General features: G+C 43.4%; 1 protein-coding gene across 3 annotated transcripts; it reads right to left on the bottom strand.

Moving 5' to 3' along the window:
• Nucleotides 1-7,883: 7,883 nt before the first annotated feature.
• LOC132832352 (cadherin-20-like) lies at nucleotides 7,884-59,088 on the bottom strand. 3 transcript variants are annotated; one of them, XM_060850292.1, is made up of 12 exons: nucleotides 58,979-59,088; nucleotides 56,849-57,143; nucleotides 47,710-47,829; nucleotides 44,853-45,020; nucleotides 38,544-38,731; nucleotides 37,261-37,514; nucleotides 30,275-30,411; nucleotides 26,368-26,370; nucleotides 26,005-26,126; nucleotides 23,229-23,346; nucleotides 14,464-14,715; nucleotides 7,884-9,042 (listed from the first exon to the last, which is right to left on the bottom strand). In XM_060850292.1, the coding sequence occupies exons 1-12, from the start codon at nucleotides 59,066-59,068 to the stop codon at nucleotides 8,546-8,548; spliced, it is 2,244 nt and encodes a 747-aa protein (XP_060706275.1). In that variant the 5' UTR covers nucleotides 59,069-59,088; the 3' UTR covers nucleotides 7,884-8,545. The 3 variants fall into 3 exon arrangements, with proteins under 3 accessions (XP_060706275.1, XP_060706274.1, XP_060706276.1); XM_060850291.1 differs by lacking the exon at nucleotides 26,368-26,370; XM_060850293.1 differs by lacking the exons at nucleotides 26,368-26,370; nucleotides 47,710-47,829.
• Nucleotides 59,089-72,089: the final 13,001 nt, after the last annotated feature.

Raw genomic sequence — 72,089 nt, forward strand, 5'->3', positions numbered from 1 at the left:
TTCATTTCAGTAACTCCTTGGTGCTCAGTCCAATGGAGAAGGAGAACAAGGTGCATGCTTTATGGGATCTAAAATGAACACAACAAAGACCAACCAATAGGACAGTGGACTGTGTCTGTTTAGCAAGGGTGCTCAGATTTAGTTGAAACTTAGATATGTTTCTGGAGGACCTTCCCAAGCCAAGCTCCAAGGATTTACAGGAATGATGCAGGAGGAATCCTCAAGGCTCCATTCATAGTTTTCAATTCCTGTTCATTCACTGGATTTATTGCCTCTCCCTAATTGCCCAGAGGGCAGTTAAGAGTCAACCACTTTGCTATGGGTCTGGAGTCACATGGAGGCCAGACCAGGTAAAGATGGCATCATTGAACTAGATGGGTTTTTACAACAATGGTTACGTGATTGTCGTTAGACTGGCTTCTTAATTATTCCTTTGAAGTATCCCTTTAAATCTCCTGCACTTTCTCTGACGTGTTCACATCCTTCCCACAATATGGCACGCAGCACCCAGCACCCAGGTGCTTCGTGGTTAGCACTGCTGCCTCACTGTAGCAGGGTCCCCGGTTTGACTCCAGCCTCAGGCGACTGTCTATGTGGGTTTTCTCTGGGTCCTCCGGTTTCCTCCCATAGTCCAAAGATGTGCAGGTCAGGTGAATTGGTCATGCTAAATTGCCCATAGTGTTACTAATATTAGTTAGAGGGAAATGGGTCTGGGTGGCTTACTCTTCGGAGGGTCAGTGTGGATTGGTTGGGCCGAAGGGCATGTTTCCACAATGTAGGGAATCTAATCTAAAAAAATGTACATAATACTCCAGCTGAGATCTAAGAAGATACTTATCCAATTTTGGCATGACCTCCTTGCTCTTGTAATCCATGCCTCCATAACGAAAGCCCAGTATACTAGATGCTTTCATTAACTGCGCTCTCCAACTGACCTACCACCTTCAGTGATCTATACACGTATACAACTGGATCATCTACTTCTGCCCCCCGTTGAGAATTGAACCCTTTATTTTACATTTTCTATGTTCTTCATACCAAAACACATCACCTCACACTCCTCCACATTTAATTTTATCTGCCAGCAATCTGCCCAATCCATCAACTTGTCCATGTTCTTTTTGAGTTGTGAACAACAGTAACTGATTAGGATTCAAAAGCTGATTCAGTAGTAGCTTTCAAATGAAAATTGGTTACATTTTGATGGAGGAAAAATTGCATAGACATGAGGGAAGAGTGGAGAAGTGATCCGAATGGAACTGGCACTGTTTCCGATCACTGATGCACTCCTTCTCTACAGTGTTGCTCTGTGATAACTCTCCTGATATGCATTTTCCGTTCCCTACTGTTCAGTCAATCATTTACACATTCCCAGCTTTTGTCATGAATTCCTGCTGCTTTCCACCCAAATGTTCACTTCTTCTGAGGTCTGTTGGGGCTCAGTTCCAGATCATGGTTGACATTAACTCACTGGCTCAACACTTGCACTGAATTTGGAATAGGTGCTGAGATCCACGTCACTCAGCACTAGGGATCTGTGTTCGATTCCAGCCTCGGGTGACTGGCTGTGTGGAGTTTGCATGTTCTCCTCGTGTCTGTGTGGGTTGCCTCCGGGTGCTCCGGTTTACTCCCACAGAACACTGAGCAGGTTAGGTGGATTGGCCATGCCAAATTGCCTATATGCCCAGGGATGAGCATGCTAGGTGAGTTAGCCGTGGGAAATGCAGGGTTACAGGGATAGGGTATGGGAGTGGATCTGGGTGGGTCACTCTTCAGAGGGTCAGTGTGGACTTGATTGGTTGAATGGCCTGTTTCCACTCTGTAGGGATTCTGTGAACAACTTTTGACAAGCACCACTTGGTGTGCGACATCCTCCCCTTAGAGTAAGAAGGTTCTGGGTTCAAGCCCCATGCTCAGAGACTTGGGTATGAAAATCACACTGACCCTCCAATGCAGAGCTGGGAGGTGCTGTATTTTAGCTGAGGTGTTAAATTGAAGCCTCATCTAACTCAGTTAACTTGAATAGCTCTGCCCAATGATGTATGAATGACTATTTCTGGGAGCAGCTAACTGATTCCAGTAATTATTGTCAGTTGTAGTTCTCAGTCAGTCAGTCAGTTCTATAGAGAGCACAGGTTTTAAATGATTTGCAAACATAGCAAGTGAGAGAAAACATTTTCACACATTGAGTTGTTAGTGTATGTAATACTCTGCCTAGAAATGTGGTGTAGACAGATTCAACTGTGGCCATCAAGAAGACATTGCATGTTATTTCTATCCAAATAGTCACCCAAAGGTACAGGAGAAAAGCAACCAAATGGCACTAAGTGTTGATGTTCATTTAGACACCTGGTGCAGACACAATGGGCCAAATGTCCTCTTTCTGTGATGTAACACTTTTGTGGTTCTATATGATAAAAGTTTCCCTCATATTGTAATTGGTTCTTTAACCTATCACTTTAAATGTTTCCTCTGGTTATTGACCCTTTGGAAATTTCAAACAGGCTCTCTAAACCCTTCACAATTTTGATCTCCCATATCAGGTCTCCTCCGTCTTCTCTGCTCAAACAAGAACAACCCTAGCTCCTCCCGTTGTGTCGGGATGGTGGAGAGAGATTTGAGTGTCCCACTTTCATGAATAGAGGTGAAGTAGTTGAGAGTGAAATTGAAAAGGTGCAAGTTAATACACTTTATATCAGCCACGAGTTGATGGTGGGGCAAACTCGATAGCTGAATGACCTAATTCTGCTCTTGTATCCTTGGAGTTCTGTCTGGTCCTGAGATGTGAGCATTGAATTTAGGGCTGACCCCTCAAAATAGTCCTGCAATTTTTGGAATAAGATATTATATCAAAGATCTGTTGTGGCCACTGAGCTGATTATTAACATTAACATTTTCCTCTTGGAAGGAGATTTTGGATGTTCTCCCATTATCTTGGCAAACATTTTTTTCCTCAAATCAGTACCATTTTAACAAGTTGTCTGTTTCTTGCTGTCTATGCTACTACATTTTACACACAATGACAGTGACTGCAATTTCAGAGTATAGATTCTCCCACTTTAATGGGCCTGGATGGGCTTCAGATTGACTTCACACGTTGGCGCAACATAGAACACAGAACATTACAGCACAGTACAGGCCCTTCAGCCCTTGATGTTGCACCAATGTGTGAAATCAATCTGAAGCCCATCCAACCTACATTATTCCATTCTCGTCCATCCAATGACCATTAAAATGCCCTTAAAGTAGCAGTTCAGCTGTTTGCTATGAGCAAGCTGACCAGATGCTGTCCCCCATTTGTAAAAAGTATACCCTCAACACCAGTTGAGAGTGGAACCTATTTGATCTTTAGAAAGAATGGCTGAAAGAACATCTCACCATTCTATTTCCTAGGTCTGCAAGACTTCAGAGAAATAATGCTGTGTGATTAGGGACAGAGAGACATACCAGAACAGAGCAATAGACTCTGGAAGACCCTACACCTTATCCTTTTCCCTTCAAGAATAATCACTTGTTTAGAATGAATTATTTCAGAAAGCTGAAAAATATTTCTTTTTCTTGTGTGTGTGGTATGTGGGGGATGTTTAAATGTCTGTTTATACATCTATATTAACAATTGTGTATGTTAATCAAATATTGCTGCATCATTGAATATGATTTAGCTTTACACTTTGTGGGTGGCACGGTCGCACAGTGGTTAGCACTGCTGCCTCACAGCGCCAAAGACCTGGGTTCAATTCCCGACTTAGGCGACTGACTGTGTGGAGTTTGCACATTCTCCCCGTGTCTGCGTGGGTTTCCTCCGGGTGCTCCGGTTTCCTCCCACAGTCCAAAGATGTGCGGGTTAGGTGAATTGGCCATGCTAAATTGCCCGTAATGTTAGGTAAAAGGGGCAAATGTAGGGGAATGGGTGGGTTGTGCTTTGGCAGGTCGATGTGGACTTGTTGGGCCGAAGGGCCTGTTTCCACACTGTGAGTAATCTAATTTAAAACAATTATTTGGTCATCCTGAATTTGAGTATTGCTGAACAAGTGACACATCCTGTGGGGACAATTGCAAGAATGCCTATTCAAGAGGGAGATCAACATTTACACTATATAAGAAGATTTGGAATTGTGTCTTGATCATATTTCAATAATTGCATGAATTGAGGAACCAATTTGATAAATCATTTTGTTTAGTTTCTAATTTGGGTAAGGTATTTAATTGGTCACCTTGATAATGGGAACAAACTATTCTTTATGTTATGACCCATGCAGCATGAGAGAGATAGTGAACTCCTCTTGCCTTGGTGTTAACAGCATAGTGCGTCATTAGGATATGACTGATGTGTCTAATTGCGGAGGCAGGTTCAATTGAACTTGTAAGTGGGAGTTTGAAACAAAAAGGAAGAATGTGTGGGGTTGTAGAGAGATGGTGGAGGATCGATACTTGGTGAATTGCTCATTCAGAGATGCAGTGATAACACAAAGGGTGGAATGGTCTCCTGAGGCTGTAATAATTCTGCAAAGCGTCAATGATTGTGAAATGATCTGGGACATTGTGAAATTGTAAGAAATAGTACAAGTCAAAATGTTTAATTACCTTAGAGCAGCAATCACCAAGGAGTCTTCTCTGAAACCCACACAGGCACGGGGAGAATGTGCAAACTCCACACAGTCAGTCACCTGAGGCGGGAATTGAACCCAGGTCTCTGGCGCTGTGAGGCAGTAGTGCTAACCACTGTGCCACCCATTATAGTCTAACAGGTTTAATTGGAACACTAGCCTTTGGAGAGCCACTCCTTCATCAGGTGGTTCATCAGGTTCATCAGGACAACCACCTGATGAAAGGTGGGGCGCTCCGAAAGCTAGTGCTTCCAATTAAACCTGTTGGACTATAACCTGGTGTTTGTGTGATTTGTAACCTCATTCACTGAAACCTTTAAGACCATTAAAAAAGCTTACCTGAATCCAGAAGCCTGGGACAAGTTCTCTGCTGTTTGCCGGGCTTGATTAGCCAGGATTGTATTGGATGGCAGAGCCCACTCAAAGAGCCGAAAGGCCAATCCTGTTCCTATTTTCGATCTTTTTCAACGAATGGCTGTGTTGATGGATCACCACTGCAGCCAGGGGCTGCTGGACTAGTTTGAGGACCTGCAATGTTTGGGTCACCATTATCCTTACAGTTAGTGGTGTTCTCCCCAGTATTGCTGGTGATGGGAAGACCTGGGTGATTGTATTTGTTTCAATTTATTAATTCTGAATCATGTAGATGGGGGGAGCAGTAGCTGTTAGAATGACAATTCCAGAGTAATCCAATGGGAGAGCAAAGAGCTGATTTGTTTCCTGATTGGTTGTATGAAGGTGGGATGCCATGAGGATGGGTGACCAATGGCTGGGGTGATAAAGGTTAGAGGTGATTGGGTGGATGTACCCCTGGAGATATTATCCACAGTAGGGAACCCTCGGGGTGGAGAGCTGTTCTTTTTATTTACTCATAAGATGTGGGCATCACTGGCATTCATTGCACATCCTTACTTGCCAAGAATGTTGTTAAAGTCAACCCCATTGCTGTGGCTTGGAGTCACATGTAGGAAAGAATGGCAGATTTCCTTCCCTAAAGGGCATTAGTGATGGGTTTTTTCCAACAATTGTCGAAGGTTTCATGCTCACTGTCAGGCTCCTAATTCCAGTGAAGCTGAAGGAGTGATTTATTTAAACAGGATGCACACTTCAGGAGTCAGACAGCAGACATTACCTTATACTGAGAGAGCTAGCAACAGAGACTGCTCAGGTTTTACTTTTATTAAAACAATTGCTAATGCACTGACAACCAGCACATCGATATTCAATTTTTAAGAAATTAACAAATGTACAAAAAATTTCCATAAACAAGAAAATACACTATTTGTTGCCAAAAGGTGCGCAAGTTCTTCATTTCCTGGTCTGCAGCAAAAATTCCCTTTCACGTGCAATGGGTAATTGTACAGATCAAACTTGATGAGCGGTAAAGCTGCCTGTATTGCCAGGGACACAGGAACCTCAAAGGCAACACTCCCTGGAGAACTCTCCTCTCTTGGATCCTGTGTGCACCAGACACCAGGACAAACCAATACATATTGTGCTTCCTGAACCACTGAGGCCAGGCAGATGTTGCACGTCAGCCCAAAGCACCACGCAGGATGAATTCTGTAATTCAAATCAGCATTGCTTGTCTATTTCCACTTCTCTGATTCCATTATAATTCTAGCTACGTGTAGACTCAGGGAAAATGAGCTTTTGCATTTGTCACTCTGATTTAACACTATTTTCTTGCACCCAGTCTCGGTTTAAATGTAATGTGTTTTCTTGTTATATTTTTAAACTGTTTTTCCCTGCTGCTAACATTAGATTCGGCTGACAATATAGGACAGTTTGAGCCTTTGTTTCGTAGGTATCCAGTATGTTGTTAAACAAATGTCTGCTGCATTTCTTGAGAGTCATCTCAGTTTCTCCACTTCCACAGCCCCTCTGTTGTGGCAGAGCCCGACTAACTGCTGCATGATTAGTGCATCAGGCAACGTGGTTGAGAATGGTTTGTATACCAAAGCCAATCAGATTTTCAGAAAAGTGGAATAAAATCCAGCTTTATTTCACTTGATCAATGAGCTTCCATCTCCATAAAGTCAGAAGTGGGGATGTTCGCTGGTGATTGCATGATGTTCAGCAACATTCCTGAGTCCTCACATAATGAAACAGACCACGTCCTGAACAATATATTGGTTTGATGAGTGGCAAACATTTATGCCACACCAGTACCAGTCAATGACAACCTGCAATAGCAAAAAAAAATCTAACCATCACCCCTTGATACCCAATGGCATTGCCATCGCCGAATCCCTCACCATCAGCATTCTGGGGGTGACCATCGACCAGAAACTGAATTGGACTGATCAAACAAACACAATACTTGCAAGAAAAACAGAAGATGCTGGAAAAGCTCAACAGGTCTGACAGCATCTGTGGAGAGAAATCAGAATTAACGTTCCAGGTTAAGGGTCACTCAATTCAAAGCGTTAACTGATTTAGCAACTCAGTTCAAGGGCGATAAAGGGATGGATAACAGATGTTAGCTTTATCAGTAATGCTCACATTCATGAAAGAATGATCAAAAAAATATTATTCTTGAGTATAAAGAAAACTCCTGTCTCAAATGCTGTCAGAGTTGCTGAGCCTTTCCAGCATTTACGGTTTGTGTTTCTGATTTACAGCATCCGCGCTTCTTTCAGTTCTTATTTGGTTACAACAGTTGGGTGTTCAGAGGTGGGGAACTCACCTTCTGACTCCCCAGAGCCTCGCCACCATCTACAAAGTACAAGTCAGGAGTGTGATGGAATACCCCTCACTTGCCTGGATGGGTGCAGCTCCAACAATACTTAGCAAACTCGACATCATCCAGGACAGAGCAGCCCGCTTGACTGGCACTTCATCCATCACCTTGCGAATTCGCTCCATTCGCCTTCGGGATGCACAGCAGTGTATACCATCTACAAGATGAACTGCAGCAGCTCACCAATACACCTCCCATAGCACTTTCCAAATCTGTGACCTCTACCACTGAGGGCAGGAGCAACAGATACATGGGAACACCACACCCACACCACCCCACCCCCCTCCCCACCGTGACTTCCTCTTCAAGCCACTCACCATCCTGACTTGGAAATATATCGCTGTCCCTTCATTGTCACTGGGCCAAAATCCTGGAATTGCCTACCCAATGGCATTGGGACTATATCTGCCCCTTCCACACAGACTGCAGCTGCTCACCAACACTTCTGAATGGCAATTAAGGACAGGGCAACAAAACAAAGCCTGCCTTAAGTTGTCGCTGACGCTCAATGAATTGAGCAAAACCAAACCTGAGGCCTTGATGAGGGTGGGGTGCAGAGAGGGGGGGCAGTGGTTACAGCCTATTGGAGGGGTATTGGTTAGCTGCTCATCCCCACCATCAGTCTGTGTGATTCCTTTATATACAGAGAGGAAAGAGGCAGCTCAAAAGTCTTACAACAGGGCAGCTGTGTGACATCGCAGACTGGAAATGAGCCTGCTAACTGTGTGACTGAAGCAGTTGCCTGATTAATAAGCTCTGCGCCTCTGCACGTATTTACAGTGAGTTCTAAAAAGGAAAAAGCAAATTCCAAATGTAGGTCAATCCCATTCCGATTGAAGACTGTATCCGCCTGAGAGCTGGAGGCTGTGTGATGTCATTGCTCAGTGTTTGATTAGTGTTCAGTGTTACACAGGCAGGCTCGGACCCTTTTCATTCTCAGAGACTGAGCCACATTAATGTCTTATTTTCTGCTCTTCTCTTTGACAGGCGAATAAAGACTTGAGTAAATCAGATTATTTTTCCATTGTTTCTCCCACGAGACCATCTAGTCACAGCTATTGTCTTTCATGGTGTGATTAAAGCTGGTAAAAGGTCTAAAAGGTGCTTTGACCTGATTAAAGGCCCTTTAGACCAATATGGAGAGAGTTTCATGTTGACGCGATTAGTCGCAGTCGAAGAAGCTCCCAGTTGCTGGCTACAAGTAGTCTTCAACGCCCTGCGAGCCCCCATACAGATCGGCCAGCTTCTTGAACCGGGGGCCCCAGTCGGTGAGATAATCATAATTGAGGTCTGAGTCTGTCGAGCCCGACTCGAAGGAGCTCAGCGATTCTGCCACCGAACCATTCCCCTCAAATGCGTAAGTCTGCAAGGAATCGAAAGGAGGGGCACTCGGGTCCGTGTTGGCATCGTGCAACTTTGCCAGGATGTAGCTGTTCACGTTGCTGCTCCCCGCTCTGGACTGCGATATGTATCTGGAGACACTCTGGACTTCGGGAAGCATATCCCTCCTAGACTTCGAGATCTGAACTTCTCTTGGATTCCACAAGGCAGCAATGTCAAAGGCCTCAGTGTCCTCTTCCCCACCACCTTCGTCATCGTATCGAACAATATTTTCATGGACATTCTCTTCATCGTCGACAATCAGGGAATTCTTCTTGTGCCTTCTCAATGTTAGAATAAATAACACCAACACTGAAAGGCAAGTGCAACAAATAGTGTAGGTTAGCAAAGGTTAGGCCACGGTTCTTGCATTAGCCACAATGTGGTCTGTATTGAGACTTCCTTTGGATTCAAAAAGTGGGCAGATCATACTAATCCCAGGAGATTGTGTAAATGAGAGGCACTATATTATGTTATTTGGATGGAAATATAGGAGGCATGGACAGTAAGTTTACAGATGACACCAAATTAGTTACACTAGTTACCCGATGAAGGAGCAGTGCTCTGGAAACTAGTATTTCCAAATAAACCCGTTGGACTATAACCTGGTGTTGTGTGATTTTTACTTTGACCAAGACTGGTGCTATAATGGACTGTGAAGAAGGTTATCTGAGATCTTGGTTAATTGGGTCAATGGGCTGAGGAGTGGCAGGTGGCGTTTAATTTGGATAAATGCCAGGTATTTTATTTTGGTAGAACAAACAAGGTCAGGACTTGTGGAAGGGCCCGTGGTAGTGTTGTAGAACAGAGACACCTAGGGGTTCAGGTGCATAATTCTTTGAAATTTCTGTCGCAGGTGGACAGGGTGGTTGGGGCAGTGTTTAGTACACTTGCCTTCATTGCTCAGACCTCTGAGTGTAGGAGTTAGGACGTCGTGTTGAGGCTGAAGAGGACGTTGGTGAAGCCTCTTCTGGAATACTGTGTCCAGTTCTGGTTGTCCTATTATAAGGATATTATTAGACTTCAGAAAAAAATTACCAAGATGGTGACTGGAATGGAGGGTTTGGGATATAAAAAATAGACTGGAAAGTTTTTTTTACTGGAGCGTAGGAGATTGAGAGATGACCTTATTGAGGTTTATAAAATCATGAGGAGCATAATTAGGGTGAATGACAAGGGTCTTTTCACTACGGTGGGGAGTACAAACTAGGGCCTATTTTTTGAGGTGGGAGGCAGGAGATAAGACGTAACTTGTTTTACACAGAGAGTGGTTTGTGTATGAAATGAACTGCCAGAAAAAGTGGTGGATACAGGTGCAGTTACAACATTTAAAAGACATTTGGATAAGTTCATGGATAGGAAAGATTTGGAAGGATATGGGCCAAATGCAGGCACGTGCGACTAGTTTAGTTTTGGGAATAGACTAAACTAGTCGGTGTGGACTGGTTGGATCGAAGAGTATGTTTGCTGTATGACTCCATGACTGTAAATAAAAGGCACCTGGATAGGTATGGATATGAATAGGAAGGTTTTAGAGGGGATATGGGCCAAATTCTGACAAATGGGATTAGATCAATTTAGACTTTCTGGGCGACATGGACAAATTGGACCGAGGGTCTGTTTCCGTGTTGTATAACTCCATGACTAAAAGTGCCTGGTGTATATCACCCCTGAATCCCTTACCATTGAATTCAATGCAAAGAGAAAGGAGGTGGATATAAACTAACAACAAATTCAATCTTGGCCACTTTGCCCCAAGTCAAAATGACCCTTACCACCCCCCAATCAATGGTACTGCCAGACTCCCTCCCTGGATTTTTGAGATCAATCGTAATGGACCTGAAGAGGAAAAAAGGAAACAGTGGTATTGGGAATATTGCTATGCTCCTTTTTTAATGGAGTGATCCAATGTGAACTGAATGTTGCTTTATAACCTTGTCTCAGCACAGCAGTAGCATGACCCCCCCCCCACCACCGCCCCTTGTCAGATCATAACAGTTTGGTTGGAGACACATTGCTCACAATCACTTACCGTTCTGTAATGACTAAATATCGTCCAATAGTATGAGGCATGTGACTGTAGGGTAGACATATTTTCCTATCACAGAAATTAATACAAAACAGACAAAAATGCCCACTATGAAGTTTTTAAATGTTGCAGTAATTGTGGGTATGATCACCGAGCTGGAAGGTTGGTTTGCAGATGTTACGTCCCCTGTCTCAGGGACCTCCTCAGTGCTGTGGAGACTCCTGTGAAATGCTGCTGTACTTTGTCGGGTGGAATTTATTTGGTTTCATTCCTGCTGCTTCTGGTTGTCTGTTGCAGTGTGGATCGAAATCAATGTGTTTATTGATGGAGTCCGTGGATGAGTGCCATGCTTCTAGGAATTCTCTAGCTGTCCTCTGTTTGGCTTGTTCTTTTAGTGTTGTGTTATCCCTACCAAATTTGTGGCCGTTGTCATCTGTGTGCATAGATACCAGGGCTAGCTGGTCTTGTTGTTTAGTGGCTAGTGGTGTTCATGAATGCAGATTACTGACTGTCTGCCTGTTTGTCCTATATAGTGTTTAATGCAGTCCCTATATGGAAACTTGTACACCGCATCTGTCCTGCACATGATGGATATCCTTAGTATCAGATGCTGCCAGACCTGCCGAGTTTCTCCAGCACTTTGTGTTTCCTCAATGCCTATTACCCATTCCCATTCTCTGTGCATCAATATTAATTCTTGGCTGACAAAGGACTTAAAGTTGTAGAGTTGAGGTCATAAATTGATCAGCCACAAATGGTGAAACAGTCTATTGAGGACGAATGTCCTACACCTGTTCCTATTTTGTATGTTCATTGTCTATAAAATGGAGAGTTCCATGATCTGGTGCTCTCAGGCCTTGTATTGATCCTAAGTTCACTGACATGTTTAATGAGTTTATCAGTTCCTGAATTGTTGCCCTTCAGCCCTAAATGAAGGGTTACAGAATTACAAGGATCCACTCAATGAATGTTCACCTCAATCAGGGAGGCAGTCCCACTGAAACAGGGACCAATCAGGGAGGCTGCCCCACTGAAACAGGGGCCAATCAGGGAGGCTGTCCCATTGAAACAGGGACCAATCAGGGAGGCAGTCCCACTAAAACAATCACCAATCAGGGAGGCTGTCTCATTGAAACAGGGACCAATCAGGGAGGCAGTCCCATTGAAACAGGGACCAATCAGGGAGGCAGTCCCACTGAAACAGGGACCAATCAGGAAGGCTGTCCCATTGAACCAGGAACCAGGAAACCACAGGCCTAATTTCCATTATGTCTCCAATAAAATAATTTCTGATTGTCGTAAAACCATGGGGACCACATTTGGAGTATTGTGCACAGTTTTGGCCCCCATATCTCAGGAAGGATGTACTGGCCCTGGAGCATGTTCAGAGGAGGTTCACAAGAATGGTCCCAGGAATGAAAAGCTTAACACAAGAGGAATGTTTGAGGACTTTGGGCTTATAGTTGATGGAGTTTAGAAGCATGAGGGGGATTTCATTGAAACTTACAGAAGACGGAATGGTCTGGACAGAGTGGATGTGAGGAAGATGTTTTCATTGAATTGAGAGACTAGGACCTGAGGCCATAGCCTTAAAGTAAAGGGAAGATGTTTTAGAGTGGAGATAAGGAGAAACCTCTTCAGCTTGAGAGTGGTGAATCCATGTAATTCACTGCCACAGAAGGGTGTGGAAGGGTCATTGAATATATTTAAGACTGAGATAGGTTCTTGAGTAGGAGAAAGTGAGGACTGCAGATGCTGGAGATCAGAGCTGAAAATGTGTTGCTGGAAAAGCGCAGCAGGTCAGGCAGCATCCAAGCAGCAAGAGAATCGACGTTTCGGGCATAAGCCCGATTCCTGAAGAAGGGCTCATGCCCGAAACATCGATTCTCCTGCTCCTTGGATGCTGCCTGACCTGCTGCGCTTTTCCAGCAACACATTTTCAGCTAGGTTCTTGAGTATCAAAGGGAACAAAGTTACAGGGAGAAAGTGGAAGAATGGTGTTGAGAAACTTATTAGCCACGATTCAATGGTGGATCAGACCAGATGGGCTGAATGGCCTAATTTCTACTCCTATGTCTTGATGGTCTTATGGATTGTACACCCACTCCCACTCCCCCCCCCCCCCCCCCCCCCGACAAAACCCCCAGGAGCACACCTCCCTAAATTTGGCCTTCGCTGTTCATCAGCAACTCATCACATATTGTGAACTTCACTCAACTCTCAGTCTGCTGGAAGAATTCGTATTTTTCTGCTGAGCCATGACGTTAAGGAACAAGGAAAGGTTGACGCCTCAAGGTTGACTTCAGAAGGGTGTTGCATGGAACAGGTTATAGGTGCATGGGAACTGAAGGAGACCATTCAGTCCCTTGAATCTGTTCCATCGCTTAATGAGATCATGGCTGATCCATGTCCCAGCTTCATGGGCTGGATTTTACTGAGGACACAAGGATCACCGTCTCCATCCCCACCCTGCGCTCAGGAGCCCACCCGCCAAAATGCTTGACTGCCTTATCGCCATTTTATCAATGACCGGCCCTGAATTGGCTCGGGGGAGACAAGGGCCCATTATGGAGAGCTGGTGGTCAGTCTCATTGGCCGGTAACTCTACAGTCTCAGCAGCGGCAAGCTGGAGTGCTGGTCACGGATGGAACTGCAGACAGTCTTGAGAAGGAGGAGAGGCCTAACTGAGGCTATTGGCAGGTTGTGAGCTGCAGGCCCAAGTGATTGTTTGTGGGAGGGTTGGGGGGGGGTAGCGGGGGTTGGTGATGGAGGGTGTGGAGGGACTGGGTACGCCTTTGGGGAGGTATCGCTGACAGGCATGGGGAACCAGTGGTCACTCACCCATGCAGACTACCTGGTTGTGTAAGTATCTCCCTGCTGTGGGGAATGGGGCAGGGGCAGGGAGGTGCTTAGTAAAATAGCATGAACCACACAATCACAGCATTGGGGAAGAAGGAGGCCATTCGGTCCATCATGCCTGCAGAGATTCTATTCCCCAGTGCCAATCTCCTGCCTTTTCCTCATAGCCCTGCACACGTTTCTATCCAAATAGTGATCCAATGTCCCATTGAATGGTTCAGTTGAATCTGCCTCCACCACATTTCCAGGCAATACATTCCAGGAGGGGCGTGTGAGGTGCTAAAGTGGCCATTAACGGGGCTTCGATCAAATCAAAATGGGAGGAAGGATTGGGGTGGGTGAAAAGACATTTAACAAACACCCTTACCTTCTAGCTTGTCTTGGGTGGTAAGGAAGTATACATCCACCTTTAGCTGGATTAGTTTTGATAACAATAACTAATTGATCAGCCATGATCTAAAATGAGGTTAAGAATCACACAACACCAGTTTCTCGTCCAACAGATTTATTTGGAAGCACTAGCTTCCGGAGCGCTGCTCCTTCATCAGGTGGCTGCCAATCACTCTATGGAGCAGTGCTCCAAAAGCTAGTGTTTCCAAATAAATCTGTTGGACTTTAACATGGTGTTGTGTGATTTCTAAATTTGTCTATCCCAGTCCAACACCAGCATCTCCACATCATGACCTAGAACAGCAGGGCTCGATGGGCTGAACAGTCTCCACCCTTCCTATGTTCCATGCGAGCTGGCATCAACTGCCATTTGTGGAGTTGCAAATGTCTCCTGAAATGCCTCTCACTGACCCTTTGGGCCAATCTAATGTCGATGTTTAAAGTCATTAGCTTACCCAGCATGATGAAGATACATCCGAGAATGGCGATAAGTGCTCCTCTGCTCAGGCTGATGGGAAGACTGTAGGCCTCGACACTACAGGATCGAACATTCCCATCGGGATCACAGCCACACACTCTGATCGTCAGAGTGCTGGTGCTGCTTTGCATTGGAAGACCAGAGTCAGCGATGAGAATGGGCAGGTAATAGGTTCCCTGCTCCTGGTGTTTGAACCCAGCTCTTCTGGTCAGAATCCAGGCAGTATTGTCTAAAAGGATCAAACATAGCACAAAACAGGCTTCAATTTGATTTATAAAATGCAGTGTTGGCAAAGTGGCTTTTCATTTCATTCATCCATGGGATGTGGGTGTCACAGACCAGGCCAGTATTTAATCACCGTCCCTATACAACTAAGTGATTTGCTCAGGGGACAGTTATGAGTCAAACATCTATTAAAATACTGCGGTTGCTGGGGATCTTAAATAAAGACTTTTGTTTGAGGAGCATGTATTGCCCATTCCTAACTGTCCCTGAGATGGTGATGGTGAGCTGTCTTCTTGAATGACTGTGGTGTACGATGTTGGGCATGCCATGAGGGAGGGAATTCCAGGATTTTGACCCAGTGACACCAAAGCAATGGTGGCATATTTCCAAATCAGGATGGTGAATGGCTTGGAGAGGAACTTGCAGGGGGTGGTGTTCCCATGTGTCTACTGCCCTTGTCCTTCCAGCTGCAAGAGGTTATGGGTTTGGCAGGTGCTGCCTAAGGAGCAGTGCTGAGTTGTTACAGTACATCTTGTAGATGGTACATACTGCTGCCACTCAGCATTGATGACGGAGAAAGTGAATGTCAAAGGGGATGGATGGGCTATCAATAAAGCAGGCTGCTATGACTAGATAGTGTTGCACTTTTTTTTTTAAGTGTTCATCTACACATGTCCAGGCAAGAATATTCTATCATATCACATACATTGTAGAGTTGGCAGGACTGTGTGCACTTATTGTTTCCAATATCGTCGCCAATGCGAGCTGGGTGAAAGTGAGGACTGCAGATGCTGGAGATCAGAGCTGAAAACTGTGTGTTGGAAAAGCGCAGCATGTCAGGCAGCATCCAAGGAGCAGGAGAATCGACGTTTCGGGCATAAGCCCTTCTAATGTGAGCTGGTCCACCTTCTGCCACATTTTATAACAATAAGCAGCCTGTTTGGCCATTTCTGAGGGCATTTAAAAGTCAACCCTATTGCTGTGGGTTTGAACCAAATTTTTCCTCCCTAAGGGATATTAGTGAAGCCTAAGGAATGAGGGGGTTGTTCCCTTGGGACGGGCTTCATATGAACCATGCTGGGCCCAGAGTCCTGCTGAATTGTATAATAACTAGGGTTGTTAATTAGTCAGGGGATGGTGGTGGATATTCCAATTAAAGGGAAGCTTAAAAAATTAAAAAGAAACAAGAGAGCCAGAGTGCAGGATAGTGAAGAGGTGAATTGATAATCAGGAGGGAGCAGAAAATATAAGCAGAAGCCTGCAGCAGAAATTGGAAACAGAATAAGTAATAATAGTAAAAAGTCAAAGCTTAAGGCTGAATGGCTAAATGTAGAAGAGAAAAAGAAACGATTGAATATGACTTGATAGCCATTATAAAGACATTGCTGCAGGGTAACTAAGATAGCAAACACAATATTCAAGGTTAATTCTGGAAAAACAGGCAGAAAGGAGAAGATGGCGGGGTGGCTTTGTGAATAAAGGACTGAATCAGTGTTATGGGGAGTGGCGGTAAAGTTACAATAGATCCTGATGTAGAATCAACTGTAAATAAAGAATAGCAAGGGAAAGCAGCTACAGGTGGAAGTTCTCTATAGGCTTCTGAAGAGTTACCAGATGTATAACAACAAAGTACAAACAGAGAAATTATGAAGGTGTGTGTGAAGGGTAATAAACTTGCCATGGGAGATTTTAATTAGCATATTTAATGGACAAATCAGCTAGGTAGGGATATCATGGAAGCAAAATTTGTTCAAAGAGCATCAGCGATTGTTTCTGAGAGCAATACTTCCCAGCAGGACGCAGCAGCATGGTCAGTGGGCCCGGAGTGGAGTGGGACGGTCAGTGGGCGTGAAGTGGAGTGAGTTGGTCAGTGAGCATGCAATGGAGTGAGACAGTCAGTGGGCCTGGAGTGGAGTGGGACGGTCAGTGGGCCTGGAGTGGAGTGGGACGGTCAGTGGGCTTGGAGTGGAGCGGGACGGTCAGTGGGCCTGGAGTGGAGTGGGACGGTCAGTGGGCTTGGAGTAGAATGGGATGGTCAATGGGCACGGAATGGAGTGAGATGGTCAGTGGGGCCAGAGTTGAGTGGGTTGGTCAGTGGGTCTGGAGTGGAGTGGGATAGTCAGTGGGCCTGGAGTGGTGTGGGATAGTCAGTGGGTCCAAAGTGGAGTGGGATGGTCAGTAGGCCTGGAGTGGAGTGAGACAGTCAGTGGGACCGGAGTGGAGTGAGATGGTCAGTGGGCATAGAATGGGGTGAGATGTTCAGTGGGATCAGAGTGGAGTGGGTTGGTCAGTGGGCCTGGAGTGGAGTGAGATGGTCAGTGGGCCCAGAGTGGAGTGGGTTGGTCAGTGGGCCCGGAGTGGAGTGTGATGGTCAGTGGGCCCGGAGTGGAGTGGCATGGTCAGTGGGCCCGGAGTGGAGTGAGATGGTCAGTGGGCCCGGAGTGGAGTGGCATGGTCAGTGGGCCCAGAGTGGAGTGGCATGGTCAGTGGGCCCGGAGTGGAGTGAGATGGTCAGTGGGCCCGGAGTGGAGTGGCATGGTCAGTGGGCCCGGAGTGGAGTGAGATGGTCAGTGGGCCCGGAGTGGAGTGGCATAGTCAGTGGGCCCGGAGTGGTGTGGGATGGTCAGTGGGCCCGGAGTGGAGTGAGATGGTCAGTGGGCCCGGAGTGGAGTGAGATGGTCAGTGGGTCCGGAGTGGAGTGAGATGGTCAGTGGGCCAGGAGTGGAGTGGCATGGTCAGTGGGCCCGGAGTGGTGTGCATTGGTCAGTGGGCCCGGAGTGGAATGAGATGGTCAGTGGGTCCGGAGTGGAGTGAGATGGTCAGTGGGCCCGGAGTGGAGTGAGATGGTCAGTGGGCCCGGAGTGGAGTGGCATAGTCAGTGGGCCCGGAGTGGTGTGGGATGGTCAGTGGGCCCGGAGTGGAGTGAGATGGTCAGTGGGTCCGGAGTGGAGTGAGATGGTCAGTGGGCACGGAACATCCTTAACTTCAAGTTAAGGCAGTTACGGAGGAATGAAGAAGACGTTGTCTACAGTGAGTTGGGAAAACCGACTATGGGGAAAATTAGTGGATAAAAAATAGCAGACATTTCAGCAAGTAATTCATAATAATCAGCAACAAGTTATTCTGGTCAGGAAAAAGGACTCAGTGAGAATAACCCATGGCTATCAAAGATAGTCAAAGCAAGTATTCAGTCACAAACTAAGGCAGTGCAAACTGATGGTAAACCAAAGGATTAGCAATTATTTCACAGCCTAGATTAGAGTGGTGCTAGAAAAGCATAGTAGGTCAGGCAGCATCCAAGGAGCAGGAAATTCAATGTTTCGGGCAAAAGCCCTTCATCAGGACTGAAGGCAGGGAGCCTCCGGAGGGGAGAGAGAAACGGGAGGGGGTGGGGCTGGGGAGAAGGTAGCAAAGAGTACAATAGGTGGATGGGGGTGGGGATGAAGGTGATAAGTCAGAGAGGAGGGTGGGGGATGGTAGAAAGCAGATGTGGCTGTGGTTGCGGGTCTGTTTCAGTACATGCTTGAAGAGCAGAGGAGATGACCAGCAGAGGATGACTGAAGTCTAATAAAGAGGGAAAAATGTGATCATTAAAGTAAATTAACAAGAGATAAGAACAAGCAGCAAGAACTTCTGTGGCTAATTAAAAAGGAAGTAGCAAAAATATGGGAGCCTTGGAGGAATTGATCATGTGAAACAGGGAAACGCCAGTTAATTTAAACCAATATTTTTCATTGGTCTTCATAGTGGAGGATACTGCTAACTTTGCAAATATAACAGCTGGGGTGCTGACTTTGCATTGTGACAGTTTCTTTCATATTTGACAAACTATTGAGGCTGAGGACACACAAGTCACGAGGACTCAATGGCCTGTATCCAAGGCTTTTAAAGGCAGTGACTGCAGAGATAGTGGGGCTACTGATTGAAATATTCCAGAACTCGCTGGGAGGATTCCATGTAGATTGGAAAGCTGTTCATGACACCCCTATTCAAGAAGGGAGGCAGACTGAAAGCAGGAAACTGTAGGTCAGTTAGCCTTACACCTGTTGTTGGAAAAATGTCAGAATTTACTAATAAGGAAAAAGTAGCAGAACACTTAGAAAAAAACTTCATGCAATCAGAGTTAATATGGTTTTGTGAAAGGGAAATGATATTTGATAAATGTGCTGGCATATTTTGAGGATATCATAAGGATAATCAATAATGTAGAACAGGTTGATGTAGCCTATTTGGGCATTGGATAAAGTATCAGATAAATTACCCAAGATGGGAGCTCCCAGTACTGGGGTAATGTATTAGCATGGATTGAGGGTTGTTAACACACAAGACAGGGAGTCAAGATTAATGGTTTTATTCAGTTTGGAAAGATATAACTTGTGGAGTGCCACATGGATCAGTCCCAGGACCTCAAGTGCTTACTATCTATGTTAATGACTTGGAAGAAGGGGTAGAGTGTAATGTATCTAAATTTGATGATTGTACAAAATAGATAGGAGGGCATTTTATGATGAGGACATAAGGAATCTACAAGGCGATATGGATAGTTTGAATAAATGGGTATCAAGTTGGCAGATAGAGTTCAGTGGAATAAGGGGAGAGGTCATTGGCAAGATGAATCAAAAGGAAACTATTATTTAAATAGAGAGAGACTAAAAACAACACACACAAAAGGATCTGGGTGTTCTTGTGCATGAAATTCAAAAAGTGAGCATTCAAGTTCAGCAAGTAATTAGCAAGGCACATGGCCTTTCGTGCTAATGGGTAGGAATTTAAAAATGGGAAGTCTTGCTCCTAATGTACAGTTTTGCTGATGAGGCTGCATCTGCAATACTGTGTGGTTTTGTTTCCCATATTTAAGAAACGATGATAGGCATGAGAAGCAGATTCAGGGCTGCGAATGTGTTCTGTCCTTGAGTCTATTTGCAAGTTAATTCATACACAAGTTGGGACACATACAGGACAATATAAAACAGCCGCTTGTAAATAGAGAACTGTTTCTATGGTGGATCTTTAAAATTACACCCCTGTACTGGATCATGTTTGTAAGTCAGGTGTTTGTAAATCTGAGACCCCTGTGCAAGAGTCTGAGGGGACGACATGGAAATGTTAAGAAGATGTATCCACTGTGTGTGGGAGAATCTGAATTTAGGGGACACTTATTTAAAATGAGAATTTATTGTCCCAGAGGATAGTGAATGTCTGAAGTTCTCTATCCCACCTCGTTATGGAGGGTAGATCACTATCAGTATCTAATGAGAAGGTGCATAGATTTTTGAAATATTGAGGAATTGAGTGCCATGGGGAGCTGGCAAGGAAGAGGAGTTGAAGTCAGGAACATATCAGCCATAATCTTTATAGAATGATGTACAAGCTTGAGAAACTGAATAGCCGACTTTGCTCCTATTTCTTATACCCTTATGGTCTGATGCCCCCTGTATGTTAGCCATAAACTGCTAAATTACTTAAAATAAAGGCTGTGGATACTGCAAATCTGAAACAAACATAGACAATGCTGAAGAAACTCAGCAAATCTGGCAGCATCTGTGGAGAGAAAAACAGAGTTAACAGTTCGAGTCCTGGGTAACTCTCCTTCAGAACTGTCTCAATTACTTAAGTGAACTTTGACCTTCAATGTCAATATGTAGGCAAAACTCACCTAAATTTTTTTAAAATGTGTCACCTGCTAGTTGTGTACATGGGGCCACAGAATAATCTGCACATCGAAGCAAGGAGAGAGGAAAGGAGAACTGCAGTCACACAGCACTTTATCAAACCTCTGCAAAATGTACATATTGAATGAATGATTGTGAAATGCTTTGAGAGAAAGCTAGTGGGAAAACTGTAAGTCTTAGTTTTAAAATACTACAATAAATTAAATATAAATCTGTGGTGGACACATCAACTGCAAATACATGTGTTAATGCAAATCTTAACTGCAAGGTACTTATTACCATTTATGATAGAATGCAGGAACTGGAATCTGCCAGTGACAGTTAAAATTAGAGTTAAGTGTGAGGTTATTACCAGGACCCAGGTCACCCTAAAGCTGCAACCAAGAATAAGGATATGATGGGTAGCTCCCTGGGATTGGGTTAGGGTTAATTCTCATGTTCTTCTGCTAGCAGAGACTATAGGGTTGTATTTGGGTTAAACTATTAAAACTAGTTTACAGAGGACCATGCAGAAGATGAGTAAGATCAAATTAGCTAATAGGGTTACGAAAAGCTGTTGTGTAAGTTTAATGTATATACATTGACTCAAATCTCTGCTTCTGCAGAATTCCAGTGCTTTGGAGTCACTGGCTGGACCTCTGATTCCCCAACCTCAGCTGCTTTTCTGGTTTCAGCTTCCTGACCTCCCAATGAGACCCTATCCGGGAGCAACCTGAGAGAGCAGCAACCTTGAGTTGACTTGTGCCAGGCAACATCATATGAAGACTAGCCTCCCTATGCCATTATGGAGAAAATACAAGCTGGAAGCTGTTGCCTAGCTTGTGAGAATGTTGACTCCAGCTCATGTGCAAACACCAACTAATACCAAAGCCTCTCTTTCAGTGCTTCCCAAATATTTTCTCACTCTGACCCCACATTGAGCCTTGCACATTGTTGTGATTGATCAGTGGGAGAATTTAGGGTTGGGGCTAGGGTGGGTGTGAGAGACAGCAAATTGCTAACCTTCAATTGGGCCTCCATATGAAATCAAAATACTGCAGCTGCTGGAAATCTAAAATAAAAACAGAAAATGCTGGAGGTACTCAGCAGATTTAGCAACATCTGCAGAGAGAGAAACAGAGTTAACATTTCAATTCCATTATGATTTCTTCAAAGCAGTTTTGAAGAAGAGTGTTTGGATTTGAAACAGTAACCATGTTAAGAACATACCATGTACAGATGTTAATAAAATGATATCACAGTACAAAGGGCGTTGAAGAGCTTTGATTTAGTGAGAAGGTACAAGCAGCCTTGGGGAGAATCTATGCACAGACACCCAGAGCCCACTGATACTCCAGACTGGTGTCTCAATGGAAGATTAGTAGTATTGGCTTAAAGCACTTACCTTGTTGACAGTGCTATTTCTCTCTCTGGCAACATGCCACTTACCATTGACAAATTAATATGTGTTTGTGCATTTTGCAGAGTGCAATCCAGCTGACTATGAGTGTCCTCATGTATACAAGGTAAAAATGCAAACACATTAGACATTATATTTCATGGGCCCCTTGAAATGATCCCAAGGCACTGTTTTGAAGAAGACCAGTGGAGTTTTTTTGTTGAGATCCTGGTCAAGATTTATCATTCAATCAACAATGCTGCAGCAAGTGACCTGGACATTATCACCTTCCTGTTGGTGGGAGATTGCTGTGTGTATATTGGGTGCCACATTTCCAACAGTACAACAGTGGCTACACTCCATTGACAGTAACTCACTTTGATATCTCCTGAGATCATGAAATGGAATGCAAATCTTTCTATTTGACTTTAAGAACTCCTTTTTTAGCTGTTTATCCATTGCTTTGTGGCTATGTGGAGGCAGTGTCATGGTAACATCACTGGATTAGCCACCCAGAATTCCACGGTAATGTTCTGGGGAACTGAGCTTGAATCACACCATGAAAAATGGTAACATTTGAATTCAGTACAAATTTGGATTAATTACAAGTAAAGCTTGTATAACGATGACCATATTAATGACTGTTAATTGTCATGAAAAACCTCACCTTGTTCACCAATATCTTTCAGAGAAAGAAATCTGCCTTCCTTACCCAGTCTGGCCAACATGTGCTTCCAAAACAAAAGTAACATTGTTGATTTCTAACTGCCCTCGGGGCATTTTGGGCTCGGCAGTCAATGTTGGCCCAATCAGAGACCCCCTTGACCCATGAATGAAAAAGAAATGTGTTTTATTTCACAATCGAAACAGCCTGGATTACTTATATTAAAAAAAACTACAAGATGTTTGGTCCCTTTTGGCAATATTAGCGATGTTAGTGACGTTGATTTGAAGTGTGCTGAACAACATTGTGACTGGCAAATAATATGGATTGGGAAATACAAAACAATGTGAGATACACTGAGCATGCTGATGAGATACCATTGCATTATAACAAAGATCATGGTGCTTGGTACAATGCAAAAGATTCTATGGTGGGCACTGCTTTGTTTGCTTTTGTTGAGGGAAATTACAATTCTTTCAGCATTCAACTTTGTCCAAAGCATATTACTCTTTAGAAACCGTTAATATTGTTCTGCAGTTCGAGAAAAATACATATTTGTGAATACCTATTGTTGAAATATTCAGAGATTATGAGCAAAGTGCTGTTACAAATAAACACAATTCTGCACCTCCTCACAAAGAATAAACCAAGACACAGTACAGAAAGCTGAAGTGAATACAAAAAGGAACTTTACATCTTCTTGTTTACGTTTCACTCTAGTGTGAATTTCAAACTAAGTAGATGACCCTGGGGAAAAGCTGCAGTGTGATGTGAAGGAGCTGCAGAGGTAAGTGTAATTGTACCTTGATTGTCACGCACAGTGAAGTTTGGGTTGCTTGCTGCTTCAGGAGCTAAGCTGTAGTAGAAGTGATGACCTCCTTGAGGATTATCCAGGTCCACTGCACTGACCATCTGAATGAGCTGTTGAAAAAGGAGCAGGTTCACAGAAGTCATTCCATTGTCAACGGCAACTGATTCTGTGCACTTTGCACAAAAACGATGATGCAAGTGCACAGCAAACAATTCGGCAACTAGCGACCACCTCATAACCTGTACGCATAGGGCAGTAATCTGTTCTGGTCAACAGCAAGGGATTGGTTTTGTCAAGTATTGCTGTAAATAAAAAAATCACACCATGCTACTCATTTTTTAGAAATGTGTTCATATAATGTGGGCAACACAGGCTAGGTCTGCATTTGCTGCCCCCCTAATTGCCCAGGAGAGGCTACAGGAGAGTGGTTTCTTGAACTGCTGCATTTTTGTTCTATTGGGATATCCACAGTGTTAATAGGCAAGGAGTTCCAAACGTTTAACTCAGTGACAATGAAGGAACAACGATATAGGTCTAATCAGGTTGGAATGTGATTTCATAGAATCATGGAGAGGAAGAATCCCTGCAGGGTGGAAGTAGGCCATTTGGCCCATCACGTCCACACTGCCCCTCTGAAGAGCAGTCAAGAGTATGGTGCTTGAAAAGCACATCATTCCTAATGAAGGGCTTTTGCCCGAAATGTCGACTGTCCTGCTCCTCGGATGCTGCCTGACCTGCTCTGCTTTTCCAACATCACACTCTCGACTCTAATCTCCAGCATCTGCAGTCCTTACTTTTGCCCTCTGAAGAGCATCCTACCCAGACCCACTCCCCTACCCTCTCCCCACATCCCTGCATTTCCCATGGCTAATTGACCTAACTTGCACATCCTTGGACATTGTGGACAATTTAGCATTGCCAATCCACCCAACCTGCACATCTGTGGACTGTGGGAGGAAACCAGATCACCAAGAGGAAACCCATGCAGGCATGAGGAGAATGTGCACACTTCATACAGTTGCCTGAGGGTGGAAATTGAACCCGGGACCCTAGCACTGTGAGGCACCACTGAGTTGCCCTGTACCAATTTGACAGCGTGCATGCAGGCTGTGATGTTCCCTGATGTCTTCTACCCTTGTCTATGTCGGAAAGTAATGTTGAAAGAGGCTTGCAAGTTGCTGCAGTATATCTTGCAGATGGTGCATCGAGCTGCCACTGTGCCCCAGTGTGGAGGGAGTGAATGTTTAATGTTTGGTAGATGGGGCGGAGGTTAAATAAGCTGCTGTGTCATTGGATGAGATTGAGCTTCGTGAGTATTGTTAGAATTGCACTCAACCAGATGAATCTACACCGCAGCAGGCTGAGCACTGAGATGTCAGTGTGACAGCATGCTGGTGAATTAAAATAACAGGCCAATGGAAACTCAGGGTCCTTCATTCTTTCTGCAGTCTCCATTCACACTTACTGCAATGGAACACTACATATACGTGGCTCTTTCCACTGTCTTGACAATTATTTTCTTTGCATTTGAGTGGAAATAGATTGACAATCACAGAAGAGTCAGAATTAAGTCTCTAACTTAAATCTCAAGTAAACTATCAAGCAAGATGCAAATCTCCAGGTGTTGCAGGATTGAGGGATGGAAGGATAGCCAGAGAGCACCCAGACAATCACAAAGGCCAACCTCCCATCTTACAGAATCCATCTCCCAGGCCCGCTGTCAAGGAAAGGCCGCCAGCATTCCCAAAGATCCATCCCACCCTGGCAATGTTTATCTACAACCTCTACCATCGGGGAGAAGGTACAGAAGCCTGAACACACTCACCAGCTGGTTTTGAAACAACTTCTACCTGATTATTGTTAGAATATTGAATGGACTCACAAACTCTTAACATTTGCTTGTACCTGTGTTTTTGTTTTTGCCGCTGTTTACCTATTATTTACTTATCTATGCTACTTAGCTCTGTGATCTGCCTGTGTTATTCTCAAGACAAAGCTTTTCACTGTGCCTCGGTACACGTGACAATAACTTCAATTCAATTCAATTCAATTCAGATGAATTGACAGTTGAAGATAATGAAGAAAGGGAGTAGTGTCATTATCCTGAAGAGGTTGAGTGGAGAGATGCTAAAGTGAATCCATTTGAGCCACCAAGGAATTGGGTCAAGTCTGAGGAAGGAAAGAGGTTTTCTCTACTGGGCAAACAAAATCAAGCATCATATTTGTATATTTGGAACAAAAATCCACGTATATCAGGAAACTGCAAGAACATATGAATGGGAAGACACTGTGTATGTGTATTATTGCTTATCAAAATTTACTGAAAAGGGAGTCAGCCTACCTTCTGCAACTTTTTATTTGCATTTCATAGTATGATACAAACTCCAGTGTGTTTTCTCCCCTTCTTGATAAATTGCCTTTACTGGGGAAAATCAGCCCTTTGCTTTTGAAATCCACCAGAAAATCAGCCCTAAATATACACCCCAGTGAGCATTAGCTGCTCTCTATCATCTCTGGGTATGTGCCAGTTCATTTGAAAAACATCTTTTATAAAGTTGTGAATGTCTGAACAATTTCTGGATATGGGTTCTCAGGAGCAAAGGATTTTTTGAACCAGGAGTGAAAAATTCAAGAATTTATCCTCCCCATAAAAACGCCTCACAGTGCTTCAGCTAGTCAGTTCATTGGAGTTAAACAGGATGTGATGCTGTCTTGTGAATCTCATTGGGAATCTTGATGAAATGAGCCCAGTCCCAACTTTTCCTTACCTGACCAGGTTTGGCATTTTCACAGATATAGGCCTCACGATCCTTCACAAACTCGGGTGCGTTGTCATTAATATCGAGGACTTTCACTGTGACAGAAACACTCCCAATCTGTGTGGGGTTCTCTGAAATGAAGCAGACACCATCCAGACAGCTCACTTTATCTGTGCTCAACATCGGACTGGCACAAGCTAGACACATACGTCAAAAGATGTATATTAGTCGATGACCTTTTGCTCTGCCATCTCCTTCTGAGCTGCCCTGTAACAATTTGACAAATGACCAAACCCTTTCACACTTTACTGAAATCAGTTTTATTCTGACCTAAAGAAAGGAATAAAGGTGCATTTATGTCGCATTTTTCACTATCTAACATATTGCAGCCCATTACGTATTTTTGACGTATAATGTTGGGAAACAAGGTAGCCATTAACACAGGAGAAGGCTCTAACAAATAGCCAGGTGGTCAGGATCAGAAAGTTTGCTTTCTCAGTGATGTGATTGAGGGAAAGTTATTAGTTAGATGAACAGAGATAAATCCCCTGCTTGTCTTCGGAACAGTGCCAAAAGGGCAGCTGGCATCTCAGCTTGATGTCTCTGATGGTGCAGCATTGCCACAGATCACACTGGGGAGTGCCAGTCTGGATTAGAGGTCATCAGTGTGGGACAGCCATCAAGGAATCCAGGCAGGAATTCAGGACAAATACCTTTATTCAAGGAGCAGTGAGAATGTAGAGCTCACTGCAACAGAGGCTCTAAGGAACGCATTGCTTCCATGTAAGCAATAAAGAGTGTCCTGGACTCCATCCGGCAGCATTTGTTTCATGGGCTTATATATAAACTATAGATTGCAGAAGATTTTTTTTCTGTAAATGAAGGAGATGTACAGTTTTCAACAAATTGGAATTATTTGCATGTTGAAATGATCGCAAATGCATAAACTTATTATTTTACACTTTCCTTTTATTTTAGTGATTGTCTCTATCCTCATTATAAATTAAAATTCTAGAGTTATATACGTCTACAGTACAAAAAAAAGATCTTTGGCCCCATCACGTCTACCCTGGTCAAAAATAACTTTTCTATCCCACTTTCCAGCACTTGGCCCTTACCCTTATATATCTCGGCATCTCAAGTGCACATCTAAATACTTGTTCAATTGTTATGAGGGTTTCTGCCTCACACTCTTACAGGCTGAGAGTTTCAGATTCCCACCCTCTGGGTGAAAAGAAGGTTCCCTTGCATCCCCCTCTAAACCTCCTGCCCCTTCCCTTAAATCAATGTGCCTGGTCATTGATTCCTTCATCAAAGGAAAAGATTTCTTCCAGTCTACCCTATCTATGCCCCTCATAAATTTACACATCTCAATCATATTGTCCTCTCAGTCCCCTCTGCTCCAAGGAAAGCAAGCTATCCAATCTTCCTTCATAACTAAAGCTCCCATCCCAAGCAACATCCTGGTAAATCTCCTCTGCCACATCCCTCCTATAATGTGGATTCTAGAACTGTTGTGTCCTAATCAATCTTTTACACAGTTCCAGCGCAACCTTCCTGCTCTTGAACTCTATGCCTTAGCTACAACCACTTGTTCGATACGCATTGTATAATTTGACATCCATGATTGTCCATCTCAAGGTTGAAACAAAAAGTATAGATGTACGTAGGAGAGGCAAAAGGGAGAAGGTAACAGAAGGTTATTGCTGATAGAGTTAGTTGTGGAAAAATAGGAAGAACTCAGATGCATGAGAAACAGCAGTGTCTGATTGGGTCAAATGGCCAGTTTGCGATTTAAACATCGTGTGTAAGACTTATGCATTGAAATCCCTGGAGTGGGATTTGAGATTACTGAATCACAGGGTCACTGCAGATTGACTAATTTCTCATAAAAGTAAAAGCAATATTGATATCAGTATGCTGGTATTACAGATTTCACCCCAGTGCTTTATGCATGGATTGGAATCTTGTCATGGCGTTGTTAATTGACCAAGGAGCTGATTCATTGGGCGAGACTCTGGGGTTGACCTATGAGGAAGAGTTGAGTATGTTGGGTCCTATATTCTTTGGAATTTAGAATCACAAGAGGTGATCTGATTGGAAAAATACACAAGGGATTGGGAAAGGTAGATTCCGAGATTTTGAGAAGATTTGTAGCTCAGGTTTAGGTTCTGGATGTAGGTTTGCTCGCTGAGCTGGAAAGTTCATTTTCAGACATTTCGTCACCATACTAGGTAACATCTTCAGTGAGCCTCTGGATGAAGCACTGCTCATGTTTCCTGCTTTCTATTCATCTATACAGTATTCAAAAAGAATGTGTACCTAATGAACATAGTCCGCCGATTTCTCAGCAGCAAAACCAAACAAGCAGACTGCCAGACTACTCAGATCCCTTGGCATCATGGTAGCCCACAAACCCAGCAACACACTAAAACAGCAGCTAATGAACTTGAAAGACCCTATACAGACAACAAGCAAAACTAATGTCATTTACAAAATATCGTGCAAGGACTGTAACAAACACTACATTGGACAAACAGACAGAAAACTAGCCACCAGGATACATGAACATCAACTAGCCACAAAACAACATGACCCTCTCTCACTAGTATCCTTACGTACGAATGAGGAAGGACATCATTTTGACTGAGACAACACACCCATCCTAGGACAAGCCAAACGGAGACATGCACAAGAATTCCTAGAAGCATGGCATTCCAACCGGAACTCTATCAACAAACACATTGACTTGGACCCCATTTACCGCCCCCCTGAGAAAAAGAACAGGAAATGACATTACCATAGGAAATGATATTCCCACAGGAAATGACATTGCCAACCCAAGGAACTCCAAACATATAACAGAAAGCAGGAAACCTGAGCAGTGCTTTGTCCGGAGGCTCACTGAAGATGTTACCTACTATGGTGACGAAACGTCTGAAATGAACCTCCAGCTCAGCGAGCAAACTTACATCCAGACTCTGAGATGTTTTCCCTGGGTGGGGAATTAAAAACATAAGTGTACAGTATCAGACTATGGGGCCAAACATCTAAGACTCAGATGCGAAGACATCCTTCAAATAGTTGTGAATTTTGGGAATTCTCTCCCTGAGAGGGTTAGGTATGCCTGCCCAATCAGATTGAAATTGGCAGATTTTTGATTTCTTCAGAAATTGAGGGAGATGGGGAGACAATGAAAAGAGAGTTGAGGTAGATCAACCACAGCTGAAAATGTGTTGCTGGAAAAGTGCAGCAGGTCAGGCAGCATCCAAGGAGCAGGAGAATCGACATTTCGGGCATGAGCCCTTCTTCAGGAAGCCCTTTTCAGCTCTAATCTCTAGCATCTGCAGTCCTCACTTTCTCCTAGTAGATCAATCACAATCTTATTGAAGAGTGGAGCAAGTTCAGGGACTGCTGCCACTTTGTATGCTGACATTGATTGTGATCTCTTGGCTTCTCCCACACACAACATCAGAGAATTTGTCAGTGGTGGTAGAGACAGGGGTTTCCTTGATCCGCCAGTCCATAATGTGAAAAATAACTGATGAAGCCAGGATACACTCTATTGTTGGCATAACAAATCCCGACTACTTTTTAAAGCTGAACAGAATAGCCTTATGCATCATGAAATAGGAGTGAGAGAATTGTTGACTCTCTGTAGGTGGAGTCTTTAGCTTAGGCCAACACAAGGGCAGAATTTACCAATGATTACTCCAAGCCAATTTATATTTCTTAATGTATCCTTTGGGGTATTCTAAGGTTTGTGCTTAAATTACTGATGTACTTTCCCTGGCAAGGCAGGACCACTCTCTGTTAATTGTTAGATTGCTCTAACTTTGCTCAAGCACAGCAGGTTTATAACTTCGAAGCAATGAATATTGTTAAATGACCCTGTAGTGCATAATAATATCCTTATTCAAAGGCGTCTTAACTGATCCTCAGACCCTGAGAATGTATCAGCCTTCAACTTCAGTGCAGCCTCATTGTGAAGATGTTCATCAAAAGGCAAACCTTTTCATTTCAAAATGTTATTAAAAGCTACACATAAGATTAAAATCTAAACTGTTGACTGTTTGAAAGTCTCTTTGGGAACTTGATTGAATTGCTGCCTCACAACACCTGAGCACATTTTCCTTGTTCCCCCCCACCCCCCCTGCTCCTTTTAATTCATGTTGTATCATGACTGCAATATCTAGTCAAACTGAATTAACACAAACTGCTAACACAAAAGCGCTGTGCAATATTTTAATCAAATATTGAGTGATCCTCAGGTACATACTCATTTCCATCGCCAGGACTGTGATGTTATGCCATGAGAATTGCTCTCGGTCCAATGGCTTTGCAATCATTAAAGCTCCGGATGCTATGTCAATGAAGAAGAATCTTGTGGGATCAGTGGATCGGTCAATTGAATATCTTTGAAATTAGCAGAAAAAGGTGAGAGGAAAAGGCAACATTAATAATCCATATAGCTTTTTTGCATCAGAAAAAATCAATCAAATATAATTTAAGATCAACCCAACTTGTTCAGACGTTTGCTTTTTCGTTTCAATCATCGCTGGTCAAATATTATTCTGTGAGATTGTAAATGCTGTGCATTCATTACTCCTGACCGTCTCCCTAGAATACTGTCTATACTTTCAGTCTCCTTGGTTAAGAAGGGATGGAGACGTAGGCCATTTTGCTCTTCAAGCCTGTCCTGCTCTTCAATATCATCATGGCTGATCACCCAACTCAGTCCCCTGTTCCTGCTTTCTCCTCTTCCCTTTGATCCATATGACCCTAAGAGCTATGTCTAACTCCTTCTTGAAGGCATTCAAGGCTTGTCGCTTGTCAAACTTTTTCTATGGCAGAAATGTAAATTGTAAAACACTCAATGCAAACAAATTCCTATGATAATTCCTGGGACTGTCTCTCTCTCTCTCTCTCTCTCTCTCATACTAGTTTAAAGTAAAAGGAAGGTTCCAGAAAGACTGACCAGTTAATCATCAAACGCCCTCACACACACTGACATAACCCCACAGTCCACTAGTTCAAAATCCAAACCCTAAAGTACATGGTATTGCTATACATCCGACACTATAATACAAGCCTAGCCTGTCTAACCATTCCACAGAAGATCATCCATCCATTCCATGTATTGTGTGTTAACCTTTCCTGAACAGCTTCCCATGCATATACACCCTTCCTTAGAAAAAGGAGACCAATAGTGTACACAGTACTCCAGGTGTGATCTCACCTGTAAAACTGAAGCATAAACTCTTTTACATTTGTATTCAATGCTTCTTGCAATAAACAGTTACATTCTGTTAGCTTTCGAATTACTTACTGTACTTGCTTTCTAACCTCTTGTGATTCATGCACTAGGACATCCAGATGCCTCTGCATTTCCAGGCTGTATACTCTCTCACCATTCGATAATATTTTATATTATTATTTTATATTTTTCCTGCAAAATGTTCTGTTCTGTTTTGGGCCCTGTATCGCTTATCTTTACCTCTATTCGGAGTTCAGGGTTACAGTTACATTTATGATGATGCCACTTGACTTTGGCATATTTAAAGGACCCCACTTCTTGTAGGCGGAAGACTCAAATGCCGGCTTGAAAGTTAGTTGGAATTAATTGGACTTCCTGCAGCAAATTCAACTGAGGGATCTTAATTGATAACCTTCAGTTTCAGCTTCTGCCAAGCAGGGTTCACTTTGATCGCTCCTCCCACTTTTACTGAGTGACAGGACAGTGGACGGGAGTGACTATAATGTAGATTTAGGCATGGGCAATAAACTATGGATAAGCCAGTGAGGCCCACATCCTGTGAGTGAATAAAACAAACTTGATATTGCTGCAATGAAGCACTGTGACTTTTCAACGAGGAACAAGTTGAGAGATTTGTGCCTGTTTTCAGGAAGAGTAGCATTGATGAAATTGCTGTCAGGACATCAATTAACATTCTAGGCATTGTGAGTGCTGAGCTTTCTTGGCCTATCTGTCAGGAAGCATCAGTATACAGATAATGGGACACAAAAGACAGAGAAACTGCCACTCACTAGCCTGTTATTTACAAGGTCAGAACCCGGCCAATTCTTTTGCCTGTCATCAGTGAAGCATTTCTGAAAGTTGGAGAATCATGGTTTGCTGTCAATGAGATGAAGAGGGAAAAGTTATCAATGATCATTACACAGCACCTTCCAAACCCAGTTCTGAAGAAGGATCACATCACCCAAAACGTTAACCCTGATTTCTCTCCACAGATGCTGCCAAGCCTGCTGAGCTTTTCCAGTAATTTCTGTTTTCGTTTACCTTCCAAACCACTCCCACTTTCATTGAAAAGGACAACGGCAACAAATACATGGATCACCACCCCTGGCAAGTTCCCCTCCAAGCCACTTATCATTCTGACTTGGAAATATATCGCCGTTCCTTCACTGTCGCTGGGTCAAAATCCTGGAATTGTGGGTCAACCAACAGTACACGGATTACAGTTGTTCAGGAAAGCAGCTCACCACCACCTTCTCAAGGGGCAACTAGAGACAGGCAGCAAATGCTGGGCCCAGCCAGCGACACTCACGTTCCGTGAGTGAATAAACAAGGAGATAAGCAATCAGCAAATGGGAGGCATTCTCTCTCAGGTTAAACTTGAGTGGCCTTTCCCTGGTGTTAACTCCCTTGAAGTGAGGTCATTTTTATGGGGCCCATTTATAGAGTTAAAGAGTTATAGAGATGTACAGCACAGAAACAGACCCTTGGGTCCAACCCGTCCATGCCAACCAGTTATCCCAACCCATTTCTGTGAATCCAGAATGCCACCTGATTTGGGCAATTGGAAATCGAGGCTCAATAATGGGAGCAGGATCCTGATTGCCATTTTAGTTAGGAATTGGTCAGAAACTGCAGCCAGCTCCACGAGTGTGGGGAGAGAAGAGGCCAGCTCCATCTCTTCGACCATGTCTCCCTTTCCTAGAAAGAGTTCCCTCACAGTTTCCTTCACTGATTCTGCTAAAGCTTCTTGTGATGCACCATCTGCCGTTCCTTAATATTGTGGTGAGTTGAAGGGTTGGTTTTGGGGTGGGCGTAGGGGATGTTTATGGGGAGGAGGAGAGAATGAGCACAACATTGGCAGCTGTCTGAAAGATCAAAATCTCTCCCTCTGTGTCAACAGCAGTTAGAATGGACAAGGGCTTTGACCTGAAAATGAACCTCACCAGAATGTTTGTTACGGTGTAGGTAGAGGCCTGTTAGAAACCACAAAGAAAGACAACTCAACCCAATCATTTATCTGGGGAACAGGGAGATAGGTCCTTTTGTTAAGACATCAATACTGGTGTCTTAGTCTTTGAGGAACAATATTCCATTTCCCTGAATATCTTGACTGCGGTGCTGGCAGAATTCTTCATTAATTTGGCTTGTCACAAGTTATGTACAAAATTCAGAACCTATCTGAGCAGAACCATTTGGACAATATGACACATGTCATAGAGTCATACAGATGTACAGCATGGAAACAGACCTTTCGGTCCAACTCATTCATGCTGTCCAGATATCCTAACCTAATCTAGTCCCATTTTCCAGCACTTGGCCAATATCCCTTTTCTATTCATGTACCATCCAGATGCCTTTTAAATGCTGTAATTTTACCAGCCTCCACCACTTCCTCAGGCAGCTCACTCCATACACACACCACCCTTTGCATGGAAAAGTTGCCCCTTAGGTCCTTTTAAATTTTTCCCCTCTCACCCTAAATGGCTGGACAATGATGACTCCAGTTCTTGAACCATCCTCCAAGAAACTATTGAATCATTATCTGTAACCATCCAATTCTTCAATAACATATAAAATCAGAAGGGGGGAATAGTCTTGACCACTGTGTATTTCTTCCTTACTCTTTCTTTGGTGTGTTGCTCATCCCAAACTGAGTTTGCTACCCAGATCTTCCTTGTCAATTTCACAGGGTAGTTAAGAGTCAACCACATTGCTGTGGGTCTGGAGTCACATGCTAGCACAGATGGCATAAAGATGGTAGATTTCCTTCCCTCAAGAACATTAGTGATCCAGATGTGTTTTTAACAACAATTGATGGCCATTGCCATGGGAGAATAACTTTGCATCCCAAATATTTTACTCATTTAATTTAAATTCCACAGGCTGTCTTGCCCCTGGAGTATTAGCCTGGCCCTTTGGATTACGAGTCCAGTCACGTAACCACCAGAGCACACCACACGTGCAAGGTGCTGTTACCTGGGAAAGGGCAGTGAATCGTTGTGTTTATTTTCATTCCTTCACAGGATACCTGTATCTCAAGATGAGGTGAGCATTTATTGCCCCACCCCTGTTTACCTGTGCTGTTGAGCCACATTACTCAGACAGTGGACATAGCATTGACGGGATTGTCACCTGTAATGGTATACTGTATTTATAATGGTAACAACAGTCATAGCTACATTGAAACTGGTAAAACTGTCCGCGCCAAAGACCAGTGGTCATTGTAAAACCAGAAATTAACTGGCACTGGTGAGTAAAAGAACATGGCTTTGAGTAAACATCAGCAATGACTTGGGGGTTGTGTACACTGCTTTTATTTCTTTAATTCTGACATTTGCGTAAAACACACAGTACTTGAACGGGTTTTAATAAATAGAGCAAAAATGACGTTTAAGTCAAAGTCTTCAGCTTCCATCATCCCAAAGCCATTCATGTTCTTTATCTTTAGGAACAGTCCCTGACAATCCTGCATATAACATTCCTTTCTGTCCCAGGGGCTTCTAACAGGTTCCTTTAATTCAAACATTGTCTTTGAGTGTCTTCACCAGTCACCATTCACAGTTTCCGTATCAAGTTGGTGACATGAAGAATAAGGAGGGAATCCTGGCTTTATTCACATTAGACGAATCCACAAGAACAAGGCAGTTTGAAAAACACATGCATCTCACATACCTGTGACTCAAACACACATCATGCACACACATGACACAAATACATATTTCACACATGGATGTTACAAACAGTATACACATGTATGACACAAACACATATTGAACATATGCACAACACAAACATTACACACACATATGACAAGCACACATCACACATCACACACACACGACAGATAACCATTACAAACATGCATGACGCAGACAAAATTTACACACACATGATACAAGCACATATCACACATGCACAGATAAACATCACACATGCATGACAGACAACCATTACAAACAAGCATGACAGACAAACATCACACACAACACAGACAAACATTACTAACGCACATGACACAGACCAATGTTATGCACATGCAAAACACAAGCACATATCACACACATGCATGACACAGTCAAAATCATGGATATGCATAACAAAACATCACACACATGCATGACACAAACACATATGACACACAAGTGACTCAAACGCATATCATGCACACATAACCGAGGCATACACACACGGGGCAGCTCAGTGGTTAGCACTGCTGCCTCACAGCGCCAGGGACCTGGGTTCGATTCTAGCCTCGTGTGGCTGTCTGTGTGGAGTTTGGACAAGCTCTCGGTGTCTGCGTGGGTTTCTTCTGAGTGCTCTGATTTCCTTCCACTATCCAAAGCTGTACAGGTTAGGTGAATTGGCCATGCTAAATTGCCTGTAGTGTTCAGGGATGTGAAGGTTAGGTGCATTAGTCAAGGGTAAATGTAGGGGTAGATTACTCTTCACAGGGTCGGTGTGGACTTGTTGGGCCAAAGGGCCTGTTTCCACACTGTAGGGATTCGATGATTCTACTCTATGACATCATACGTGACACATTCATCAAACACACACACAACACAGGCAAAACTCAAACAAACACATCAAGCACACAAATGCACAGAATGCATTCATAATACAACCATCACAGAATACACAGAACAGGAGAGATCAATGTGTCTGACAAACGCCAGATGTTTTTCTGTGTCTGACTCAGTGCATTTCCAAGGGCAGTGGTTTTCCACCTCAGGAATGTGCAGACCTCTGAGGCCTATAGAGGCTGACAGGAGATCCTGGAGGGTATATGAAGGTATGATTAGGGATGAAGGTGTGAGTGGGGAGAGTCGTCCAAAGTTCAAACAGGGCTCATTATGTTAACCCAGAGGGAGCACAGAATATGTGTGGAAGTCACCAAAAATAAACACCTGCTTTCTGAAAGGTTATTCAAACATTCTTTTCATGTAACACATTCATTTTATGCTTCTCATTTAATATTATCACTGAAATGTGGGTCCCTGGTTATTAATCCATTTGACAAGGCATTCCTCAATCAAAGAAACGTGTGTGTCAATACCTTTGGGAGTACAGCACTCAGAGAGATGTTGATCATTATTCACACCCTCTGTGCTGTGCAGCAAGCGAGTAAGTGGGAGAGATGAATTCTGCAGCAAAAATAAATATGCAGTAATAAATTATGGAGGGGCTGGAAATGTACCGAAAATATGGTAGAGGAAAAGTACAATCTGAGATAGCTTTCTTACCACAGTAATCTGTGCAATGACTTAATTGGACTTACTGGGGCCAGCCAGAGAACTGGAAAGGGAACTTAGTCATAAATTATATTCTTAAAGGTGATTACTCCGGCATGGACTGCCTCGATTCAAGGTAATTGCTCACCAGCTCCTTCTCTAAGGCAGCCAGTGATGGCACACCCCTGAATAAATAAATAATAACGCAGTGGATTGGTGGCACTAAAACTGCTACTGAGGGTCACGAAGGCTCAGTGGATTAGTTCCATAAAACAAAGAAGCCCAAAGGTGTGTAGATTAGGTGGATTGGCCTGATGGGAAATGCAGGGCCACAGGATAGGAAAGGGGTGTAAGTCTTGGTGAGATGCTCTTCAGAGGGTCGGTGGGCTTGATGGGCTGAACGGTCTGCTCTCACACAGAGGAAATCTATGATTCTAAGAACTATGCATGCTGGAAATCTGAAACAGAAACAGAAATCATTGGAGAAACTCAACAGATCTGGCAGCATTTGTGGAGAGAGTAACAGAATTAACATTTTGACTTGAGTATGACTCTTGTTCAGACTCAAACGTTAACTGTTTTCTCTCTCTGCAGATGCTGGCAGACTTGCTGAGCTTCTCCAGTGATTTCTGTTTTTTGTTTAGGTGGATCAGTTGCTGGTGAAACTCTAGGAATTGGGATGTTAGTGTACGTTCAGGAGTGTCCCCGCTGAGGAGAGAAAATGACATTGTTTCTTAATTTTGGCAGCTGAGGTTTGACACTGAAGCTATATCATACCTGATGGAATTATTGGCCGCATCTGGGTCTTTTGCCGAAACAGTTTGGATGGTCGTACCGACAGCGACATCTTCATAAACCTCCACCTGGTAGAAGCTTATCTCAAACTGTGGTGGCTCATCCACATCTTCAACTGATACAACCACCCTGGTCGTATCACGGAATGGACCAAAGTTTAGAAACCGCAGGTCCAGGTGTGTATTAGTTCCTTCCACAGTTAATGTGTAGCTGTCTTTCGTTTCAAAATCTAAAGGCTTAGAGAGAGAGAGAAAGAAAGATAAAGATAAGGAATTTGTTTTTCCAAACAATCACCAATGTCACCTCTGTCTCAGTTCATCTGCTGCTGAGATTCTCACTTCTATCTTTACTGTTTCTGAATTTAGGGACAGTGTAAGTTTTGAGCCTGGGAGCTGAGCACTTACAGTCAGGAATACCCATGTGGCTGGGGTTAAATGAGCACAGATATCTCAGAGGGTTATGGAGCTGAGGGAGATTCATGAGTTAGGGAAGGGTGAAGCCCTGGGGAATTTGATTTCCTCACTGGTTTCCCACATAAACCCTCCATCAACACGAGGTCACCCAAAACTTTGCTTCCCAGAGAGAACATAGAGCACAGAACATTACAGCACGGTACAGGCCCTTTGACCCTCGATGTTGCGCCGACCTGTGGAATCAATCTGAAGTCTATCTATCCAATACTATTCCAGTTTTAGCCGTATGTTTATCCAATGACAATTTAAATGCCCTTAAAGTTGGGTAAAGTTACCCTTAAATATCCTAACCTTCCCTTTCCACTGTGCTCCCTGGTTCCGAGTCAAACATGTTTTGATTTTAAAATGGTCGTCCTTGTTTCAAATCCCTCCACAGCTTCATGCCTCCCAGTGTCTGTCATCTTCTCCAATCCAACAACCTTCCAAAATATCTCTCCTCCTCTCGTTTTGACCTCTCGAACATCCTTAATTTTAATCACTCCCCCGTTTGATGTCGGACTCCCAGCTGCCAAGGCCCTAAACTCCATTCCTTCTCTAAACCTCTCAGCCTTGTCACTTCGCTTTCCTCCTTTATTACCCTCCCTAAAACCTACAGCATCAGCCAAGCCTTTGCTCAGCTGACCCAGCGTGTGGCTCCATGTTAAAGTTTGCTTTATAACACTCCTGCCATATACCTTGGAGGGTTTTATTGCAATTTGGGTGATGTGTAAATTGTTCCTGTTGCCCTGTCAGGCCAGGCCACAGTAGAGTCTGGCCCAATACTGTTGTCATTCTATTTCAGAAAACTCTTACCTCCTTGAGGATGATAATCCCAACTTGGTTGCTATTATCAGTGACAATGTCAAATGTGTTCATCCTATCTCCGTCGATGATCCGGTAGCTCAGTTCAGCATTGATCCCCTCATCTGCATCTTCAGCAAGAATTCTTCCCACTGCTGAGCCAACCAATCCAGTTTCCAGCACTGTCATCTGATATAATCCTGAGGGGTGGGGGATAGAAACACACAAAACTACTTGTTAAGTTTCCATTCTTGGGCATTGTTGGAGAAGCCAGTGCTTAGTCGCCAATTGCTAACTACCCAGATGGTGGGGGGGTGAACCATCTATAAATGAGTAGCTGTCTTGGGCTACTTCAGAGCGCAGTTAACAGTTGGACACATGCCAAAAGGTTTGGGAACATATGTAAGTCAGATCTCTCCCCCTTGAAGGATACAGGCCTTCTGTTGTGGGGTCTGAGAGAGATTAGATTCCCTGCAAGTGTGGAAACAGGCCCTTCGACCCACAGTCCACACCGACCCTCTGCAGAGTAACCCACCCAGACCCATTTCCCCTCTGACAAATGTACCTGACACTATGGGCAATTTAGCATGGCCAATACACCTGACCTGCACATCTTTGGACTGTGGGAGGAAACTGGAGCACCCGGAGGAAACCCACAAAGACACGGGGAGAATGTGCAAACTCCACAGACAGTCGCCTGAGGCTGGAATTGAACCTGGGACCCTGGCGCTGTGAGGCAGCAGTGCTAACCACTGAGCCACCATGTCACCCATCTGTTTGTATACATGTCCGAACACAGTGCAGGATCACAGAGAACAACTATTTGTAAGTTCAGGCAATGTTCAAATGTCAGGGCTTTAAAACTGCACTGCTGTATGGGATCATCTTTGTTAAATACAAGGGTTTGTCATTCAGGGACCTCCTGCATTAATGAATGAGGTGGGCTTAAGGAACAACCCACTAGTTTCATGGCATTTTTAAAAAAAAAATCATTACACTGCAATTTGCCCCAGCTTGCTGAATTACTTGTACTTAAACACCATCTAGATGGTTGTAATGGAATTTGAACTCATGTCTCTAATCTGACCCCTTACATGACGAGTCTAATTGCATGGCTACTATGCTCCCATTCACTGTAACTGGGTCAGTATTGCTATTGAACTTGACAACTGTTAAACATTATGATATAGTTATGGGCTCTGCACTTTGCCTCATTATTCAATATCGTTGCCCACACCTACTATTTGGATTTCAAACATTAAGAGAGAGTACTCATTTAATTTAATAGGTCTCTAGAAATTGGCATTGAATGATGAGGTGTAATTGTGTATTCTTTATAGCTGAAGGTTCTATAGCAGAAAGCCAATGTTTGTTGTAAGATTCAGAACTGAAATTACGAAACCACTGGGCCCCAGACTGAGCTGCAGTGTCAGGGCTCCCCCTACTGACTCTGAGAGAAAATTCTAATCTCGGTTCAGTCCGTCCCCACCCCTTTTCAGGGAATTTAGGATTGACAAAAAACATATGTATCCCAAGAATGCCCTTCTTATGCTGCCATGATTTTCATTGTAAAATACATGTATGTTTTAATTTATTCGATACTTAGGGACATGTTTCTCAGCAAATGCAAGATTTTTTCTCAAATGATCATTTCTAGCTCCAAGCAAAGTTTTGGAGGTAGCTTGGACCAGGTGAAAATCATAGAATCCCTACGCTGTGGAAGCTGGTCATTTGGCCCATCAAGTACATTCCATCCCTCCAAAGATGATCCCACCCAGACCCAGCCCTACCCTATCCCTGTGACCTTGCATTTCTCATGGCTAACCCACCTTGCCTGCACATCCTTGGATAAGCTTCTTTTCCTGAAGGTGGGATTTTACGATAATCTAGCAGTCTCGTGATCTCCATTGCGGAGACTAGAATTTGTTAATAGACCTGAAATTCTGCCAGCTCCTCATGTAAACACCTGTCTCTCCAACAATACTGCAAACCTCAGGATTGCTAGTCTAGAGCCATTATCACAGGTTTATAGGTCCTGGTATCAGGATGGCTCAGAGACATTTCAGGATTTGGAAGATTTGATCCGATAAGGAATTATAAAATTGCTAATGTTGTGACTGGTGCAATACGTGGTTTTTTTTGTCTATCAGTCTGCATACTGCAGAGAGTTGGTTTCTTGCTGAGACAGATATCTTGAAGTTTATTAACATCACTAACTATTTAAATGGCTACAATTCCTCAGATTTTGCTATACTATGTTACATTGAGAGAGACTGAAAAAGAGGCAGGTACTTTCTTATCTGAATTCACATGTCATGACGCACTGTAACTTTCTGAAAGCTACAGGCCTGTCTGATCTGGAATCTGGATGACAGTGTGCATCTGTCTTTTGTCCCATCCTTACTTTCAAGGATTGTCTTCCATTGGATTAATCTCCACACATGGGCAGAGGAACACAGTGGATTGCCGTTGCTATTTGTAACATGAAGTTAAAAATCATACAACACAAGGATATAGTCTGATAGGTTTATTTGGAAACACTAGTTTTCGGAGCACTGCTCCTCCATCAGGTAGCTAGGGGGGCAGGATCATAAGACACAGAATTTATAGTTAAAAGATCATAGTGTCATGCAACTGATATGATATACTAAACAAACCTAGATTGCTGCTAAGTGTTTCATCTTTGAGAATGATTTAGGTTTGTTCAATATATCATATCAGTTGCATGACACTATGATCTTGTGTTATAAATTCTGTGTCTTATTATCCTGCCCCACTAGCTACCTGATGAAGGAGCAACGCTCAGAAAGCTAGTGCTTCCAAATAAACCTATTGGACTGTAACCTGGCATTGTGTGATTTTTAACTTTGTCCACCCCAGTCCAACACCGGCATCTCCACGTCATTATTTGTAGGAAGGCAGACCAGGAAACTGTTCAGCTTGACTGTCTGTGTGTCAGGATTCACAGGATAATAACTGGCCTTTATGACCATGTCACAAACACACCTGCCCCAGTCCACACGATGTGGGATTTGAACCCTGGGCTTCTGGCCTAGAGATAGTGACACCACCGCTGCACCTCTGTAGCAAATGATGTAGAAGAGATACATTAGAGCACAAATAGGACCTTGGGAGTAAGATGAAAGGACACGTGTGCAAACCAGTGGAAGGTGACAAGAAGTGATTTCAGGAAGTTGTTTGTCTAAAAAACAACTAAGTAATGGAATAGACCTACTGGCAAATGGCTGTGACAAAATCACCAGGTTCATTTAGGAGGTAGTAGACTGTTACAGTGGAAGGAGTTTAATGCACATGCTGAATGAATTAACTTACCAGTCATTATTAATGACCAGGTAATTCAGATGTGGAGGTGCCACTGTTGGACTGGGGTGGACAAGGTCAAAAATCACACTGTTACAGTCCAACAGGTTTATTTGAAAAACCAAGCTTTTGGAGCACTGCTCCTCCATCAGGTGAAGGACACTCCAAAAGCAGTGATCTGAAAGTTTGTGATTTCAAATAAACCTGTTGGACTATCATCTGGTGTTGCGTGACTTCTGACTGGGTAATTCAGAGATATTTTACCGTGATAGTTTGAGACTGAATTCAGTTTCTTAAAAAAAGAATCCATACATAAAATACTGGAGTTGGTGGAAGTGACCATGTCACTGTCTGCTTGTTGAAAATGACCATCTGCCTCACTATTGTCTTTTCAGGAAGGAAATCCATCTATAATTGAGCTCTCCAAATGTAACTCCCTCCCCATGCCAATGTGAGTAACTCTTCAATGGCCCCAAAAAGTCACTACGACCTACACTGGCTCAAGATGAAGGTTCATCACTGTCTTATTCGGCTAATCAGCAATAGACAACAGATGCCAGTGAGGGCCATCTCTGTCATTGTCTTGCAATCTCAGCAATACACTGAGAAGATAGATGGGCAGGATCAGAGGTCAATTAGAAGGGACTGTCTTATACACTCAAAGGGTATTTCCTCTTTTACCTGCCTGTGAGTCACAAGGTTTTGCCTTCAAGTCCCACTCCATTGCTCGATCATCACCAAATCCAAGTTGATGGTGTGTTGCAGTATCAGGGGAGTGCTGCACTGTCAGAAGTGCTGTCTTTCAGATGAGCTGCTAAACCAAGGTTTCCCCTACCCACTCGGCTGGCTTGAAAGATCTCACAGCACTATTTTGACAAAGTAGAGAAATGTTTTCCCTGGTGTCCCAGGTCATATGTGTCCCCCAATCAACATCACAAAGAAAATGGATACCCATCCATTATCAAATTGCTGTTTTGCTGGGACTTGCTGAGTGGAGTTAAAACTCCCTTATGTTTTAAGTTGAGAAGTTCTTTCAGTTGTAGTGCAAGTAAAATTAAGTTTTTAAATGACTTTAAATACTTTCTGTTTTTAAGACGTTGCATAATGCACTGGGCTCTTTAAAACTAGCTATTCGGAAGATGAAAGACAGCAATGAGTGCATGTCTGAGGCTCATTACAGTCAGAAACCATTACAAGTTTGATTGTATGTTAAACTGCTGGTGCTCTACGTATTCCTGAAATGATTGATGTGTGACCATTGAGTATAAATTACCAGGAGACCATCATTAGCATTTGGAACGTATAGATGCCCTTTTCGGCAATCATTTTTCAATGCTGCCTTATTATCTGTGCAAGGCATACTGCTCTCCATGTCTCAAGGTGGCTCAGTGGTTAGCAGTGCTGCCTCACAACACCCAGATCCCAGGTTCGATTCCAGCTTTGGGTGACTGCTTGTGTGGAGTTTGCACATTCTCCCCGTGTCTGTGTGGGTTTCCTCCGGGTGCTCCAGTTTCCTCCCACACTCCAAAGATGTGCAGGTTAGGTGGATTGGCCATGCTAAATTGCCCATAGCGCTACATGCATTAGTCAGAGGGAAATGGGTCTGGGTGGGCTACTCTGCAGAGGGTCAGTGTGGACTGGTTGGGCTGAAAGGCCAGTTTCCACACTGTAGGGAATCTAATGCAATGGTAGTATCCCTACCACTGAGTCAGGAGGCCTGGGTTCAACTCCTAGCTGCACTGGAGGTGTGTCTTAACATCTCTGAACAGGCTCCCTTTTGGGTTTTTGTGAGACAATGATAGTGTTTCTACATCTGTGCCTCACCTTCCACCGGTTCCTGAGGTGTGTCATCACTGGACAGATTGATGAGAAATATTTACAGGCTCCCCCTTTGGGAACTTTGAAATGCATGGTCAATGAAACATTGCCATTAAAACTTCTCTATAAGAGTCAATAGGGCACATAACACATGGCCATTGTCACCATTGTATCTCTTGGGAAATTGTGTGGGATGTGAATGGGTCGGATAACTATAAGGTTTATAAAGTTTAAAGCTGGAACTCCTTATATAGATCATGTGCGATAACACTTAACTGAGAGACACTGAGGAAGAATGGTTAGGGAAACTGTATTATTTTGACCTGGTTATACAGAACTATATTTAATTCCTATTGTATAATAAAACAGTTGTTGTTTGAACAAAGTAAGGATTCAGTAATCTCTCCAAAGCCTGACCAACCAACATATACTGGGGGCACCTTTGCTTCAAAGCCACTAATTCATGTTTTAAAAACATCTTTGGAGTTGTAAGGGCAATGATCAATTGGAAAAAATTAGTAGGATTCACTGGTGTGACAAACATCTAATACAATGGCTATACGCTGAAACTCCAGGACTCTTGTGATACAGTGGTAGTGTCTCTATCTCTGATCCAGGGGATGTTGATTCAAGTCCTACTGCTCCAGTGATGTGCCTTAACCAGTTGATTAACATGTCAATACATTAAAACTGGCTTCATCAATTGTATCACAAGGTTTGAAACTCTTGATAAGTGTTTTCTACCTGCTAATCAATACAGGCACTAAAAAGAGGACTCTTACGGTGCAGTGGTAGTGTTCCTGCCTTTGAGGCAGGAGGTCTGGACTCAAATCTCTCCTCCTCTAGAAGTGTGTAATAGTATCTCTGATCGGATTGATTAGATGATATCAAAAATTCTGTATTCCAGGACCTTTATACCTCAGATGGTGCTCTAAGTGTCAGATTGGAAACATTTCACCGTACACATGTGAGTACATGTGACAATAAAACTAAATTTAAATTCTAGAAAAGAAACCGCATAATTATTTTAATTTTGATGTAATAATGTCTTTAGCTCCCTGTGTAAAAGAACCATAGTTATTCCTTTCAAATTTGTTTTTTTTGTGAAAACACCTTCTCTGACATTTTAATAATCGTGGTAAGTGTTTGGTGACTGCAGCAGTTGATGACACAGGTACTTACTGTGAGGGAATCTCGGAGGATTGTCATTGACGTCTGTGAGTGTGATGTTCACAGTTGTTGTCCCTGATAATCCTCCCATCTGCCCACCCATGTCCTTTGCTTGTACAACCACTTGGTATCCATCCTTTACCTCGCGGTCCATGTTTGACAATGCTGTCCTGATGATACCTGGAGAAATTAAAGAGGTTTTGCGATTTACAGTACTTTGAGAAACGGTCAGCAGGGGGCACCAGTTACTAGCAGCGATTAGTAGCATGAGGCTCGATTCACTTTGCCTCAGGATGTTCCTACTTTGGGGTTTACCTGCAGAACAGTCATTAACATTGTGATTTAAAGTTGGGGCTGTCTGATAACTTCTGACTTCATTTTTTGCAAACAAAGAAAGACTTACGTTTGCATATCACCAGATTTACCTTCAATGAAATACATAATGAGACACAGTCACTGGTGCAACGTAGAAAGCACTGCAGCCAATTTGTACACAGCACGTTCCCACAAACAGGAACATGACAGTGGTTGGATAATCCCATTTCATGATGTTGGCTGTAGGATAGATATTGGTCAGGCCATCTGGAGATAATGCTCCCCTGCTCTTTCTCAAAAATAGAGCCATGGAATTTTCTATATTCCCCCCAAGTAGATAGATGGAACACGGTGCAAAATTCCAACAAAATTCCACACCTCTGACAGTGCAGTGCTTCCTCAGTGGGTGTCCCTCAGAGTCTTGTGTTAAAGTCCTGCGGAGGGTCTTGAACTCTGAACATTGTTGTAGTGATTGTAACCAGGTCAGCCAATGGACCTCATAGAGTATGAGTTCCCTGATTGGAGCTATTAATCTGGTCTAGTCAGGGAGCCCTGGCTGACAGATGTGAACAGGAGGGTTCTGTTCACTCAGAGCTGGCTCTGAGGAAGCTGGGATCAGTGTCAAGGATTCTCCATGTGTAAATAAAGGGTAACTTGGTGAAGGGAAAGCTGGCTTCTGTTGAGTTATTTCAGTGGCAACGAGAATAAAGCACAACAGTTGCATTTTGATGAGTTGCATTTTTGTGGTATGGTGGTAGTGTCCCTACCTTTGGGCCAGGAGGGCTGGGTTCAAGTCCCAGCAGCTTTGGAGGTATGTCATAACGTGTGTGAATAGATTTATTAAAAATATCTACACGAGGATAGTAAGAGCAAAATACTGGGGATTCTGGAAATCTGAAACAAGCACTGACAATGTTGGGGAAACGCAGCAAGTCTGGCAGCACCTGTGGAAAGAGCATCTGAGTTAATGTTTTGAGTCCGATATTACTTCTTCTGAAGAATCATACCAGACTCGAAGTGTTAACTTTGTGCTGAAAGGACCTCTCAAATTTCAAATCTAATGTTGATCTTACTTTATGAACGCAAATGTGTTGCTGGTCAAAGCACAGCAGGTTAGGCAGCATCTCAGGAATAGAGAATTCGACGTTTCGAGCATAAGCCCTTCATCAGGATGAAGGGCTTATGCTCGAAACGTCGAATTCTCTATTGGATTCCTGATGAAGGGCTTATGCTCGAAACGTCGAATTCTCTATAGGATTCCTGATGAAGGGCTTATGCTCGAAACGTCGAATTCTCTATTCCTGAGATGCTGCCTAACCTGCTGTGCTTTGACCAGCAACACATTTGCAGCTGTGATCTCCAGCATCTGCAGACCTCATTTTTTACTTACTTTATGAACAACTTCTTTGCATTTGCAGCTTGGTGTTCCTCACTCTGTCCCATCATCCTATCATCTTTGTGTGGTAAGATCCACTTTACTGCATGCAAAACAAAACTTTTCACTGTACCGAGGTACATGTGACAATAATAAATCAAATCAAATGAGAAAAGTAACTAGATCTTGCTTGTCCAAGACTCTCAAAAGCCTGGCTGTGATATTTCTAAAATGTGTATGTGTGCTGGGGCCTCTGTCACATTCCATTTTACAAAAGGACACAAGCTCGTGATAAAAAGTTGCTGATACAAAGAAATCTTTATGCTTCACTGTACAGAAATTAACCAATCAGTCACAGATTGAGGCCATGGATTGAGGCCATTCAGGCTATCATGCCTCTTTGAATAGACTGTCTAATTTAATCCATCATGGAAGTGTAGACTTCAATTGTTCTGTGTTTGATTATAAGAGTCTGCTAACTAACCTATGTTCACTCTGCTGGATTGTCAGAGATCACACGAAACCAAATTATAGTCCAACAGATTTATTTAAAATCACAAACTTTCAGAGCTCACCTGACAAAGGGGCAGTGCTCCAAAAACTTACTATTTTAAATAAACCTGTTGGACTATAACCTGGTGTCATGTGACTTCTGATTTTGTCCACCCCAGTCTAACACCGGTATCTCCACATCAAGCGCTGGATTGGTTAAGCCTGGTTGTTAACTCAGTGAACCCCACACAACAGGAAATGCTGGAAGTTTCTCAAAGGTGACATTGGCAGAAGTGTGAGTACAGAGTGATTGTGAAGATAAACTCTCATGAATAAACCTGTTGCACAGGAAGAAAATAATGTTATCTCTGCACTGCTCAGAGACACATAAAACATGCAGCACTCCTTGATGACCTTGTAAAGACATATTTTTAAGTAAAGGTCTTTTTGGAAGTTCCCTGGAATCTGATTGAACCATCCTTTTAATTCCTGTGTTCCAGATCTTATACAAGCTGGTTGTTAGAGAGGAGGCTGGAGGAGGCAGTAGGGGTGGAGAGAAGTCTATGGAGATGCTTGGACGAGGAACACGGAGTTAACTCATGAATCCAATGGCAAAGTGAAGACATAGCTGGATGCACAAAGCTCCTTTGAGAGATTGAAAGATGAGATGGAAAAATAGTTGTGTACCTGTTCTTGCTTCCACGGAGAAGTATGGCTGTCCCTGCAGGATGCTATACACCACTCGAGCGCTGTTTCCATATGTGGGGTCATCAGCATCACTAGCTGTGAGCTGTATCACAGACGTACCTGTATACAGATGAGGCATTATCATAAGATCTTTGCATTGGAAATAGAAGAGTTTATTACAATGGGTCTGCTTGCGATTTTTCACATTTGATGGGGGTAACTTTGTCTTTGGACAACGGTGGGTAATCATGAATCTGCCACCTGTTCTACAGGTTTCTTTTGTTTATGTTTCCATTGGTGACACCATGAGCAAATGGCCCCCTGTTGTGTGGATCTTACACACACCCAAGAAGCTGAACATTTTGATGAAAACTGCTGGATATTTAATGGCTCCACCAAGTGAGTAAATACGAAAGCACAGAAAGTTGAAAGCTCAGAAAGAGGCTATTTAACTCACGGTGCACGTGTTAGCTGAGAAACAGCGATCCCACTTAACACCATTTTCCAGCTCTTGGGTTTGTACTCCAGTAGGTTACTGTGATTCCTGCTCATAACTAATTGTTTTTTTTTAAAATGTGATGAAGGTTTGAGGCTCAGGAGCTCTGAGTGAAAACCAATTCCTCCTTATCTCCTCTCTTGTCCTTTAACTAAACCCAAAGACCCAGGTAGTGTTCTGGGGACCCAGGTTCAAATCCTGTCATGTCAAATAATGGAATTTGAATTAAATAAAAATCTGGAATTAACAGTCTAATGATGACCATGTAGCCATTGTCAACTTTTGGAAAAGTTAATCTGGTTCACTAATATCCCTTAGCAAAGGAAACTGCTGTCCTTACCTGGTCTGGCCTACATGTGACTCCAGACCCACAGCAACGTAGTTCACTCTTAACTGCCCTCTGGGCAATTAGGGATGGGCAATAAAGTGACACCCACATGCAAGGAATTAATTAAAAACCATACTTTAAATATATGTCCCCTGTGAAGGGAGACACCTTCTTTTCCACTTTAACTAGACTACACATCATTTCACATTCCTTTATGAAATCTCCCTTCGGCGCTCTCTGTTCCCATGAAAACAACCCCAGTCTTTCCAATCTTTGCTTGTAGATAGTCCTCCTCAAGCTTGTCTTAAACTATAACCTCTTATTCTGAGACTACACCCTCTGGTCTCGACTCTCTTCCAAGGAGAAACAACCTCTTTGCATTGACCCTGTCAAGTCCCCTCGGAATCTTGTATATTTGAATAAGTCCACCCCTCATTCTTCAAAACTCCAGGTACAGGCTCAACCAACTCAACCTCATAAGCTTTTTCAGCTCTTAAAGGGTGGCACAGTGGCTCAGGGGTTAGCATGACTGCCTCACAGCACCAGGGATCTGGGTTTGATTCCAGCCTCGGGTTACTGTCTGTGTGGAGTTTGCACATTCTCCCCGTGTATGCGTGGGTTTCGTTCGGGTGCTCCAGTTTCCCCTCACAGTCCAAACGTGTGCTGGTTAGGTGGATTGACCATGCTAAATTGCTCATAGAGCCCAGGGATGTGCAGGCTAGATGGATTAGCCATGGAAAATGTGAGGTTGCAGTGGTAAGGTGGGTCTGGGTGAACTGTTCTTTGGAGGATTGGTGCAAACTTGCTGGGCCGAATGGCCTTTTCACACTGTAAGGATTCTATGATTCGCTCTTCACAGGATAGCCCCTCCTGGTGAGTTCTCATTTAATATTCCCAGTAGATCTCCTTATAATAATCAATGGCATTCTGATTCCTGGTTTGGCTCTTGAACCTTGTACCCTGTTCGGTTCATTGCTGTTGTGGAGGAATCCCCCTTTCTGATGGGTTTTGGAACAGGGTGATGAGAATGATTGCCTGTTTCCGGGTGGGGGCTGATCTGTAGAAGATAAGTTGCTATCTCATGTTGAGTGTAGGACTCATGATGCAATTTTGAGGGGACCTCAATACCCTCTGACTTGCTGTAAACCCTCTTGTACCCCTCATTAACGTTGGCATTTGTATTTGCCCAGCATGCACTGAAGGTTAAAGTTTCCCCTTTGATCCTAAAACTGCCAAGTGTGACTGCCAACATGCTACTGTGAGATTGCTGGAAATCTCTTGAGTTCAGGTTTTCACACTAACTAACGATTAATTAAACAGTATGACTGGCTGATTGCAAATTAAGAGATATGTTAGTTGTAGGAGAGTTGCACTTTCTTTTGAAGGTATTCATCTGGTACACATCAGGACAAATGCAATAATATCAAAAGTTCAAAGGGAGCAACAATTTGTACCAAATGACGAAAGGGTGCTGATGGATGGGCCAGTTGCTGCAGGGAACTTTTATTCATTAGAAAAAGTGCAATGCCGAGACATGTTCCTTTAGTATGTAGAGGACATGTTCCTTTGAACTGTGGCATTTTTGCATCTGTCCTGATGAGTGTATGACAAAGAGCTTTGACAATGGGGTTTTTTTTAGCAATACTCAAGTGCTACCAATTGACTATTAATGTAATGAGACATAAACAGAACAACGGTTTAACTGGGAAATTAAAGCTAAATATTGCAGATGCTGGAGAATTGAACTAAAACTAGAAAATGCTGGAGAAACTCAGCAGTTTGGGGAGCAACTGTGGCGAGTGAAACAGAGTCAGTCAATGTTTTGAGTTCAGCACGATAATGTATTTTTAAAGTTTTTTTTGTCTGCTAATAGCTGCCAGGTTTCTGTATACCTTCATACCTTTATTTCCCCAGAGCTGGGGTGGGAGTGAGTGAGGGTGGGGGAAAGTGAGATCTATCAGATGGGTCTTTGAGGCCTGAATCCTGCTTCAACAAACATTCAATGAGAAGCTAGATTAATTTAAAAAATACACATCACATTCAATGTCTTTTCCCACCCAGCTCACCACATCAAACCTTCAGCTACTAAAGCCCACCCTACAACAATGTTGAGTCCCGAACCCCCTCCCCTTACACACACCTCACTCCTGCGTTGGAGTGAGGGGGAGGTCACAGGGGTCCTGTAAGATGAAAGCTGGGTCACACAGAGATATTTTGGGAAGACCCTGATGTGAGAGTTGTGCTCTGATAATAACTGCTCAACAATTAGCACATACCAAGTATTCAACCCGCTCAGGTATTTTCTGACTCTCATCTAGAGCAGGCGGGACTTGAACCGTGGGTCTCCTAGCTCGTAGGTAGGGACACTACCTGGGTGTCACAAGAGCTCCTGGTGCTAAGCTTCACCGACTGGAACACAGTCGCCGTCACCAGTTTAGATATCACTGAGTCACTCCACAACTCAGCAGTGAAGGGGTTAATTGGCACTGACCTCCTAAGTCTAAACCAGTGTCTGTGATTTCCCAAGTTACAAATGGGAGCAGTTGCTTGTGGAGAGGAGTGATGAAATTTTAATCTCTTTGTGTCTGTTTACTTTTGCTCCGATGACAGGCGGCAAAATATATCATTTGAAGTGCACTGATGCTGAACACTTTAAGATGTGTTTTACTGAGCGTGGCAGCAGAGCGCAAAGGTATGGCCTTCTGAATTAATATAGCTCTGATTTATTTATGCTGTTAGCCATTTTGTATTGGGATTCTCACAGCCTGGCTATTGACCTTGCTTGAATAATATCAGAAGGAATAGGAGCAAATGAAGGCCATTCAGCCCACCAGGTCTGTTCTGCCATTTGATAAGATTGTGACCTTAATACTCATTTCCTGCCTGCTCCCCTTAGCTTGGTGATGGCACAGAATACAAGAGAGAGGAGGTGGTGTTGGATCTATACGGAACATTGATAGGCCACACCTGGAGAACTGTGTGCAATTCTGATTCCACTGGATGGGGTACAGAGGAGATTCACCAGGATGTTGACTGGGATGGAGCATTTCAGCAATGGAGAGAAACTGGATAAGCTCAGGATGTTTCCTTCGGAGCAGAGAAGGTTGAGGGGGACCTGAAGAGGGGAACAACATTATGAGGGGCATAGACAGGGTGGACAGAACATAGCTTTTGAAGCGTCAATAACAAGGGGGTATAACGTTAAGATGAAGAGTTGGAATATAAGAAGGGATTTAAGGAAAACTCTTTTCACCCAGAGCATGTTGGGAATTTGGAAAGCATTGTCTGGGAGGGTAGTGAAGGTGGAAAACCTCACTACTTCTAAATAGCACTTGGACGAGCACTTGAAATGTCACTAACTTCGAAGCTATGGGCCAGGACTGATATTGGTAGTAGCATAATTTTGGTGGTATAGACTCAACGGGCCAAAGGGCCTCTGCTGAACTGTATGATTCAATGAACCAACTCAACCTTTACTTCATTTGTCAATCCCTTTAGTCCAGAAATTCTTTCTCTTGGAGGATTGAGTGTCTTTGGAATGCTCTTCCTGAAAAGATGGTGGAAGCAGGGTCATTGAGAAGGCAGAGGTAGATGCATTTTTCACAAAGGGTGTGGCAGGTTATTAGGGATAGGTGGAAATGTGAATTAATCAGATCAATATCAGTCATGATCTTATTGAATGGACAGGCTGAAGGGGCTGAGTGGCCTATTCCTGCTTTTGCTTTATATGTTTGCATGAATCAACCTAATCAACGTTCCCTGAACTGCTTTCAACCCAAGTATTTCTTTCCTTAATAAAGAAACCAATAAATGCAGTACAGTCTCATCAATGCCCTGCACAGCTGGAGCAAGACTTCCCTACTCTCACACTCCATTCCTGTGCAGTCGAGACCAACAGGCTACTTGCTCTCCTAATTCCTTGCTGTACCCGGGTGTGATCTGTTTGTTCGTCACACTCAGCAGGTACTTTGGGGCAAACACCTCAGAACAAACGGGGCATAATTTTCAAGTAAAACGCAGGAAAGGTTTTTTTTTCACCCAGAGTGGGGTGGGAATGCTCTGCCTGGGTGGGGTGGACACCTCGTAACCTTTAAAAAGTATTTGCATGAGCATTTGAAATGCCATAACGTTCAAGTGGGGGAAAGTGGGACTAATGTCGGTAATAGTATATATTTGATGGCACAGATGTGATGGGCCTAAGGGCCTTTTCTATATTGTATGATGCTGTGAATAAACTTTTACATTATCTTTGCTCATTAGAGTTCAGCAACTTGGAGAAACAGGACTCTAACCAGATGCTAAAATCTGCTTTAACAGATTTCACTCTCAGCTCTTCCCCACCTTATGCCAGAGAACAGTCCTCAATATAAATGAGAGGCCCTCAGTTTCGGTGGGTATTAACCACTTGATTCCACTCGCAGGTGCTATCATTGATCAATAGGTCATTCTCCTGGAAGTGCGACCAGGGCGAGGTGGCCATAAAACCCAACAGCAATAGTACCAGTTCAGTTTGTGAACAGAGTGAAAATGGCCTCAGTCACTCAGATTGAGAAACGTTCCACAAAACATGAGAATGTCAGGTACAGTGTTCCAGGCAAGAAATTCAGGGAGTTAGCAAAAAGGGGTGTTATAACACTCAATTATCAGAGAATACCTACAGTGCAGATAGAGGCCATTTGACCCATCAAATCTCCACCAACCCTCTGAAGAGTATCTCATCCCACCAGGCTACCCCAGTTACTATGGATACTCTACCCAACCTTCACATTCCCTGGACACTATGGGCAATTTAGTATGGCCAATGCACCTTACCTGTACTGTGGGAGGAAACCAGAGTACCTGGGGGAAACCCATGCAGACATAGGGAGAATGTGCAAACTCCACACAGTCAGTCACTTTGAGGGTAGAATCGAACCCAGGTCCCTGGTGCTGTGAGGCAACAGCGCTAAGCACTGAGCCACTATGCCTTTCATTATTTTCACAAATTCAGATTATAAGGTGTTTATCTTAAAGGTGACGCAAGATTTTCATCAATAGTTTTGGCTTGAAATACTTATTTTATTCATAATTGTGGCACAATTGAAAGTCAAAGGTGAGTTAATTGAGAACCTGAGGAGACGTGACCTGGTGGATATGGAAAGGATGTTTCCTCTTCTGGGAGAATCTAGATTCTAGGGGTCATAGTTTAAAAATAAAACAGAGATGAGGAAAAATTAATTCTGAGTTTTTAGAACTCCCTTCCTCAAAAGGCAGTAGATGCAGCATCTTTAACTATGTTTAAGGTCCATGTAGATAGATTTTCCAGGGGGACGAAGGATTACCAGGGATATGCAGGAATGTAGAGCTGAGGTTAAAAATCAAATCAGCCATGACCTTAGAGTGATAGAGATGTCCAGCACAGAAACAGACCTTTTAATCCAAATCGTTCAGCTGACCAGATATCCTAAATTAATCTAGATCCATTTGCCAGCACTTGGCCCATCTCCCTCTAAACCCTTCCAATCCATATACTCAATCAGGTGCCTTTTAAATGTAGTAACTGTCCCAGCCTCCATCACTTCCATTGTTGAAACAAAAACTGCAGATGCTGGAATCCAAGGTAGGCAGGCAGAAGGTTGGAAAAGCATAGCAAGCCAGGCAGCATCAGGAGGTGGAGACGTCAATGTTTCGGGCATTAACCCTTCTTTTCACCAGTCCTTGATGTGTGCCACTCTTCCCCCCCAGCCTCCCAAACCCCATCCCCAAACCCCAGTGCCTTGCTCTGCAACTGGAAAAGATGCAAAACCTTCTGACACACCACCCCCCCCTCACCTCCATTCAGGGTCCCAAACAGTCCTTCCAGGTGAGACAGAGGTTCTCCTGCCCCTCCTCCAACCTGGTTTACTGTACCTTGTGCTCCCGATGTGGTCGTCTCTACGTTGGGGAGACCAAACGTAAACTCATCACATTTTGCCGAGCATCTCAAATGAGCCCACAGGGGCTGAGCAGACCTCCCAGTCCCCGCCCGTTTTAATTCCCCATCCCACTCCCTTTCTGACATGACCATCCTCAGCCTCCTTCATTGCCATAATAAATCAGACTGTAAATTGGAGGAACAACACCTCATCTTCTACCAAGGCAGCATAACCCAGAGAACTCAACATTAAATTCTCCAATTTCAAATGATCTCCCTTCCCATCCCCCGACTCCCTTCCACACCTCTCATCCTTCTAGCCACCAACTGGATTCATTCCTCCCATCAACAATCAGGTCATACCCTCTACCAGCGTTCACCCAATCCTACCAACATCCCGTACCCCCAACCTCCCCTTTATTTGCAGCACCCCTTTACCCCCACCCTAAGTCCTGAAGAAGGTTTACACCTACAATGTTGACTTCTCCACCTTCTGATGCTGCCTGACTTGCTGTGTTCTTTCAGCCTCCTGCTTGTCCACCACTTCCTCTGGCAGCTCATTCCATACACGCACCACCCTCTGTGTGAAAACGTTGTCTCTTAGGTCCCTTTTAACTCTTTCCCCTTTCACCCTAAACCTATGCCCTCTAATTCTGGACTTCCTCACCCCAGGGAAAAGACCTCGTCTATTTATCCTATCCATGCCCCTCATGATTTTATAAACCTATATAAGGTCACCATCCAGCCTCTGACGTTCCAGGGAAAACAGCCCCAGACTATTCAGCCTCTCCCTATAGCTCAAACCCTCCAACCTCGACAACATTCTTGTAAATCTTTTCTGAACCATTTCAAGTTTTGTAATGTCTTTCCTAATGCAGGGAGATCAGAAATGAACACCATATCCCATGAGTGGTGTAGCAGGTTCAAAGGGCTGAGTAGCCGCGTCTTGTTCCCTTTTCACATGTTTGTTTAATGAGTTTGTTTAATATTCAATGTTTCACTTATTCTTTGTTAAAAGCAGCCTCTGTTCTCTGCAAACAAAAGGTACAGGTTCATGCCTCACACCATTCTTAAATTAGCCAGGAGCCTGGGGAGCCTACAAATCTGGGTTGTTTTCTCCAAGGCAACGCTTTGACCAATCAGTGTCAACTAGACAACAAATCAGCACCGATTTCTCCTGCAGTATAAATTGTAATGCATTGTGTTGGAATTTGGCATTCTTGCATTTTTCGTGGAGAACGCAAAATGGAAACCTTGTGACCCTCTTTTCAGCAATAGCTGTTATGGAGGATGGAAGACTTTCATTCAAAAGTTTCCGTTGTCCTTTAAACACCATGACCATGTCAACATGAAGGCATTTCCAAAAAAGAAGCACAAATATCAACTATTGTCAAATCCTTTCGGTATAAATTTTAGAATGGTGTTTTCTCATTTGCAATCATTTGGATCAAATTATTTTGCAACTGATGAAATAATATAATTTCTGATAAAAGGATAGAATTGCTGACTTATTAAAAATTGTTATTTATTTATTTAATTTCTCCAAAATATCCAGCAGTTTTTTTTTTGCATTATTGTAAGTCTGTAAGGCTTTGTATGAGCAGCTCGGTTCAAGGAAGAGGCGAACTTGTCCAAGCTATTTCAGTTATAAGACTCATATTGCAATGATTGTAAAAATCACAACTATATGATTTTATGATATCAGTTGAGAGGAAGAAGTTACATTTCACACTGAAAGGTCAAACCAAAAAACGTTATAATCAAGTGCTTCTGAATTGTAGTTATATGATATACTGCACCCAGCAAGTTCCCACAAACAGCAATGCATTAATGATCGTTTCATGTTTTTTAACAGCTAGGATCTCTACGCTGCAGATAAAGGCCATTCAGCCCATTCAGTCTGCACTAACCCTTTGAAGAGCATCCCACCCAAGCCCAACGATGCCCCCATAACTCCACATTTAGCGTGGCCAATCCACCTAACCTGCATGTTTTCAGACTGTGGGAGGAAACCCACGCAGACAAGGGGAGAATGTGCAAACTCCACATAGTCACCCAAGGCTGGAATCGAACCTGTGTCACTGGAGTTGTGAGATAGTAGTGCTAACCCCTCAGCCACTGTGCTGCCCTTGTGCATGTTGTGTGGCAGGCCACGAGGCAAAACGCCCCTGCTTTGCTTTGAAATAGTCACATGATTGTTTGCAAGGTCAGAGGGCATTGGGATAAGTGGCTCCATCAAACGATAGCAGCTGAAACACCATCCTTCACTGTCACGCTGAACTCCTGAAGTGGGACTTAAACCCAAAAAGATCTGACCAAGAAGCAAGAAACTTCAGCCTGGAGGTGGATCTGTAGCAGTACTACTACTATAATGCAGGAATGTTCTAGAATTTGAAGAAGCTATCACAAAACTGGTCCTTACCCATTGGAGACATTTCAGGAACACTGGCCACGTAGGGTCCATCAAGAAACTTTGGCTCATTGTCATTGATATCCTGAATCTTGATGATGAATTCAGACTCTGGTTCCATTGGCCTCCCAGTCCACCTGTCTAACGCCTGTGCCCGTAAGGTGTAATGCGTCTTCTCCTCACGATCTAGCCTCTGTACAGCATGAATGTCACCTGTGTTGTCGTCAATGGTGAAAACAGTACCCGCTCCATCACCTGACAGGATGTACCTGACAGAGCCTTCTCCTTTGTCCATGTCGGAATGAAGCTAGAATTACAATTAATCAATCAATAAGCTCTAATGAATCAATGATGATGGTTTTTTTTCACCCCCACTTTAATTTCTTCATATATTAATTTTGCTATTGCCTGGTCAGGAAGGCAGCGGTCAAATGTCTCAGGATGCAGAGAAGGCCAGTTTGGACTTTTTTCTGCTAACTTACAGGATGTGGAGTGTCACTATGTAGGTCTGTCCATTCTTTTCATCATAGAATCCCCAAAGTGTGGAAACAGACCCTTCAGCCCAATCAAAGGGAAGATATTTATATAGCTATGGGGAAACTGTGACAGGAATGGGATTAATTGATAGCTCCAAGAAAGTTAGGACTACAGAAGCTGGAGATCAGAGTCGAAGAGTGTGGTGCTGGAAAAACACAGCGGGTCAGGCAGCATCCAAGGAGCAGGAGGGTCGATCTTTCGAGCATAAGTCCTTCATCAGGAATGTGGGGGTGGGGGTGGGAGGCAAGGGGGCTGAGAGATAAATGGACCCAACCCCCCAGGAGTTCTGATGAAGGGCTTAGGCCTGAAACGGCGACTCTCCTGTTCCTTGGATGCTGCCTGACCGGTTGTGCTTTTCCAGCGCCATACTTGTTGACACCCAAGGAACGTGATCACTGCAGTGGGAAAAATACAATTTTTAAATCTTCTATTGTCATTTTTCTCATGAATAGCCCAGTGCCTGAGTTTTTATGTGTTATTTTTGATCAGCATTGCAAAGTAAATGGCACACAAGTGAGAGTTGAAATCTTCTCCTCCAACAGTACCAAAGGGCACTTTTACTTCCCTCCTCCCATTACTCCCAAAAAATGTTTTCTACAAATTCTGGTCATAATCAAACACACATTATTCTGACAGTTCTTTATCCAGTTCCTCAGCAGTTTGCTGGAGTGGACTCAGTTTGTCCCATTATGGAATTAACTAACAGCATCTTCCTTTTAAAAAAGGCAAAGACTTCCTACATCCATTTCAATTCCAGTTCTGTAGAAATATGTGTCAGTCTTCTCTGCTCCAATCAATGGGATGGACCCAGAGCAAAAGGAAAATGTTTTGACTGAAATGTCTTTTCAACTATCTGGATGGCTGGTTTGCAATTGCATAGTGATACCAACAGCATGGGTTCAATTCCTGCACTATCTGAGATTACTATAAAGGACACTCCTTCTCAAACTCCCCACACCTAGGGCATGGCGATCCTCAGGTTAAACCACCAACAGTTATCTCTCTCTCTCTAATGAGGAAGCAGCCCTTGGATCTGTTAGGACTGTGGAGACTATGTCTTTACCAGCTTTTGCTAATACTACAGTGATTAAGGGAGCTAAAGAGAACCATCACATCAATATACAAGTAGATACAAGTTCTAATTCAATAGTTCCAAACCAATATTTGGTACAACTTGACAATCTGACAATTTTTAATGGATTCTGTGAAGATATTTTATTACTTAATATTAGTATTGCTGATATTACAAACTGATCATTATTTATTAATATCTCTTTCTGTTTCCTCTCTCTCTGTCTGTCCAGGGGGAAACCTTTCCATAAAATGGATCTCTTCAACTCAACATTTGTCCATCCCTCCTGACTCAACAGTCATTATCTCTTTAGGTCTAAATGGAGAGTGATCTGAGCATGTTTCTTGGTGATAGCGATACTGTATTTGATTGCTAGCTGTTGTAGTTGCATGCACATTGCTGAGTGAATATCCATAGCTGGTGAAATGTTATTCGAGCATCTTTCTAGATAGTAAACGTGGGACTCAAAAAGACAGCAAATGGGTTAGCTTCATTGTTCTTTTGACGTTAAACTTTTGTTCCCCTGTTCTTACCTTTCCGACATATAGTGGCTCTGATCCAGTGTATTCCTCTAACACAAAGAACTGGTTCCATACCCAACCTCTCTTCACACGATAATGCATCACCTCATGGTGTTGGCTGTTCTCCGCTGCAGTTACAGGCTGGATCCCAAACACGTGCAGCAAACTGGCTAGATACAGAAATAGGTGCAGTCCAGGTATGCATGTGCTTGCGTTGTAAGTCCCCATGGTCAATTGTTTTGGGAAATGCAGGCAGAGAGTGGATGAAAAGGGGTTGATCCTTTGCAATCTCTGTTTTCAGAAACGTGGCATGGCAGCTTTATAAGAATTGAGCCGGTGGTGGTTTGCCTCAGATTAGTGCTGTCCACTTTATTGTCAGCAAAGTTTAAAGCCTTTTGTCCAATCGCAATTTTGCCAAATATCCAGCACTTGACCTGCAAAACCTGAAATAGCAAACACGTTTCAGAAAGTATCAGCAAGCTGTATATTGTGTCTTTGCTGATCATGGCTCAAATAACAACAACATTCTGCAGAAGTTGGAAATCTGAAATAAAAGAGAATGTTGGAGAAACTCAGCAGGTCTGGCAGCATCTGTGGAGAGAGAAACAGAGTTAATGCTCAAGTCCAATATGACTTTTTCAGAACAGGGTTCAGAATTTTGAGAATTTAATGAATTTAAAAAAAGCTTTAGTCTGTGTTGTGCATTACATTGAAGAATTTACTTTTTTTTAAAACAGTAATATATTTGGAAGACATATTCTTGGTCAGTCTTCAATACAACAGTAACATGTGCATTTTATATATCACTTTTAAGGTAATTAACATTCCAAGGTGCTTCACAGGAGAGTTATTGATCACGATTTGAGATTGTTTTATACAAAGAATGTTAGGATAGGTAAAAGCCTGGGGAGAGAATTCCTTTTGAATCATCTACAATGCTTAGAGAAAGATAATGAACTCATAAAGCTTCAGGAACATAGCTTGTTATCTTAAATAGATTGCATGAAGTTAAAAGGAACTAAAACAAATTAGAGTTCATAAGACTACATCTGTGATAAATGTTTTGCATTTTAATCAGCAGTCTACCTCCTAACTGATTAAAGGATTCACCAATGTCAGCCAATTTTAAAGTTGTTAACTTTTTGCTTATAAATACGGTGTCTCATTCATCTCCATCATACAATGCCTGTGGAAGGAGCAGAGCTCTGAAAGCTTTCAATTTCAAATAAACCTGTTGGACCATAATCTGGTGTTGTTTGATTTTTGACCTTGTCCACCCAGTCCAACTCCAGCATTTTCACATCATAGTAACAAAGGTAGGTGATAATTTAATCCATCTTCAGTTCAGAGGGTGATATAATCAGGGTTACATTCCACAGAAATAACTGTTTCTGAGAAGATTTTTGGCAAACCTTTCCACAAGGAAAGAGAATATTTTTATTAACAGAACATTGTGAACAGGTGTTGCATTTCAATTTGATTTAGTGACCACACCAAGGATGAAAACAAACAAGGACAATAATTTCCTTTAACATAAAGCCAACATGTCTTAAACAACACAAACACAGGGACAATTCAGCACTTGTGTGATGGACGTATGTGACAGCATCTCCTAATGACTAAATAATTCAGGATGCTGGAGGCCATGTCGTGTGAAAATTAGCATACTTTTCCTTCAGGGTTTCTCTCACCAGACAGCAATGCTGATCTTCAGGAGAATAATTTCTTAGCGGTTAAGGGTCTTTTGTTAAGATCAATTCAAATTAGCCTGAGACCCCAGTGAGTTCAAGCTAAGTTACTCTGCTTCTTTTATTTTGTGTGGTTGTATTCAATGAACTCTATTATTCATTCAGCACACACACAAAACACTCTCTATCTGCATGGCTCTGGGTTTGAATCACTTCTGTGCGAAAAACTCAGAGTGGGGTCAGTTGGTTATTGCTGACTCTGTATGAACAGGAATCCACATGATGATTCAGAAGTGGCAGAAGATCCTCAGACAAAGACCCCTCCAAAACATTATCCTTGCTTTATGTACTGCAGAAAATTCTATTTCACTCTTAACTGATCAATGTCATTACACCATGCCTCCTTTATCAATGGAGAACATGGTTACAATGGACAACTGGATCCATGCAGCGGCAACGTTCCTACCTCTGAGCCAGGAGGGCTGGGTTCAATGCCCACCTGCTCCAGAGGTGTGTCAGAACCGGTTGTTTCAAAAGTGTCTGCATTCACACCTATTCTCAGGCTGATCGGCCACAATCTTGGCTACATTGAACCACTGTGTTTTGATTTATGTAAACTATCATCAATCTGTTTCAGGGTTGCAGAGGTCCTGCAGGGAAATAAATCTCATTAAAAGGGTCCTCCCATTGGCAGATTCAGTCCAGTCAGTATTGTAGAGGGTGTGTCTGACACTAATCTGTCCACTTGCCAGTTTAGATTGGAAGTATTGCACCTTCCAATATCAGCTCCAGCACAGACTCCATGGTCACCTCCAGCAGAGTCTCTAAAGTCAGCTCCAGCACAGACTCCATGGTCAGCTCTAGCAGAGACTCCAATATCAGCTCCAGCACGGTCTCCATGGTCAGCTCCAGCGGAGAGTCCTTTCGAGGATCAGGATTAGGAGACGATGAGTTCGATGTAATTCCATTGCAGCTACACGACATCTTTTGACATTAGCCGAAGGCAATACTCCTTACGATCTGTCTTCAGTTCATGAAATGTTTCAAATTGAGTTGTCACCCTCCAATATGCTCAACCCCACACCACTAATAGTGTTCACCCCACACTTCCAAAACTCCTCCATCCCTCTGTTGGTAGAGAATCTTCTCTCATTCACTCTCCCCTATCATGACAGGGAGATACCAACCCACCAACCCCCACATATCCCCCCTGTACTGCCCAGCGATGCTGACCTCTCCAACACTGGCAGAACAGCTGCCAGTGATTTGGGAGATGAGATGTGGGAGTTGCTGAGTACAGTGTGGCTGGAACTAGGGAGAGGGGCCAGAAATAAATATTAGTTTGTGGGGGAGGGGGTAGGTGTTTGTAAGATATTGGTGGTGCTGCAGGTCTTTGCCCTCCAGCAGATTTACTAAACGGTTCTGCTGGATTTATGCCTCGTAAAAGCTTTTTTTTTATTTCAAAAATATACTTTATTCATAAAATAATTTGATGGTCTGTACAGTTGGTCATACCATACATACGTAAACATTTGCCTACAGAGTTCAGAATTTATCATTCATATATCTGTGTGTTTATCAATCATATGCCCATATATTTAGCTGCGGTGTCATCAGAGCCCAAATGACTGCGTGGGCCCCCTGTTCTTCTTTAGGCAGGCAGATGTTACACAGTGGTCTTTCCCCACCGCGCCTTGGCGGCAGCTGCCCCAGGCTTCAGCACATCCCTCAACACCTAGTCCTGGACCTTGGAATGTGCCAGTCTGCAACACTCAGTCGGGGTCAACTCCTTCAGCTGGAAGATCAACAGGTTTCGGACCGCCCAGAGAGCGTCCTTACTGTGTGGGCAAAAGCTCTGAGAACATCCATGTAAAATCCACAGTAAGTCTGGTGCAAACAGCCCATGTTTCTGTGAATGTCCAGTGGATACTGTACTCCTTTAGATGATGCTGACATTTGTGAACTTTATAAGGAGGCAACTGCAGGTTCTCCCTTTTAGTTTCAGTGATACTTTTCCATTATGTTACACTCTACTACACTTCTTCCAATAACTCCAGCAGGAGCCAGTATGTTGCTTAATTAGCATTTATTTCCATTGACTGTAATTGTCTCACTGGACTGTGTCATTTTTAAATTGTGTCCACATTTCATTGAATGATTCTTAAAGCCCGCTGCTGTTACACCCCTTCAGCACAAGAGGGTGCACCATGCTGTTCCCACAAACCTTATGCAATACCAAAGGTACTTTCTGGGTTTCTCTGTAGACAGCTCTTGCGGCTCAGTCACAAAAGTGTTCTTTTCAAAAGTTCTGGTTGGTTTCTTCAGATTTGGAAAGAATGTTTTACTTTATCTCCTTTTCATTTTTGGGAACTTTTTTTAAACAAGGATGAGTCGGGTGGGAAGGTATATGTGTCTGGATTACTAGTCCAGGGACCAGCATTAAATATTTAATTATTTCAGTTCAAGTCTCCCCACAGTAACAGTACAATGTAAGTTCAGTTAATTAAAAAAAAGTACTTCAGTAACAGTAAGTGTGAAGTAATGCTGACTTGTAAAAATTGTCTCTCTGTATTCCTTAGGAAATGAACCACTGTCCACACAGTGGGGCAGTAGTAGGCCATTCAGCCCATCGAGTCCGCTCCACCATTCAATGAGATCATGGCTGATCTGATCATCCTCAACTCCACTTTCCTGCCTTTTCCCTGTAAACCTTGATTGCTGTGCTGATTTAAAGCTATCTAACTCAGCCTTGACTATATTTAATGGCACATCTCTGCAATAAAGAATTCCACAGATTCTATACCATCTGACAGAAGACATCCCTCCTCGTCTCTGTCTTAAATGGATGACTCCTTACTCTGAGATTATGCGCTCTGATCCAAGACTGTCCCACCAGAGGTAACAGCCCTTCTGCAACTACCCTGTCAATTCCTCTAAGAATACTGTATGAGCGAGTTTTGAGAAGATATATAGCTCAGATTGAGGTTCTAGATGTATGTTGTTTTAGACATTTCACGACAATACTAGGTAACATTTTCAGTGAGCTTCCAAATGAAGCACTGGTAGTGTAGCCCGCTTTCTATTTATATATTTGTGTTTCCTAGGGTTGGTAACATCATTTCCTGTGGTGACATCATTTCCTATGGTGATGTAATTTCCTTTTTTTTTCTCGGGGTGGTAAATGGGATCCATGTCAATATGTTTGTTGATAGAGTTCTGTTTGTAATGCCATGCTTCTAGGAATTCTCGTGCATGTCTCTGTTTGGCTTGTCCTAGAATGGATGTGTTGTACCAGTCGACGTGGTGTCCTTCCTCATCTGTAAGAATACTGTATGCTTCAATAAAGTTACCTCTTTTCAACCTACTCAAACTCTCCTCAGAAGCCAATCTCTTCATACCCAGGATCAACCTTCTCTCTTTATTCATTCACAGGACGTGGATGTTACTGGCCAGGCCAGCATCTATTGCTCATCCCTAATTGTTAAGAGTCAACCACATTTCTGTGGATCTGGAGTCACATGTAGGTCAGACCAGGTAAGGATTGCCGTGTCGTTCCCAAAAAGGGCATTAGTGTAACAGGTAGGTTTCTCCAATTACCAACTATAGTTTCATGGCCATAATTAAAATCTTAATTCCAGGTTTCTATTGGATTTAAATTCCCCCATCTACCAGGGCAGGATTTGAAGAAAGGTCTGCAGAACATTATCTGAGTCCCTGGATTAATAAGAGAAAGTGAAGAGTTCAGACGCTGGAGAATCAGAGTCAAAAAGTGTGGCACTGGAAAAGCACAGCAGGTCAGGCAGCATCTGAGAAACAGGAGAGTCAATGCTCGGGCATAACACCTGCATCAGGAAAGGTTTCATTCTGATGAAGAGCTTATGCTTGAAATGTCGATTCTCCTGCTCCTCGAATGCTGCCTGACCTGCTGTGCTTTTCCAGCACCACACTTTCTCCCTGGATTAATAGTCTACAATAAAGTCATTAGGCCAACCTTTAGGTTAAAGATTACAAATAGGCAAGGGCGAACAGCAGAGATATTAAATAAGAAACATTGTAACCGCTGGACCATTTTATTTGATGGGGAAGTAAGGTGGTGATATAATAAGGGGGGGGGGGGGTGTGGTTGCAGAATAGAGTATTCTGGCTCTGAAAATATCACATTGAATCAGATAACAGGAGGCCGTTCAGCCCCCAGCACCTGTTCTAGCTCTTTGGTAAAGCTATCGGATTAGCCCCATTGCTTGGCTCTTCCCTTACAGCCATGTACTCTTTCCTCTTTCAAATACTTATCCGATTTCTTTTGGAAAGTTATTAGATCATAGAATCCCTGCAGTGTGAAAGTGGGCCATTGGCACATTTGAGTCTACACTGGCTCTCCAAAGGACATCCCACTCTATCACTGTAACTCTGCATTTCCCATGGCTAATCCACTTAGCCCACACATGCATGGACAATTTCCTATGGTCAATCCACCTAATCTGCAAATCTTTAGACTGTGGGAAGAAATCAGAGCACCTGGAGAAATCCCATGCAGACACAGGGAGAAAGTACAAACTCCACACAGACAGTCATCTGAGGCTGGAATTGAACCTGGGTCCCTAGCACTGTGAGGCAGCAGTGTTAACCACTGAGCTATTGTGCAGCCCTACCTTTGAGTCTACTTGCAGTGTCCTTTCAGATAGCCCTTTCCAGATCACATCAACTCACTGTGTAAGAAATAGTTTGGTCTCATAACTTCTGCTTTTTTTGCCATTCACCTCAAATGTGTGTACAATAATGTTAAAGCATTAGCACTGCCGGTGTTGGAGAACTGAAATATAAAGAGAAATTGATGGAGAAGCACAGCAGGTCTGGCAGTATTGGTGGAGAGAGAAACACAGTTCATGTTTAGGATCCCACTGACTCTTTGGAATTAAGAGAGGTGGGTATATCCTTTGGTTACAAAGCAGCCTTTGTTCTGACTGTTTCCCACCTTGGATTCAGATAATCAATATAGTATGATCTAATTTGCACATACTAACCTGAAAAAGGCACTTGGGTGCAGAAGCATTCAGTGACTATCAGGAATGATATAAAATTTACAATTTGGCAAACCAGTGGAAAATGAACCTTAACACCAAATGCCGGAAGATGTGGGACTTTTAAAGGTAGAAATCACATCAGGGACAGTGCATTGAGGATGTAGAAATCAGGAGGTGAAGTGAAAAGGATTCTGGAGGTGATAGTTACCGAGTAAATATCACTGTACTTTACAGCAGCAAAAAACAAAGTATATAAAATACTCAATTACATTACCAGAATAATTGACCGTAAGTCAGTAGTTGCTTTATACATTCTACATATACATTTTCCAACTGGGAGGGATGCAAAAAACATTGATACTGAAAGAGAGAGACTCTCTTAACACCCACACTTACTTCAGCTCATGGAATTAATACAAGTAAAGATCCTTTGTGAGATGTGGGTGTGTCACAGGCTGGGCCAGCATTTGTTACCCAGCTCTACCTGCCCTCGGGAAGGTGTTGGTGAGTGGCCGTCTGGAATTGCTGAACTTCATTCATTGTACGATCACCCACTCTGCTGTTAGGGAGGGAGTTTCAGGATGTTAACCCAGTGACAGTGCAGGAAGGGCGTTATATTTCCAAGTCAGGATGGTGAGTGACTTGTAGGGGAGCTTGCAACTGGTGCTGTTGTTATATATTTGCTGCTGTGGTCCTTCTCGATGGTAGAGGTTGCAGGTTTGGAAGGTGCTGTTGCTAGGACTATATTTCTCTCTCTCTCTGTAGTTGCTTCCTGGCCAGCCCAGTTTCTCCAGTGCTTTGTGATTTGTGTGGAAACTATTGTTAGTTGGCGGCTTTGTCGTTTAATTTCTTTGACAATGAGAAAAACAGGGTTAATTTGGGGTTGTGTGAATGTTGATTGGATGCTGGCAGTATAAAGACTAAAATAATCTGAACTGATTGATGTAAGACTTATTCATGAGTCATATTTAATATAATGTCAACACTTTCTGGTGTGTGTGTGGGGAGTTATGTTATGGTAATGTGAAATATTGACAAAAAGACTTCGAAGAGTATTTTACATTATAAGATGTATAGGCAGAAATAGACCATTCAGCCCACTGAGTCTGTTCTGCCATTCAATGGAATCATGGCTGATCTGATCAATCTCAACTCCACTTCCCCGCTTTCCCCCCATAACCTTTTATTCCCTCACTGATTAAACATTTATCTCAGCCTTGAATATATTGAATGACCCAGCCTTTTCATCCCAGAGGGCTGTCAAGCTCCACAGATTTACTATCCACTAAACACAAGTCTTCTTCGTCTCTGCTTGAAATGTGTTACCCCTTACGCAGAGTTCATTTCCTCTGGTCCTAGACCCTCCTAAGAGGGGAAACAACCTCTCTGCATCCAGCCTGACGAGATCCCTAAGAATCTTTTATGTTTCAGTAAGTTCATCTCTCATTCTTCTAAACTCTCATGTTTACAGGTCAATCTACTCAATTTCTGCTCGTGAGAAAATCCTTCCATGCCTAGAACCTTCTCTGAACTGCCTCCAATGATGATGTCACAGTATTCCAGTTGTGGTCTGACTGGTGCCTTGTGTAGTTTCAGCAGAAACCTCCCTACTTTTACACTTCATTCCTTTTAAAATAAGGGTCAACTTTCAATTTACCTTCAAACTTTTTGAGGAAGAGTCACTGGACTCGAAACATTAACTCTGTTTTTCTCTAAAATCTGATTGAAGATTTGTAGCTCGGGTGTCCGTTGTTGTGGTTCTGCTCGCCGAGCTGGAAGTCTTTGCTGCAAACGTTTCGTTCCCTGGCTAGGGAACATCATCAGTGCGGTGGGAGCCTCCTGTGAAGCGCTGCTTTGATGTTTCTTCCGGTATTTATATTGGGTTGTTCTTGCTGCTTCTGCAGTATTCCATTTGCCTTCCCTAATTCTGATTTAAAAGTGTTTTAAAGGGAAAAAAAAACTGAGGAAAAGAGGGAATTCCAGAGCCATGCCTACCTGCAATTGCGTTTAGATGTGGTTTCCCAAAGTACGCAACAATTAATGCTAATTTCTGCTCCTCTGTTTTACGGTCTTATAGAGATTGATAAGTTCTTGATTGCCAAGGAGATCAAAGGTGAGAAAGCGAGAGAATAGGGTTGAAAAAACTTATCAGCCATGATTGAATGGTGGCTCGATGGGCCGAATGGCCTAATTTCTCCTCCTACATCTTCTGGTCTTACGATCTAATACCTATAAGGGTTTGTACAATATACGAGACTGCTGTTTGGGGTGTTATCAGCCAGTGCAATTTTTCAATGAATGAAGGAGAATATTTTACTAGGGTTACTCCATGTCACCATTTATCTCAATGACAGAGTCAGAGAGTCATAGAGATGTACAGCATGGAAACAGACCCTTCGGTCCAACCTGTCCATGCCGACCAGATATCCCAACCCAATCTAGCCCCACCTGCCAGCACCTGGCCCATATCTCTCTAAACCCTTCCTATTCATATACCCATCCAAATGCCTCTTAAATGTTGCAATTGTACCAGCCTCCACCACATCCTCTGGCAGCTCATTCCATACACATACCACCCTCTGTGTGAAAAAGATGCCCCTTAGGTCTCTTTTATATCTTTCCCCTCTCACCCTAAACCTATGCCCTCTAGTTCTGGACTCCCCCACCCAGGGAAAAGACTTTGCCTGTTTACCCTACTCATGCCCCTCATAATTTTGTAAACCTCTATAAGGTCACCCCTCAGCCTCCGACGCTCCAAAGAAAACAGCCCCAGCCTGTTCAGCCTCTCCCGATAGCTCAAATCCTCCAACCCTGGCAACATCTTTGTAAATCTTTTCTGAACCCTTTCAAGTTTCACAACATCTTTCCGAAGGAGACCAGAATTGCATGCAATATTCCAACAGTGGCCTCACCAATGTCCTGTACAGCCGCAACATGACCTCCCAACTCCTGTACTCAATAGTCTTGCCAATAAAGGAAAGCATACCAAATACCTTCTTCACTATCCTATCTCGCTGCAACTCCCTTTTTGAGGAGCTATGAACCTGCACTCCAAGATCTCTTTATTCAGAAACACTCCCTTGGACCTTACCATTAAGTGTATAAGTCCTGCTAAGATTTGCTTTCCCAAAATGCAGCACCTTGCATTTATCTGAATTAAACTCCATCTGCCACTTCTTAGCCCATTGGCTCATCTGGTCCAGATCCTGTTGTAATCTGAGGTAACTCTCTTTGCTGTCCACTACACCTCCAATTTTGGTATCATCTGCAAACTTACTAACTGTACCTCTAATGCTCGCATCCAAATAATTTGTGTAAATGACAAAAAGTAGAGGACCCAGCACTGATCCTTGTGGCACTCCACTGGTCACAGGCCTCCAGTCTGAAAAAAACAACCCTCCACCACCACCCTCTGTCTTCTACCTTTGAGCCAGTTCTGTATCCAAATGGCTAGTTCTCTCTGTATTCCATGAGATCTAACCTTGCTAATCAGTCTCCCATGGGGAACCTTGTCGAACGCCTTACTGAAGTCCTTATACATCAAATCTACCACTCTGCCCTCATCAATCCTCTTTGTTACTTCCTCAAAAAACTCAATCAAGTTTGTGAGACATGATTTCCCACGCACAAAGCCATGTTGACTATCCCTAATCAGTCCTTTCATTTCTAATTACATGTACACCCTGACCCTCAGGATTCTCTCCAACACCTTGCCCACCACCGACATCAGGCTTACTGGTCTATCGTTACCTGGCTCGTCCTTACCACTTTTCTTAGCAGTGGCACCACATTTGCCAACCTCCAGTCTTGCAGCACCTCACCTGTGACTATCAATGATACAAATATCTCAGCAAGAGGCCCAGCAATCACTTCTCTAGCTTCCCACAGAGTTCTAGGGTCCATCTAATCAGGTCCTGGGGATTTATCCATCTTTACCCATTTCAAGACACCCAGCACTTCCTCCTCTGTAATTTGGACATTTTGCAAGACGTCATCATCTATTTCCCTACAGTCTATATCTTCTATGTCCTTTTCCCCAGTAAATACTGATGCAAAATACTCGGTTAGTATCTCCCCCATTTTCTGCATGTCCACACAAAGGCTGCCTTGCTGATCTTTGAGGGGCCCTATTCTCTCCCTCATTACCCTTTTGTCCTTAACATATTTGTAAAAACCCTTTGGATTCTCCTTAATTCTATTTGCCAAAGCTCTCTCATGTCCTTGTTTTGCCCTCCTGATTTCCCTCTTAAATATACTCCTACTGCCTTTATACACTTCTCAGGATTCACTCGATCTATCCTGTCTATACCTTACAACCAAACCCTCAATTTCTTTAGTCATCCAGCATTCCTTATACCTACTAGCATTCCCTTTCACCCTGACAGGAATATACTTTCTCTGGATTCTCGTTATCTCATTTCTGAAGGCTTCCCATTTTCCAGCCGTCCCTTTACCTGCGAACATCTGCCCCCAATCAGCTTTCGAAAGTTCTTGCCTAATACCATCAAAATTGGCCTTTCTCCAATTTAGAACTTCAAAACCAATAAGGAGCACTGGAGAACTTGGACATAGTCCTCAGACTGCTCTTCTCAGCTGGTGTATGCTTAAGAGGGAAAAACCGTGTGTGTTCCAGGCACTTGGACCACATGAAAGCTGCTAACTCGCAAACAGTGTGGGAGTGAAATGTGTCCTGCTCCATACAATTACCGTTAATTGTCTGGTGCACTATTGTCTAGATTAGAGTGGTGCTGGAAAAGCACAGCTGGTCAGGCAGCATCCGAGGAGCAGAAAATCGATGTTTCGGGCAAAAGCCCTGAGTCCTGATGAAGGGCTTTTGCCTGAAACATTGATGTTCCTGCTCCTCGGGTGCTGCCTGACCGGCTGTGCTTTTCCAGCACCACTCTAATCTAGACTCTGATTTCCAGCATCTACAGTACCCACTTTTGCCTGGTTCACTATTCTCCCAAGTGAGAAGGAAATGTCACTCGCGCAAATGTGACTATTAACTCCAATAAGGAGGGAGGGAGAGTAAATGCTGACCTGGCCAGTGCTGCGCACATCCCATGATTGACTTAACCAGAGGCGGTAAAGCATGAGAAGGGTGAGCTGACTCTGGAAAGATACTTGCTGCTTCCCAGGGACATTAACTCCTGGGTAAAGCTGGTCCTTCTCAACATACCAGCAAATCAGGCTACTAAATAGTTAACCAAGTTTAAGGCCTCAACTGGTCATCTATCTTCTCAGTTGGTAATGGGGTGACAGAAAGCCCTCATCTATGGCACCCATCCTCCACCCTGTAACCTTTGACCTTTCTCCCCACTCTGATTCTCACTTTGAGAGATTCGTGCCCAGTTGGATTTCCTAAAGGTTAGACCTCCAGCAACCACCCCAAGGACCCAGAGGGTGCTGACCTCTCATTGACTTGGTGGGGGCGGGGGCTCAACCCAGAGGCCTGTGATTTGGTGAGCAGCTCTCCAATCAGCTTTCAGCAAGCTGGTCAGTGATTAACCCAATCAGGTTTCTCATTGGTGGGGATGGAGAGCCAGTCGTCATCTACATGCATCTGGCCAACATTCTCCAAATTGCATCCAAGTATGTTAAACGCAGAGACCGCAGGGTTGAATCTGTACCAGCTTTTGGGTTTTGCACCATCCTGATGGCTAGGGCTGGGTGATGAGATGCTCAGACCACTGGTAGACTGGAAAAAGCCCAGCCTGCAAAGCCAGTAACTAGTTGGCATGTGACCGTGCCAAGGCAGCACCTCGTCCGACAAGCTGGAAACTGAAACAAAAACAGGAAGTACTGGAGAAACTCAGCAGGCCTGGCTGCACCTGTAAAAGTGAAGCAGAGTTAACGTTTCAGGTCCAGTGACTTTTCGCCAGAACTGAACAGTGTCATCGGGTCATGGTGATGTACAGCACAGAAACAGACTCTTCGGTCCAACTCGTCCATGCCAGCCAGGTATCCTAATCTAATCTAGTCGCACTTGGTCCATATCCCTCTAAGGAGAAAGTGAGGTCTGCAGATGCTGGAGATCAGAGTTGAGAATGTGTTGCTGGAAAAGCGCAGCAGGATAGGCAGCATCTGAGGAACAGGAAAATCGACGTTTCGGGCCAGATCCCTTCATCAGGAATAAGGCTGGGAGCCTTAGGTGTGGAGAGATAAATGGGAGGTTTTATAGAGTTGTAATGTGTACTGGGTATCCTGTACAGGTCCAAACTGGGTGGATCTGAATGTGGCCCGGAGTCCATGTGCAATCAGACGGTTCTGGAGACGGGCCCTGAGGAAGGAGATGTGACTGTGGCAGAGAGTCTGCTTGAGGACGTGACTGGAGAGCTTCAGGGCAGAGGAGAGGACTTGGGGGGGATACAGTGAGAAAGAGACTCACTGAGATCTTTGTAGAGAGAACTTCTT

The sequence above is a fragment of the Hemiscyllium ocellatum genome, chromosome 34 (genome assembly GCF_020745735.1).
Source record: "Hemiscyllium ocellatum isolate sHemOce1 chromosome 34, sHemOce1.pat.X.cur, whole genome shotgun sequence".
Taxonomy (NCBI): Eukaryota; Metazoa; Chordata; class Chondrichthyes; order Orectolobiformes; family Hemiscylliidae; genus Hemiscyllium; species Hemiscyllium ocellatum.

What these genes read in the sequence shown, in the direction of transcription:
- LOC132832352 (XM_060850292.1), bottom strand. Translation starts at nt 59,068, where the DNA reads ATGCATTATCGTGTGAAGAGAGGTTGGGTATGGAACCAGTTCTTTGTG. An exon ending in CTCCGTGGAAGCAAGAACAG is followed by an intron (nt 45,021 to 47,709) that starts GTACACAACTAT and finishes TAATTTCTCCAG; the next exon opens with GTATCATCAGGACAGCATTG. An exon ending in ATGTATCTTCATCATGCTGG is followed by an intron (nt 9,043 to 14,463) that starts GTAAGCTAATGA and finishes CTTGCCTTTCAG; the next exon opens with TGTTGGTGTTATTTATTCTA.